General features: G+C 42.0%; 2 protein-coding genes across 2 annotated transcripts; both read right to left on the minus strand.

The window, feature by feature from the left end:
- Nucleotides 1-7,520: 7,520 nt before the first annotated feature.
- Nucleotides 7,521-17,502, minus strand: LOC118936373 (chloride anion exchanger). Its single transcript, XM_036944752.2, has 21 exons — nucleotides 17,351-17,502; nucleotides 16,706-16,874; nucleotides 15,718-15,857; nucleotides 15,148-15,258; nucleotides 14,804-14,964; nucleotides 14,484-14,648; nucleotides 13,968-14,120; nucleotides 12,934-13,016; nucleotides 12,691-12,838; nucleotides 12,401-12,514; nucleotides 11,914-11,991; nucleotides 11,552-11,647; nucleotides 11,295-11,401; nucleotides 10,424-10,493; nucleotides 10,213-10,305; nucleotides 9,651-9,746; nucleotides 9,016-9,243; nucleotides 8,854-8,908; nucleotides 8,572-8,717; nucleotides 8,346-8,423; nucleotides 7,521-8,122 (listed from the first exon to the last, which is right to left on the minus strand). The coding sequence occupies exons 2-21, from the start codon at nucleotides 16,819-16,821 to the stop codon at nucleotides 8,096-8,098; spliced, it is 2,265 nt and encodes a 754-aa protein (XP_036800647.2). The 5' UTR covers nucleotides 16,822-16,874; nucleotides 17,351-17,502; the 3' UTR covers nucleotides 7,521-8,095.
- A 7,211-nt stretch (nucleotides 17,503-24,713) lies between these two features.
- Nucleotides 24,714-37,865, minus strand: slc26a4 (solute carrier family 26 member 4). Its single transcript, XM_036944753.2, has 21 exons — nucleotides 37,579-37,865; nucleotides 35,757-35,909; nucleotides 35,469-35,608; nucleotides 35,050-35,160; nucleotides 34,650-34,846; nucleotides 34,281-34,445; nucleotides 33,843-33,995; nucleotides 33,395-33,477; nucleotides 32,874-33,021; nucleotides 32,239-32,352; nucleotides 32,050-32,127; nucleotides 29,454-29,549; nucleotides 29,085-29,191; nucleotides 28,466-28,535; nucleotides 28,283-28,375; nucleotides 28,074-28,169; nucleotides 27,600-27,851; nucleotides 26,033-26,087; nucleotides 25,336-25,481; nucleotides 25,146-25,229; nucleotides 24,714-25,036 (listed from the first exon to the last, which is right to left on the minus strand). Exons 2-21 carry the CDS (start codon nucleotides 35,894-35,896, stop codon nucleotides 25,013-25,015), a joined length of 2,352 nt encoding a protein of 783 aa, XP_036800648.1. The 5' UTR covers nucleotides 35,897-35,909; nucleotides 37,579-37,865; the 3' UTR covers nucleotides 24,714-25,012.
- Nucleotides 37,866-72,089: the final 34,224 nt, after the last annotated feature.

A 72,089-nucleotide genomic window follows, 5' to 3' on the forward strand; every position in this document is an offset into this window, starting at 1 on the left:
AGACCATATGCTGGTGCGGTTGGCCCTGGGTTCCTCCTAATGCAAGACAATGCTAGACCTCATGTGGCTGGAGTGTGTCAGCAGTTCCTGCAAGAGGAAGGCATTGATGCTATGGACTGGCCCGCCCCTTCCCCAGACCTGAATCCAATTGAGAACATCTGGGACACCATGTCTTGCTCCATCCACCAACAGACCACAGACTGTCCAGGAGTTGGCGGATGCTTTAGTCCAGGTCTGGGAGGAGATCCCTCAGGAGACCATCCGCCACCTCATCAGGAGCATGCCCAGGCGTTGTAGGGAGGTCATACAGGCATGTGGAGACCACACACACTACTGAGCCTCATTTTGACTTGTTTTAAGGACATTACATCAAAGTTGGATCAGCCTGTAGTGTGGTTTTCCACTTTAATTTTGAGTGATTCCAAATCCAGACCTCCATGGGTTAATAAATTTGATTTCCATTGATAATTTTTGTGTGATTTTGTTGTCAGCACATTCAACTATGTAAAGAAAAAAGTATTTAATAAGAATATTTCATTCATTCAGATCTAGGATGTGTTATTTTAGTGTTCCCTTAATTTTTTTGAGCAGTGTATATATGGGGACACAACCTTCCCAGCTCTGCACACATCGACTCAGCACACATCGTTACATTAGTTTTTTCAAGATGAGTGATGAGAATTGTCCAGATGTTTGTGTATCTCACAACCCCCATATGCCATGTCTTGAAATATGCTGACAGACTCATTAAAGGTACATTTACATGGTAATACTTCTGACAGCCAACTTTCTAGCCTCACCCATAATTTTTTTGACTTTACAGCGTTCCCTGAAAGCATGGTGTCACAAGTGTAGAGAGGAGTAGTAGGACCAGCTGCCACCGGCCTGAAGAGAGATACATGAAATGAGAGTGAGATAAGGTAATTGACGGGGCGCTGTAATCTGTACGTCATTTCATTGAGTCTCCTCAGGACTTTGAATGGCCCCTCAAACCGCGGGCTCAGCTTCCGTCAGGGCAGGCGGAGGGGCAGGTCCTTCATGGAAAACCAGACACTGTCACCGGGGTGAAAGACTGGGGCCACACTTAGGTGACGATCGGCCTGCGCCTTCTGCCGGAGGACGACGGGCTGGAGATGGGTGTGCGCTGTGTTCCATACCTCCTCAGCGCGTGGGAACCATTCGTCCACTGCAGGAGCCTCGATCTGGCTCTAGTGCCTGGGTGCCAGGGCCGGCTGATACCCTAGAACACACTGAAATGGTGTGAGGTTAGTGAAGGAGTGACGGAGGGAGTAAGGCAGAAACGCAGCCCACTCCCCCGGCCGGTTGTGACAGTAAATAGGAAGGTACAGTGGCTTGCGAATGTATTCACCCCTTGGCATTTTTCTCTTTTTTCCTCCTTGCAACCTGGAATTAAAATAGATTTTTGATGGGTTTGTTTCATTTGATTTACACAAAATGCCTACCAATTTGAAGATGCAACACATTTTTTATTGTGAAACAAACAAAAAAATAAGACAAAAAAACTGAAAACTTGAGCATGCATAACTGTTTACCCCCCCAAAGTCAATACTTTGTAGAGCCACCAATTTCAGCAATTACAGCTGCAAGTCTCTTGGGGTATGTCTCTATAAGCTTGGCACATGTAGCAAAACTGCTCCAGCTCCTTCAAGTTGGATGAGTTCCGCTGGTGTACAGCAATCTTTAAGTCATACCACAGATTCTCAATTGGATTGAGGTCTGGGCTTTGACTAGGCCTTTCCAAGACATTGAAATGTTTCCCCTTAAACCACTCAAGTGTTGCTTTAGCAATATGTTTAGGGCCGTTGTCCTGCTGGAAGGTGAACCTCCGTCCCAGTCTCAAATCTTTGGAAGACTGAAACAGGTTTCCCTCTAGAATTTCCCTGTATTTAGTGCCTTCCATCATTCCTTCAATTCTGACCAGTTTCCCAGTCCCTGCCGATGAAAAACAAATGGTGTTCTCAGGGTGATGAGAGGTGTTGGGTTTGCGCCAGACATAGCGTTTTCCTTGATGGACAAAAAGCTCACCTTTTGTCTCCTCTGACCAGAGTACCTTCCCCATATGCTTGGGGAGTCTTCCACATACCTTTTGGCGAACACCAAACGTGTTTGCTTATTTTTTTCTTCAAGCAATTACTTTTTTCTTGGCTCTCTTCCGCAAAGCCCAGATCTGTGGAGTGTACGGCTTATTAAAGTGGTAATATGGACAGATACTCCAGTCTCCGCTGTGGAGCTTTGCAGCTCCTTCAGGGTTATCTTTGGTCTCTGTTGCCTCTCTGATTAATGCCCTCCTTGCCTGGTCCATGAGTTTTGGTGGACGGCCCTCTCTTGGCAGGTTTGTTGTGGTGCCATATTCTTTCCATTTTTTTAATAATAGATTTAATGGTGGTCCGTTGGATATTCTGATATTTTTTTAGAAGCCAACCCCAATCTGTACTTCTCCACAACTTTGTCCCTGAACTGTCTGGAGAGCTCCTTGGTCTTCATGGTGCAACTTGCTTGGTGGTGCCCCTTGCTTAGGGGTGTTGCAGACTCTGTGGCCTTTCAGAAAAGCTGTTTATATACTGAAATCATGTGACAGATAATATGACACTTAGATTGCATTGTATATCAAGGCCTACGTTCCAACTCACTGCCTCTTTGCTTGACATCATGGGAAAATCAAAAGAAGTCTGGTTCATCCTTGGGAGCAATTTCCAAACGCCTGAAGGTACCACGTTCATCTGTACAAACAATAGTACGCAAGTATAAACACAATGGGACCACACAGCCGTCGTACCGCTCAGGAAGGAGACTCCTAGAGATGAATTTACTTTGGTGCGAAAAGTGCAAATCAATCCCAGAACAACAGCAATGGACCTTGTGAAGATGCTGGAGGAAACAGATACAAAAGTATCTATATCCACAGTAAAACAAGTCCTATATCGACATAACCTGAAAGGCCGCTCAGCAAGGAAGAAGCCACTGCTCCAAAACCGCCATAAAAAAGCCAGACTACGGTTTGCAAACTGTACATGGGGACAAAGATCATACTTTTTGGAGAAATGTCCTCTGGTCTCATGAAACAAAAATAGAACTGTTTGGCCATAATGACCATCGTTATGTTAGGAGGAAAAAGGGGGAGGCTTGCAAGCCGAAGAAGACCATCCCAACCGTGAAGCACGGGGTGGCAGCATAATCTTGTGGGGGTGCTTTGCTGCAGGAGGGACTGGTGCACTTCACAAAATAGATAGCATCATGAGGTATGAAAATTATGTGGATATATTGAAGCAACATCTCAAGACATCAGGAAGTTAAAGCTTGGTCGTAAATGGGTCTTCCAAATGGACAATGACCCCAAGCATATTTTCAAAGTTGTGGCAAAATGGCGTAAGGACTACAAATAAAAAGGTATTTGAGTGGCCATCACAAAGCCCTGACCTCAATCCTATAGAAAATTTGTGGGCAGAACTGAAAAAGTGTGTGCGAGGCCTACAATCCTGATTCACTTACACCAGCTCTGCCTGGAGGAATGGGCCAAAATTCACCCAACTTATTGTGGGAAGCTTGTGGAAGGCGAAACGTTTGACCCAAGTTTAACAATTTAAAGGCAATGGTACCAAATACTAATTGAGTGTTTGTAAACTTCTGACACATTGGGAATGTGATGAAAGAAATTAAAGCTGAAATAAATCATTCTCTCTACTATTGTTGCGTTTATGCACTGAAGGTAGGTGAGGAGTCAAACGCAGGAGAGCAGCGATGTCAGTGAAGCATGTCCAAAAACACGGTACAGTACAATACCCCAAAACAACGCCCATGGCAAAGGGAACTAACAGTACTCCCGTAAGGCGCAAAAACACAACGCACCTTACTATAATAACCACACGCGAAATACACTGAGGAATGCCTCCACAAGCAACAAGAAAAATAATCCCGCACAAGCATAAGCGGGGAAACAAGGGTAAATATACACACAGAAATGAAAGCAAATGAGAACCAGGTGTGACAGAACCAAAGACAAAACAAACGGAAAAGGAAACATGGATCGGTGATGGCTAGTAGGCCGGCGAACCACCTTCGGTGGAAGTCTTTGACAGCTATTATTCTGACATTTCACATTCTCAAAATAAAGTGGTGATCCTAACTGACCTAAGACATTAAATGTCAGGAATTGTGAAAAACTGAGTTTAAATGTATTTGGCTAAGGTGTATGTAAACTTCCGACTTCAACTGAGGAGTGAAGGGCGTTTACCAGCAGCAGGTTCGGCAGCTGTGGCGATACAGGCCTTCTAGCTGACAACTGAGATTGTCAGTTGGATATGCTCTCTTCAAGGTTTTGTATATCTTACCTATCATATGAACATCCTTTTCTGACTCAAATATGATACCCTCAAGGTTGCTCTGATGTCCAAAAGATTTCAAATGGAAATGTTGTGATAGGTCACTTTTAAGTTGCTTGTATTTGAAAATATCTACATTGGTCAGTCCAAAATAGATTTTTAATTATGGTTTTTAATCATTATTGTATTTTATTGTTATTATTAATGTAGCCTATTTATGAATCTAAACCAGTTCTTTAATGTGCTAAATGTGTTTTGTTTCATTCTATTGAGACATTTTTGTTGACTAAATTAAGTTCGGTCAGTCTTTTTAATTGTGGGCTCCATATTTAGTTTAAGATAGGGCTATTCCCGCAGTCTCCGTTAAGGGTTGATTATTCTGTCACCTTGATATAATGGGATCGGGAGACAGGCGCAGGAATGCATAACAGGTTGTTTTTTTTGACCCAAATTACAGCATGCCATCTAAAGGCACGGGGACGACGACTAAACAAACACGCATACAAAACACAGGGTTGAAACCCAAACAAAAGAGCGAGGAGTACCTCAAAAAAATACACAGGGCGCACAATGATACCACACGGGACGAAACCCGTAATCATCTGCACATTATAAGTGGCATGAAAGCCAAAACAACACGGCACAGGTACTCACACGACCAACGGACATTGTAACAATAATCGACAGGACAATGGTGAACAAAGGGCACACTTATACAATTACTAATCAATGGGAATAGAGACCAGGTGTGCGTAATGACACAGTTCCGGAGGGATCCGTTACAATAGGTTATAAGTAGGCTTTTAGTAAAATAAATATAATTAGCCCATTGCTAATGTCATTAGTCATTTGTTGGGTACGGTGCTGCAGCACCCCCAGCACCCCTACTTCCCATGGCTATGGACGCTGTACTACAGTACTGTGTGATAGAATATACAAACAGTTCCAATTTGTTGCAAATGTTGCTGTACGTTATTGATAAACACTGAAATGATATTCAAATGACTCTAGGAACACACACTTCAAATCATCCATTTCCTGTAGGATTGGATGTAAACTACTTATAGTAGCCACTTTTCTGTTTTAGGTTTATCAGATCCTTATATTCCATTTACTTTAGGAATAAAAAAATAGTAGACTACAATTGATCCAGTTTCACTTCTTCAATTCCATTTCTTTGGAATCACAACTCCTACTGCCAGTTACATGAAATGTCCCCGAACAAACTGTCCTTAAACTCCAAGGTTGTTTTACTGAGGGGAATATCCATATGACTAATGTGCACATCCTAGATCTGAATGAATGAAATATTCTTATTAAATACTTTTTTCTTTACATAGTTGAATGTGCTGACAACAAAATCACAAAATTATCAATGGAAATCAAATGTATCAACCCATGGAGGTCTGCACCAGCATATGGTCTCACAAGGGGTCTGAGGATCTCATCTCGGTACCTAATGGCAGTCAGGCTACCTCTGGCGAGCACATGGAGGGCACATCAACGTCAACAAAACAAAGGAGTTGATTGTGGACTTCAGGAGACAGCAGATGGAGCACCCCTCTATCCACATTGAAGGGACGGCAGTGGAGAAGGTGGAAAGTTTTAAGTTCCTTGGCATACACATCACAAACAAACTGAAATGGTGCACCCACACAGACAGCGTTGTGAAGAAGGCGCAACAGCGCCTCTTCAACCTCTGGAGGCTGAAGAAATTTGGCTTGTCACCAAAAACCCTGACAAACCTTTACAGATGCACAATCGACAGCATCGTGTCAGGCTGTGTCACAGCCTGGTACGGCAACTGCACCGTCCTCAACCGCGATGGTCTCCAGAGGACCTTCCTGTGCAGTCTGCACAACGTGTCACCGGGGGCAAACTACCTGCCCTCCATGACACCTACAGCACCCGATGTCACAGGAAGGCCAAAAAGATCATCAAGGTCATCAACCACCCAGCCACTGCCTGTTCACACCGCTACCATCCAGAAGGTGAGGTCAGTACAGGTGCATCAAAGCTGGGACTGAGAGATTGAAAAACAGCTTCTCAAGGCCATCAGACTGCTAAACAGCAATCAATAACTCAGAGAAGCTGCTGCCTACATTGAGACCCAATCACTGGCCACTTGAATAAATGGCTCACTAGTCACTTTATAAAATGCATTCTAAATAATGCCACTATAATAATGTTTACATATCTTACATTACTCATGTCACATGTATATACTGTATTTTATACCATCTATTGCACCTTGCCTATGCCGCTCGGCCATCGCTCATCCATATACTTACATGTACATATTCTCATTCACCCCTTTAGATTTGTGTGTATTCGGCAGTTGTTGGGGAATTGTTCGATTTCTTGTTAGACATTACTGCACTGTCGCATTTCGCTACACTCGCATTAACATCTGCTAACCATGTGTATGTGTCAAATAACATTTGATTTGACTTGATTTAACAGAGATCAGGTTGATGATTCCTTCATGGTCTGTGCCATGTTTACGCTGTACCTCTTTAGTTCTTCTTCTTGCTAACAATGGCTTCTACGCCCCAAGACACACAATGGGAACGTTGAATTCATTGATTCATTTCTTTAGCAAAAGAATGAGGCACCATCTCACAATGTGAAACGTTAAACCCCATGTGACCTACTTGTTGCGTGTATGTACTGTACTGACATGTATGTACTGACGTGCACATACACATGTTTTTAAATTGTAGTTGTCCTGTACCTTTATGATGTATATACCTACTGTGTAGGATCCACAATGGCATTTCTAGAGCAATATGTGTGATCCAAACCAGGCAAATGGATCAGTGGCTTTACGTTATGTAAACGTTGAGACACCCATCAATCCTCAACTCTAATCACTATTATAAAACACAATAAAAGTGCACTTTTTGATCAATTGAGGTGTTGCCACACATGGGTATACAGGAAATACCCCATACTAACCTCCACCAACTTTATCAATCATGGTTACTGTTGTATCACCCGGAGCAGTTTGTCAAAGATCTCTACTTAATCATTCATCTCTTATCAGGGCTTTATCTGTGACCAATATATCAAAACCACGTTAGTCATCCTATAATTCTTATCAATATCTCAGCTACAGGACGTTCAGATTTCCAAATACTGTACTGCTCATATTGCTTCATTTCTTGCTGGCAGAAATACTTTGTGCTAAGAAGTACATTTATTTGACATATAAAATACAACAAAGTAAACATTCCTATAAAATCCCTATGTACACATATAAAACGCAACATTGTCAAGCTATTAAAAAAAACAATAATACTTCTGATTCAATTTTAGAAAATAAATACATGATATGAATTACATTTTCTGATATTTCTTTCAAAATCTTCAAAATTGCCATTGAGTATCTGTTTAACAGTACAAAATAAATCAAATATATTTTATGTACAAGTATTAGCTCAATAAGTGGTATCCTGTATACATATGGTTACTGTATGGTGTCCGTTTTAGGTCAGTATCATGGGTCCTTACGTCTATTATCACCAGAAAGCACAGCGATCACAGGAAATGCATGCCATCCCAGGAAATGAAAGTACCGTACACACCACCACACTCTTAGAAAAATGGTTCCAAAAGGGTTCTTCAGCTGTCCCAATAGGATAACTCTTTTTGGTTCCAAATATAACCCTTTTTGGTTCCATGTAGAACCATCGGAGGAAAGGGACAGTCGAAGAACCCTTAAAATACTGACATCTAAGAGTGTAGTTCTGGAACTAGAACTTGGTTTCTGGCTCTGAGACCTGGGGAGAGCAAAGAGATACTACTTTTAGTTTAGATTTTATTTTGTCAGCTCATCTTACTGTACTTTGTACCTAGAGTTTTATGAATGATCTGTACCTCCACATGAGTTGCAACATTACAATAGTTATTTTTTATTCATTATCATTTTGATTGCTGATGCCTATTCATTACAAATGTAGAAAAGACAATGACAAATAGATTTTATGGGTCTCAGTTACTTACATGCACAAATTTGTCCCTGCTACGCAAACTTGACACACCATTGCATTGGTTGCCATGGATAGTGGCTGTTGTTATAACCTGTAAGAAAACATGATACACAAGAATGAGACAAGTTCCTGTGAATGAACCGATGTGGGCCAAGATAAGGTTTGGCACCTCTTATTTAGTCTGTAAGGGTGGAAACATCAATAGATACATAGTATTTCTCTATAGGTAAATGTTATACCTTTTCGCAGACTTTTGTGTTTTCAGAGTTTACTGGATGTTTCTCTAGGATATGCAGCATGGCATCGTGGAGGGTCAGGAAAAACATGGACGACTTCACCTCGTCATCAAAGAACTTACAGCTGCGCAGTTTCTCCAGGATGTACTCTTTGGACACAAGGGACATATATCGTTAGATCAATCACCTTACCTCTATTTGTTTCAGAGTGATTGAATTCAGTGTTAAAGAGAAAACGGGAGAAGGAATGGATGGGACAGATGGCTTGTCTTAAACCAGGCTTACCGTCACATGCCACAATGTAGACCTCAACTTCAACCCGAATGAGCTCTTTGAGTGCCTATGGAACACAACAAAATATCAGTACCCGGCGAGTAGAAATACTCTGGTAAGATATACAATCATCCCCACAATCCCCAGGGTTGTAACGGAAGAGTTTTGTTTCACCGCTTTGAGTCCCTTGAGGGCAGAGATGTCGAGGAAGGAGACGGCTGAGAAGTCCAGGATCAGGCTGTGGACGTCTACTCTGGGGACTTGGATGTTGGCAGGAAGCTCAGAGTTCCAGTTCACCTGGACAGGAAGGTCCTTGAAGTCAGTGGGCTGGTCCAGTTCCTCCATGTTGCTCTCATCCTCAGACTCCTCAATGGGACCAGAGCTGGTGAGCAGTAGGCCTTTCTGCACCGGGAGAACCACAACATTACCACAACCTCTTATTGTGAAAACCTGACTACATGTAGAAGGGGATCTTTGGAGGTCACCCACCATTATGGGATGATGATTAATTTGTTTTTCATATACATGCAACCACAAGACCATTCTGATAAGGCATGTACGGGGACGACTGCCTATAGGTCCTGCAGCATGTGCTTGATGTCTGTTGATTTTGGATTGCTAAAAGTATGTTGTTGCCAGGTGTGAAACTAAAGTTTTAGGCTAGATGGATTTATGACATGCTTATGGCCATTTAGATGAAACTGTATGACACAGGAGGCTCTTGTAAAGTGTTAACGGGGTAACTTTGTGAGTGGAAGTTATCTTTTTATGTGTTTCTAAGGGCAACAGGTAAGTGCACCACTACTCACAGATGTCATCTGCAGCTCTCCTTTCTTTAGAAGTTTCCTGATCGTCCTCAGGGCTTTGTTTCTCTTCCTCAACACCCTCAAAGGGTTAAAGCCCACCTGAAAACACATCAAAGTCAAGTTGAACCCGAATTGGCAATTGCACACATGAAAGTAGGAGTCACTGTTACACATGGGCTTTATTGTGAATGGGGCATATTGTTTACCAGTGCCTTGGCCATCATACAGATCAAGGCTAAACTTTGTCTTATCTGCATGCGTTTAGTGTTTAGTAAGGTGCAAGGTAAACTGTAGTAACACCGATTTGTATGGGAACTATTGCTATACAACCTGGTAAACTATATTACCTCATACACTGAGGTGGTATTGACCTTCATGAGTTTATTTGATCATTCTTTATGACCTTTTTCCATTGGAACAAATCCAATGAGAAAATAAGATGTCTTAATAAGTACACCCATGAATAATTGTTGGCCCATGTCATGGAATTGTAAGGCCTACGTGTAAATGTGTTTGGTAGAATTCTTCATTTTACACGTCTAATTGTGTATAATTGCTTACTTACAGCTTCCACCAGCTTGCCTCGGAAAAAATCTATATTGGCAAAGAAGATGGGTGACGGTATCCTGAAGATCTTCACACCCTCTGGCTCATAGATCTGGAAAGAGATATATAAACAATAGAACAAGGGCCATGTGTAGACATACCATCGTCACAGTCTTGTAAGATGAAAAGATATTGGTGAGTGTCTTTAGTCCACATTACAGCTTACTCACACTCAGGTAATCCTTGCGGTCTTTGTAGATATCTGTTCCTGTGATATTGGCCAGGACACTGCAACGTGGGCTGGAATAGAATGTATGCAGAAATGTCACTATGACATTGTGTTCCAGGGTTGGGGTTAATTCTGAATTGAGTTGTGAATTGGTCTTTAATTCCAAATCAACTATTGAATTTGAACTGAACGTAAACTGGCTCCATCCCACAGGAAGCAGAATTAATATAATTTGAATTAAAGGAAGTAGAATTGAATTCCTTACATCATTACGCACATGTTTATTTTGACATCATGCATGGTTACTATGTTTAACAATTTCTTGAAACCTTTTTAAAACACATCCTCCTAAAAAGAGTGTTAAATAATTAACAGTGGTCTGGAAATATTCTAAGATCATTTCGTAGGTTGTCTGTAATAATTCATAATTCACTTACATGTTATTAAATATTTGGAAAAATTCATTTCCCACAATGCATTAAATATGAATACTAACATCTGAGTTATAATCCCATTTTTATTGATGGTATCTGTATTCTTTAGTAAGAGGTGGCAGATGTTTTGGGCAAAACATTTATCAAAGGAATGAGACTCATCTGTTTCTTGTCTCAGTTGAATTTATTTTAATTGCTTTGAATTCAATTATACTTCCTTTCATTACAATTAAATTCCAATTATGCTTCCTGTGGGGTGTGACCAATTTACATTTGAATCTCAATTCTTAGATTGAATTGAATCAAATTCTGAAATGTCGAATTAACCCCAACCCTGGTGTGTCCACCTCCTAATAACATTGAAAACTGACAAAGAATAAACAAAGACACAAGTTCAACTTTTTTGTTAGGAATTTTGAGATTTGTGCCCATACTCACAACTGAGCCCTGAAGACAACGGTGAGCAGCTCGATCCCTAGACCTACAGCCAGCCCCAGATCCAGCCCCAACAGGATGGAAGCCAGGCAGGTCACCACCCACACCACCTGGATAAAGACATGGAGGGGAAGCAAGACAGGGGGATGCAGGATGGAAGGGATTGGAGGAAATATGAGTTCATTATCACAGTTGGTAAAGACATCATTGCTTGTTTCCATTTTAAGTGCAGTTCAGTGGGAGTGTCTCAGAAGACTCACACAGTCGGGCCGGTCTCTCCTCCACAGGTGAGGGACTTCTCTGATCTGCATCAACATCCCCTTCAGGTTGACTATGACCACCGCCCCCAGCACCGACTGTCAACACAGAGGGAAAAGGTCAGGCAATGACATCTTTGATGATCAGTCACAAGACTTCCATCTAAATTCCAGTGCTCTTATCAACTTCATACAGAGTGATTCATTCCGTAATGTCCTAATCTTAGATGTTAAGTCCCCTATATGGGGGACGTTGAGAGGTTATGGACTGGTTCTTTGTATGTCTATTTAGGCGGAAATCAAAATGTTTCCCTATCACTCAACTCCTAAAGTCAATTACATTGTAAATACTGAGTGAGTTTTACCTTTGGGAGTGGCTCCAATAAGAACCCGATAGCCAAGGTGACGACCATCACGATGAGCGCTGACAGTAGCCCAGCAATCTGAAATGAAGTAACACTTTATTTTACTCACATTTGGCTATTCACAAAACAACTACAGATAAGCACTTTTTAAGCAGTGTTTCCCTTTGATATATTTCATAAATTACAATTATTTATTAACTTGGTACATTGTAACTCTGAGTCAATTCTTTCATTCCTCGCTATGTACTGTAGGTCACGAGTCACGACAAACTACATCACATTCTCTCCCCCATTTGTGCAATTCTATCTGGTTTGGACTATGATAAGTTATCAGTCAATATTACACCAAAGATAGAGAGACCCAAACAGGTCAATAGTTCATAACGTTTACAGCTACATCTCTTGGATAAAGAACTTGTACAGGAAGGAACTCTAAGTATGGTTGTGTGTCTGTATTCTCAGATAGCCTCTTGGTTTAGTAGTTTACCTGGGTTTTACCACCTGTACTCTCCTGTACCGCACTCCTGGAGAGAGCTGTACTTGCTGCAAACGACTTAAAGGCTGCTCCAATGATGTTACTGGCCCCAAAAGCTATCAGCTCCTAGAGAGCAAAACAAGGACAAATACATGTTTTTGAACTGTTGATATTAGTTCAAGTCTTATGTTGATAGTTTGTATTAGGCTGACAACCCTCATTCACAAGCAACAATAAACACATTTTTCCGTACCACCTCGGCTTCCAACCCCTCCTCCTAATGTTCTGGTTTTGGGACCCACCTGATTTCCGTCTATAATGTAATCGTGTTTGACTGAGTAGACCTTGGCGACAGAGAAGGCTACAGCAAAGCCCACTATGGCCATGGGGAACGCCTCAACAGCAGTCTGCCCGAAGATCTGCATGTTCGGGGCCATAGGTGACTCATACCTAACATATTGAGAGGGAGAGATATTGTTAGATTCTTTTCCCATCTATTCTCAGCCATTTTAACATGCAGCAAACATCTTTTTACATGTGCTTACCCCAATGGAATACGGCCGACAACATCAACTTTATAAATCACCTGGAAGTTGAATGCATAGGAAACGCCACAAGCGATGACAGTCTGCGAAAGTCATTACCAAAATAAATTTATCAGTTATTAGCAGGACAAATGCAATCTGGTGATAAAACAGTATATTTCAAGAGAATCTGGTTACCTTGCCAACTTTTACACAAAGCTGTGACACACTGCAGGCTTTTAGTACATCAAAATAAGTTCATGTATTTTCCTACAATTCACCTGATTGTCCTCATCTGCCGTACTGTGAGTCAGTGTGAGAATAAAATATCAATACTGTACGTTTCACAAAAGCTGTCTCCTTGCTACTTTGGATCAATACACTCTTAGAAAAAAGGGTTCCAAAAGGGTTCTTTGGCTGTCCCCATAGGAGAACCCTTTTTGGTTCCGGGTAGAACTCTTTTTGGTTCCAGGTAGAACCATCTATGTAAAAGGTTATACATGGAAACCTGTAACCAAAAAGGGTTCTTCAAAGGGTTATCCTATAGGGACAGCCGAAGGACCCTTTTAGGTTCTAGATAGCAAGTTGTTTTCCAAGAGTGTACCAAGATAGGAACAAGGGAGTGACTGTTCAGAATAAGAATAACAATGCTTTCCGATGCTTATCTGTGATAATATGATCTGTACTTTGTGCAAGTACATACTCATATTCAAATTTATATTAAATAGTGAGACACATCTACATAAACAGTGCCCTGTATGACGATGCCTTTTTCTTTTCTCTTAGAAGAAAAGGTGTTATCTAGAACCTAAAATGGTTCTTCGGCTGTCCCCGTAGGATAACCCTTTGTAGAACCCTTTTAGGTTCCAGGTAGAACCCTTTTCTTTTCAGATAAAACCCATCGGGTTCTTTTTTCTAAGAGTTTAAATTCAGTGGTGCCCCGTATGAGGCTGGTTCTCGCCACAATGTTTCCCAATTCTTATGTGTGTATTATCTGTGTACGCATAGAGCTGAAGCCCAGGTTGTGATGACATAGTGCACACAGTACCACTCACCATGATAACCTCTATGGGGATGGGAACAGGCAGCTTGGCTTTGTATCTATCGTTGATCTCCTTCACTATGAACACCACCCCCATGATCAGTATGGATGTCACCAGGTCACACACGTTGGTCTTCTCGATCTGGACAAAGATCTTCTCCAGGGTCTGAGGAAGATGTCAGTTAATATTGATGACAGTAATGATGACAGTTACAGGGTGTGAGAGTTCAGTCAGAGGTCTCTACACCAAGCCATGACTCATGAATTATAGCTTTTTCTGAAATATTGGGGGCACTTGAGGAATACCTGTGCTTAACTGTGTAAGATAAGATGAGACAATGAGACACTTGTTTATCTTATCAACAGTGTTATTCCTCAGAGCTACAGAAACAGATCAGATATGAGGGATAAGATATGAGGGAGTTAATGTTGTAGCTAAGTCATTGCATATTTGGATATCAGTAGATAAAAATCATACTGTTGCATTGAAAGACATGTGACCTCATCCTGTCTCTCTTCCTGGACTCACATAAACGATGGACAGGGGTCCACTGAGTCCCGGCACCACCAGGCCCAACACGAACTTCAGCTGGGACACCAGGATGTGGACAGCAGCCGCGGTGGTGAACCCAGACACCAGCGTGTCTGACAGGTACATGACGATGAAGCCTACCTGCAGCAGACCCATGGCCAGCTGGGAGAGAAGCAGAGGACTCATGTTAGAATATGGGAGATCACGTCCATAGATAGAGAGAGGGAGTCATTGTTCATTTTAGATTCAGATTACAGAGAGATATGAGTAATGTACAGTACATGAGTGATAATGCTGCGGTAATGATGGTGTTTTACCTGCATTATCCCCATGAGGAAGGTGACAGAGGCGGCCACCATTACTCTCTGCTCGTCGCTGGTCAGCCCCTCAAACCCAGTGATGTTGACTGGGGGGCCTTCGTCAGGCACAAGCCTCGTCACCACTGCACCCACCATGAGGCTCAGAACAGGGAACGCCCCTGGAGTGAGTGGGGTAAGGAGAAAGAGAGAGGAAGTGAAGATGAGGAAGCAGTGGATGGAAAGTGGAGAGGTGGGCAGAGAGAAGGCGGTAAGTACAGTAAAAAGGTGTGATAGCTTGTGATGGTCAGAGCAAAACACTGTACACGCATACACACACACACACACACATGCACAGTACTTACCTACTGAGATATGTCTGGAAGTGCCAAGGAAGAAGTAGATGATCACTGGGAAGAAGGCAGTGAAGAGTCCGTACCATGGAGGGAGGGAGGCCAGCAGGGAGTATGCTAGACCTGTCAATCAAACAAAAACAATGAACAACAGTTTACAGTGCATGTTAAATAACTCCACCATAAGTCACAGGAGACTACGACAGCATTCAAGAGTCATCGTGATTCAGGTGTTTTAAGTATCTATTGACTTTTCTGTGTGTCAATGCTAATACTGTGACAATAATGCCTGCTAATAAAGATATGTTACCATCTCTTCTTTTATTAATATGTGTCTAGGACCAGATAATATATTTTAGGTGATACCACTATCGGACCTGATTTCCATTCCGTAAAACCATAGTTCATCAATATTGTTACTTTATTTTCTTTCAATGATCAATGTTGATGTTTTTGGGACGTTAATGAGGTCTACAGTTCTTTATCAAATGATTTCTCAAAAAGTGCTCTAGGAACTGCTTTGATAGATCTGAAGATGCACACTGGTTGATTGAGGTGGGTTAGAGTGGGTGTTAGCTTCACCTTGTAGAACAGCTACCAGTCCAGTGCTGACCCCAGATACAATATCACTCAGCAACCATTCTTTCAGCTGGTAGATTCTCATCCAACCAATGAAAGGCAGCAGAGAGAGCGCTGCGTTCTTAGCACGCTTGAGGTCACAACTACAGTTAACACACACACCATTTTTAGTTAGTCTCCACAGGCATGATTTACTAATAGTTCATAACATCTAAGCATCTTTATGCACAACGTTTAGACATACAGTATATAGGATGATAGGGCTGATCTTTAAACTAGATGTATGCTTTTGAAGGAAAAGTTACCATATCTTTAAGCAAACTAAAGGCAATCAGGGCATCTCAGGTAAAATGTCATGTGGGCCCACTAGTCCACACCAAAGAAAGACTAAACTACTAAAGTGAATTGAGTGGTAATAACTAGATGAAGGGCTAGATTCAATCCGTTCTGTCTTAACCGGAAATAACCTACGACTGCATAACAGTTTAATTGTTTTTATTTCAGCATGTCTGAGGTGTAACTGCATTAGAGCTGTCAAATCAGCAAACGACTTCTGTCAGTTTACCTGTCGCAGACATTGCCATTGGATGTGCTGAGTCGCATGAATTATAATCCCAAGCAGCCCTGTTACTGGAATGGGTGTTGTAATAATCTACACCTCCAATAGGCTGATCTAAATCAGAAGGATTTCTTTGAATGATATTATTTATTTTAGCCTATACTTTACAGTTCCAAACTAAACGCGAGTGGGACGGGTGTGGCTTCGTGACAATGACCACAGGAGCAGCCCCTCACCTATTTGACAGCTCTTAATGCAGTTACACGTCCGACACCGCCAAAATACCAGCTATGCGGAGTGTCTGCTATTGCCAGTTGATTGAATCTACACAGAAGTTTTGCGTCCATGCACTGCAGCCTATCATAAGGCTACCTTCAGTGTTACACAAAACAACACAAGCAAAACAACAGAAGAAACTTGATTGATTCTTACGTGAAGTACTGCTTGACGTGGTGCCGCAGGGTCTTATGGTGCCTGTGGATCTTCTCATGTTCGTCTGCGAAGGCGTCCTCTGAGTAGAGTGGCCTGGCGACCACATACTGCTTCATCTTTACCCTCTACTTCTCGTTGAGTGGTGCGGCACCTGTTCCTCACAGGGTCTCTGAGACCCATCAATCACATTTTAGTACAGGTTCCTGTCATATCTTTCCCTCCTGCCTTTGAAAGTACCTTGACACAGACAATTACTGTGGAGCTGCTGCACAACAAAGGCGCAACTACAGTCACACACTAACTAACTACATCAGCCTGTGTCATTAGTGTCACAGCTCTGTGATGTCCAGTGGACCAGCTGCGACTGGCATGGCTGGGCAGGGCCTGTGCTGCCTGTCAGCGTTGACCTGGTTAGAGTGGTCTGGGTTCAATAAGGATCGTGATACCATTATAATACACGGGATAACTAGGAAAGGTTGTCCTATTTTACAAAGAGTTTTAACTAAAGGTAATACGAACAAAAAAAATACTCTTAAGAAAGTGTTAGGTCACCAACTGCCACAGACGACTGCCACAATCGATCTATCTTTAATAGTAATAAATTATAAGCAAGGTACTAAAATAATGCATAACACTAACACTTACCTGACTAGTTTATTTGTGTACGCAGCTTCAGTGTATCCAAACTTTGCCTGTCTTTCTCTCTCTTTCTCTCTGCACAGAGGAACACCCCGAGATTATCTAGGACCCTTGGGAATGTTGCCATCCATAAATCCATCCATAAATCCTCTCTCCCGGGTTGCTTATCGTTCTTAACTGTAATTATTAACAGCAATTATGATGCAGTCATCACACGCCAGCCCTGCCTTATCCTTGACCATTGTTCTTATTGATAAATGCCCTGGCACATTGCCTCAACTTTCAATGATGAATGAGTGTGTCTGAGAACCCCACTCATGGGCAGGGTGGGGAGGACTGAACAGTGGTCGTGGCTGTACACTGGAGATCAGTGGACGTTTCATGGTAGCTGTTCAGGTTAGGGTTGAGGTTAAACATGGATGAGTATGAAGAGGGGTAACAGTACTACTATACAATAATATCCCGCTCTCAACTTTCAAGCTGGCTGTAACGGCCGTTGATGGAAGAAGGTGAGGACCAAGGTGCAGCGTGGTACGTGTTCATCTTTTATCATGAATTGAACACTGAATGGAAAAACAACAAAAGAGAATGAACAAAACCGAAACAGTTCTGTCTGGTACAGAATACAAAAACAGAAAACAACTACCCACAATCACAGGTGGGAACAGGCTACCTAAGTATGGTTGACAGCTGCCTCTGATACCAGGCCAAAACACATAGAAATACAACACACAGAACAAAACATAGAATGAAAAACATAGAATGCCCACCCCAACTCACGCCCTGACCAAACCAAAATAGAGACATAAAAAAGGAACTAAGGTCAGGACGTGACAGTACCCCACCCCCCCAAAGGTGCGGCCTCCGGCCGCAAAACGTGAACCTGTAGGGGAGGGTCTTGGTGGGCATTTCACTGCGGTGGCGGCTCTGGTGCGGGACGTAGACCCACTCCACCTTAGTCTTGGCCCACTTAGGTGGCACCTCTGGAGTGGCGACCCTCGCTGCCGACCCCGAACTGGGGACCCTTACAGCGGGCCCCGAATAGGCGGGAGACTCTGGCGGCGCCGGACAGGTGGGAGACTCTGACGGCGCCGGACAGGCGGGCGGCTCTGGCGGTACCGGACTGACGGGCGGCTCTGGCGGCTTCGGACAGACGGGCGGCTCTGGCGGCTCCGGACAGACGGGCGGCTCTGGCAGCTCCGGACAGACGGGCGGCTCTGACGGCTCTGGACAGACGGGTAGCTCTGGCGGCTCCGGACAGACAGGTGGCTCTGGAGGCTCCGGACAGAAGGGGAGACATACAGGTGGCCTCCTCCTTGGCCAAGGCGCCGGATGCATTGGGCCGTGGAGGCGCACTGGAGGTCTCGAGCAACGAGCCTGCACAACCTGTCCTGGCTGGATACCCCCTGTAGCCCAGCAAGTGCGGAGAGTTGGAACTGGCCGCACTGGGCTGTGCTGGCGAACCGGGGACACTGTGCGTAGGGCTGGTGCCGTATAACCCGGGCCGAGGAGACGCACTGGAGACCAGATGCGCTGAGCCGGCATCATCCCTCCTGGCTCGATGCCCACTCTAGCCCGGCCGATTCGAGGAGCTGCGATGTAGCGCACCGGGCTATGCGTGCGCACTATGGACACCGTGCGCTTCACCGCATAACACGGTGCCTGCCCGTTCACTCTCTCGCCACGGTAAGCATGGGGAGTTGGCTCAGGTCTCCTACCTGACGCCGCCAATCTCCCCGTGTGCCAAAATTCTGGGGCTGCCTCTCGTGCACGTTACCTTGAGCCAATTGCTCGTAGTGTCGCCGCTCCGCTCTAGCTGCCTCCAGCTTCTCTTTCGGACGGCGATACTCTCCCGGCTGTGCCCAGGGTCCCTTGCCGTCCAATATTTCCTCCCATGTCCAGGAGTCCATTACACGCTGCTTGGTCCTTTGGTGGTGGGTAGTTCTGTAACGGCCGTTAATGGAAGAAGGTGAGGACCAAGGTGCAGCGTGGTACGTGTTCATCTTTTATTATGAATTGAACACTGAATGGAAAAACAACAAAAGAATACAGAATACAAAAACAGAAAACAACTACCCACAAACACAGGTGGGAACAGGCTACCTAAGTATGGTTCTCAATCAGAGACAATGATTGACAGCTGCCTCTGATTGGGAACCATACCATAGAAATACAACACACAGAACAAAACATAGAATGAAAAACATAGAATGCCCACCCCAACTCACGCCCTGACCAAACCAAAATAGAGACATAAAAAAGGAACTAAGGTCAGGATGTGACACTGGCTAATGTTGTGAGATTCATTGCAGCGACACAAAAGGGATATTACTGTTCATCTGGGGTTGGGGTATCAGTGCAGGGGATGTCTTGTTGTACTTAACAGTAGGTCTTACATGAAGCCTATCTAAAGCACCCATCTGAAGAAATTCAAGAATAACAATGTAAAAATATAATAGTAATTGTTTTGTCCAGACTGTTATGACCCAATTTCATCATATCTACAGTACATGCTGACCACTTGTGTCAAACAAAGGCCTACAGCATACTAATTTACAGCCTATCTATATACACCATACATCAGGGGTCCTTAATTACATCAGACACAGGACAATTTATTCTTGAGTGAATGGTCGAGAGGTTGGAACATAGTCATAAATAATTTATACACTGCAAATTTACCCAAAGAAGCCCAAACAGATTTAGTATTTGACAAAAACATAATAATTTCAAACCTTGATTACATTGGGATACGATCACATATTCCTCTCTAGTTATGCTTGGGAATACTTGGGAACAGATTTCCTAACCACAGGCGGCTCTATGAAAACATATTACATTGACCCAGATCTTGTTGTGTGACTAGTTGATAAGCTACAGGTATATCTGCTTTATGTTATCATCACAGTTTTATCACAGTAAAATAGTACATGTTTTTGTTGGCTTTCAATGCTGCATTCCAGTCAAGTGAAAATAGCATGTCTGTGGGAATGACCTCACAGGTGTGTGTGTGTGTGTGTGTGTGTGTGTGTGTGTGTGTGTGTGTGTGTGTGTGTGTGTGTGTGTGTACAATATGTGCACGTGTGTGTAGGGGAAGGTTACTTAATTCTCTGTTTTTACTGTATATTTATTACTTACAGTACCCAAAGAAACATATTTGGGGTGTATGTTTCACAGGTTGATGTTTCTTGTCATGAATATTGCCCTGGAGGCAGAACTGAGAGATTTCCTCTAGATGGGCCAGCTGCAAAATTGTCTTTATTGTAAAAATCCATAAAAACAAAAATGATGGTTAGGATTCAAATCTGATTGTATGACTTTGTGACTGTGCCAGCTGGTGACCACTAGTGCCTCCAGAACAAAAAACGCGTCTGTTTTGTTTACATTTGTTTACATTTAATCAAGATAGAGTCTCCTAAATCAAAAGAAACACATCCTCATATTAACATGATGTTCTTGCCTTGTCATGCTGTTTGTTACAGATCGGGCCTTTGTCCTTCAAGGCTTTGATGTGTGTTGTCAGATTTGTAATGGCTGATGAAGGCTGGATCGCTCCGTTAACGACTACAAGGACAAACAGTTTCCACTGACTCCCTATTACTGCCCTTTCCACTCATAAAGGCAGATTAAAGAAAAGAACGGCCTCTCACAGAGCAAGGTGAACTGAGTGACTTGGTTGTGACCCATTTTGACAGTGATGTGATTGAGGTATGTGAAGAATTATTAATATAACTGTTTAAAAACTATTTGTGATGGTCTGTCTGCATTTGAGGTTTTTGTGTGTAGGATTTTGCAAGTAAGTAATTGAAAAGTACAATTATTTTTGAGTCGTCATATGTGAATACAATTGGCTTGTACAATACTACAATAAAGTACATGAAATAAAGCACAATAAATAAACATGTCTCATATATGAATGAACATACTTTCTTATGTATCATTTAGTGAGTATTCAAATAGTCCGTAAATCATTGAATCAATGAATCACTCCTGATAGGAGCTTGGCATGGCCTACACAACATAATAATAACAATAGAACAACCAATAAACAGTGCGGTAGTATTCAGCAGAGAAAACTGAGAACCTTTTACATTGTGATGATAAACAACAAAGAAACGATGTATGTCAGGTTGTCCCCAGGAACAGGTTCCATATGGGATAATCCTAGCAACTGTAACAATTCACAGCCACTGGTGGAGATCAGAACACAATAAACCCACTCTTCAAAGACACAATTATGTAACAATCTCACACCCAAGACATGGTTTATAAAGTTAACAGTTTAAAAATGAAAGCAGATCAGGTGATGGATGCTCTAAGCCCCATTGATACCTGGTGCTGACATGAGTCCTTTGTTCTGATCTTGTCTACATTCTGATTGTGCCCATGTTTCCAGAAATGTGTCGACACATGGCATTAAAATATGTCTGTTACCTGTCCCCTGTGTCTGCATTGTGACCAAATGTTCTGGTCCCTTCCTTTATGTAAATGATCTCACAACTATGTTTGCAAAATGCTATTCATTTATTTATTGTTGGACACATATTGATGTAATCAGTCAACGGTGCCACCTGTCAATGATTTTATAGGGTGGGAAAAATGATGATTTAAATGGTTTCTGTCCAGATCTGTCTACACTTGTAAGATATCCAGACACAATGTGTGTCTGACTACCAGAGGTGGACAGGATGATATGATCACAATCAGATCACAATGTGTGTCTGACTACCAGAGGTGGACAGGATGATATGATCACAATCAGATCACAATGTGTGTCTGACTACCAGAGGTGGACAGGATGATATGATCACAATCAGATCACAATGTGTGTCTGACTACCAGAGGTGGACAGGATGATATGATCACAATGTGTGTCTGACTACCAGAGGTGGACAGGATGATATGATCACAATGTGTGTCTGACTACCAGAGGTGGACAGGATGATATGATCACAATGTGTGTCTGACTACCAGAGGTGGACAGGATGATATGATCCCAATGTGTGTCTGACTACCAGAGGTGGACAGGATGATATGATCACAATGTGTGTCTGACTACCAGAGGTGGACAGGATGATATGATCCCAATGTGTGTCTGACTACCAGAGGTGGACAGGATGATATGATCACAATGTGTGTCTGACTACCAGAGGTGGACAGGATGATATGATCACAATGTGTGTCTGACTACCAGAGGTGGACAGGATGATATGATCACAATGTGTGTCTGACTACCAGAGGTGGACAGGATGATATGATCACAATGTGTCTTTTGATTTTCTACCCCTGTCTAAAAAATGTGGGAACAAACAGAACGTGGACAAGATCAGGACAAAGCTAGAACCAGGTATAAATGCAGCTATCGTTTCACAATCATTAAGAATGGAGCAACCTGTACATACTGAAACAGTAACCTGCTTATAGAAAGAACACCTTGATCTGAATAGATGCAGCAGTCAAATAGTGAGGTAGTTGCTCACTGAAATAGGCTGAATCTGATAAAAAGGTGTGTGTGAGTCTTACAGTAGTGACTATGTTAGAGACTGAACGGGAAGCAATACGTATTTTTAAAGCTGGCTTTACACTAATCAACCCACTGTACAAGTTCTTGCCTTTCCCATCTAGTAAGACTGTACTCCCCCAAGTGATAAAATGAAACATAACTCTTAAAAACAAGTGTTGAATAAACCTTATTTGAGAACCATGTTCAGACTCACTCAGCCACTGTAGTCCAATGTGGTGAAGAATGAATGCCGTTTGTGTGTGTGTGTGTGTGTGTGTGTGTGTGTGTGTGTGTGTGTGTGTGTGTGTGTGTGTGTGTGTGTGTGTGTGTGTGTGTGTGAAGAGGATGTGTACCTACGGTGATAAATGCCTTTACACAGTGCTCCAGTAGGCGCCAGATTTGAAAACAAAGTAAACATCATCCCACAATTAGTAACACAGCACTATCAAGCTTACTTCACAGTAACCCACACAGGAACATCAGGGGAATGCTAGGGCCGTAATCTGCACAAACAACTCATACCTCGCACATGGCCAGAGGCAGATAAGGATATTTTGATTAACTGGGAAAGGAAATATGACACTAAATGTAATATTCCACAAAGCTTTAAATGCTTGCAGTCCATATTTAGACATGATTGAAAGAAAAACAGCTTTACAGTTCTGCTCTTGGTATTGCTAGAACACGTTTCTTACAACAGTCTAGTCTGCCTTTTATTGTGATGAGTTGATGGCTGAGAACGCAACGTTGCATCATTCATCTCTTAATGGCCTTAATAAAAAACAAGCAACCAAACCCTTTAATCCAAAGAGGAAGCAGCGAAGCAAAAGGTTTTACTCCGCCAAAAATATGTCCCCGAAAATAAACCAATGAAGTGAGGAATTTTTGTATCGAATTTGGTCAACAAAAAATAGAATTGATCATTTACTACGTGACACTTATTTGATTGAATAGAAGTTTCATAATGGTTAGAATGCAAGCTACGCAAAAACAACTTTATATCGGAGTTGTGCCTGTTGTCAGAGATACACTCATCATGGATATTAGTATGGACATTGCCATTGAGGGCTTTCACCATTTTACAGTAATCAACTGGGTGGGGATTCCTATGAGTTGGGTGGCCTCAAACTCCTTGCTCCAGCTGAACACTTACTCCACGCCCACGGATGTTATTTTCTTCTCTAAAAAAATGGACTACTTTAAAATGTAGATTGCTTCAATGGCGCTGCCCATGCTGGTACAGACTCTATGATTGCACAAATACAAAGATCACTCTTCTATCTAGCTCTATGGCCTGTTGTTCACACACTTATCTACTCTCTCATTGGCTAGAATGGTCTCACCTGATCTCGCCGCCTTCTGCCTGCCTTCCATCTTTGAGGACATGTATTTCCATTGTTAGAGCAGTCACTTGAATATCTTGTCAATATAATAGACAATCTTTGTTTAAACACACTTCAACTTTTCCTGTATGTCATCACTTCCTGTGCAGGGAATGGGTCGAGGAGAAGAAGTCTGTGAAGGGATCTGAGATGTAGTACCACTCTTGTTTCTGGACTCCATTTAACTAAGTAGGTCACAAATAAAACAGAAGTGTCTCGTCTTCCCTCTTCCGGGTTCACGGGAGTGCCCATCTCAGGAGGGAGGAAACTGAGTGCTTATAACACAGATCAACTGCGACTGCACGGATGAGCAGGACTTCTGTATTCATGCATTTGTTCTTCTGAAAGCCCTCGACACAAACCCAAACAATGGTCCTGTTGTTGAAATGCGTACAAGGAAAAGGACATGCATAACTCCTATTGTAGTTTTTCCCTATTTATATGATTACACTTGTAAAGGAGAAGGGCCTTGACATAGCAGAGAGGTTACAATAATATAAATCAGTTTATTATTCATTGATCTAATTAAGACACTTTACTGTTGTTAAAGAGAGATGTCAATGATTGGCTGCCTTAAATCACCCTCTTAGTCCACTCCAAAGTCCAAAGTTATACTCAGTTGGTGAAGAGCAGCTTCCCCTGAGTTTGAGCTGTAGTCTGGGGAAAATCCATCGTCAGTGTCACCTGATTTAACCGTGGTCCCTTATGGAAAATAACTTATACTGGTTGATCCTCAGTTCACAGAGAACACAGATTCAGCGTCAGCTCTTCTGCGTTTCTGTGTTAGTTGGAGAGTCCATGGATTGCCTATGGATGAGCAGAGAGTCTCGGATGAATAACGGACAACATAATGGCTGTCAAACATTCTGATGCGATTGACAATAAAAGAGAACGGAGTGATGGAAATAGTTCTCACTCTATGCTGGTTGTCATAGGTCTCAATCAGGTCCTCTTCCTCAGTGAAAGGCGGTGGCTCCTTGCAATCCTGCATTAGAGAAAGCTGGGCACAGACAAAGACAAGATGGCAAGGTTAATACAGTCTTTAGTCAGTTGTTTGAGCATCAATTCAAATCAGAGAATAAACCACTGATTTCCGGGTCCCTCACCCCCTCAACCATGGCATCCTGCATGCTCCCATTGGCGGTCTCCAGTTTGATGAAGAGGATGGCGTCATGGACAGAGAGAAAGAGGAGATCTCGTGTCACCTCCTCATCGAAGAAGGACAAGTCTTCCATTTTCCGTACAATTTCATCTGGAGTGTTAGATGCCAGTTAGAGAGACCAATAACAACAGCAAAGAACCCAATGCAGAAGGCAGAGCTGTCCAGTGCTGAAACAGACTGGCACAGACACCACCAGTTATCAGAATGTGAACCTCCAAGCAGACCAACAAAACACAACCATTATTATGGTTATTATTATTATCATTTTGGGGCAGCAGGTAGCCTAGTGGTTAGAGCATTGTGCCAGTAACCAAAAGTTTGCTGGATCGAAACCCCAAGCTGACAAAGTAAAAATCTGTCATTCTTCCCCTGAACAAGGTAGTTAACCCACTGTTCCCCAGTAGGCCGTCATTGTAAATAAGAATTTGTTCCTAACTGACTTGCCTAGTTAACTAAAAAAAATATGACATGGACATTTTGATAGTACAATCTGCTTTTAGTTTATTCTAAACCACTTGGCAGCATTGAACAAACATTACACAGCAGAATTCTTTGTAAGAAAGTGATAGCACTGTCCTGATAACACTACTAAGACTTTAAATAGTGAAATATACTGTATTGTTTTTTATCCCAAACCGTACCGTCACAGCCTGCAATGTAGACATTGACTCCGATGCGTAGGAACTCTTTAATGACCTGTAGAGGAAAGAGGGGGGATAGATTAGTGTGACACCAAGCCATTTATCTCACAGGGTTAAGCTTTGTAATCACTAAACACACAAACCCTCTGATGAAACGCATTCCTGCACCCTGAGATTGCTACAGTAAACAGAGCAGACACAGGGAAATATTTAAAGTAGTATTCTGACGTTGTTGAACCGGGGAGGACCACCCTCCTCAGTGAATTTCATAAAAATACAAATTGTGAAACATGAAAAAAAGTTATCCTTTTTACATAAAACTATACTAAATACATTCACGTCACCAAATAATTGATTAATACACACTGTTTTGCAATGAAGGTCTACAGTCGTGACACAAATATGAATTTTCACAAGGTCTGCTGCCTCAGTGTCTTTAGATATTTTTGTCAGATGTTACTACGGAACACTGAAGTATAATTACAAGCATTTCATAAGTGTCAAAGGCTTTTATTGACAATTACATGAAGTTGATGCAGAGTCAATACTTGCAGTGTTGATCCTTCTTTTTCAAGACCTCTGCAATCTGCCCTGGCATGCCGTCAATTAACTTCTGGGCCACATCCTGACTGATGGCAGCTCATTCTTGCATAATCAATGCTTAGAGTTTGTCAGAATTTGTAGGTTTTTGTTTGCCTCTTGAGGATTGACTAGAAGTTCTCAAGGGATTAAGGTCTGGGGAGTTTCCTGGCCATGGACCCAAAATGTTGATGTTTTTATTCCCCTAGCCACTTAGTTATCCCTTTTGACTTATGGCAAGGTGCTCCATCATGCTGGAAAAGGCATTGTTCGTCACCAAACTGTTCCTGGATGGTTGGGAGAAGTTGCTCTCGGAGGATGTGTTGGTACCATTCTTTATTCATGGCTGTGTTCTTAGGCAAAATTGTGAGTGAGCCCACTCCCTTGGCTGAGAAGCAACCCCACACATGAATGGTCTCAGGATGCTTTACTGTTGGCATTACACAGGACTGATGGTAGCGCTCACCTTGTCTTCTTCGGACAAGCTTTTTTCCGGATGCCCAAAACAATCGGAAAGGGGATTCATCAGAGAAAATGACTTTACCCCAGTCCTCAGCAGTCCAATCCCTGTACCTTTTGCAGAATATCAGTCTGTCCCTGATGTTTTTCCTGGAGAGAAGTGGCTTCTTTGCTGCCCTTTTTGACACCAGGCCATCCTCCAAAAGTCTTCGGCTCACTGTGCGTGCAGATGCACTCACACCTACCTGCTGCCATTCCTGAGCAAGCTCTGTACTGGTGGTGCCCCGATCCCGCAGCTGAATCAACTTTAGGAGACAGTCCTGGCGCTTGCTGGACTTTCTTGGGTGCCCAGAAGCCTTCGGTTACTAGTCCAACACTCTAACCACTGGGGTGGCTACCTGCCGCCCCAGAAAGATGACTCACTATAACACTGTAGTAAGGGATATTTTGTCTTTGAATGAACTTTGGCCTGTAAAATCTATTCTGTAGAATATCATATGGCTGGTACCAGTAGTAGAGTCCGACCTACCAGTCTGAGGGACTTGACGGCCACCACGTCTAGGAAGGACACGGCTGAGAAGTCCAGTACCAGGCTGTGGATCTGGACCTTAGGTACCGACACCCTGACTGGTAGCTCCAAGGCCCAATCCACACGGACCTCCACCTCTGGCACAGGCCAATCCCCGTCCTCCACCTGTCCGGACTCCCGCCCACTGTCCTGCTCGCTCTCGAAGCCCTTGTTGTCGACACCCAGGGAGACCTCGGATACTACCTCCCCCGTCTGGGTGAACAGAGGTTCAACCAATCAATCAATCAATAAGTCAAATGTATTTCCACAACCTATCTTAAAATCCTAACTGGTTACCAGGGACTGTGCTCACTTTACAGAGCAAAACTAAATGAGTGCAAAGGGTTGAAAAGAGACTGAAAGATGGAATTTCCCTGTTTCAAAAGATTCTGAGCTGAACAGACGAATGTTATCAATAATCAGATTGTATTGTACCTCTGTCGCCCTCAGTTTCCCTTTCTTTATGAGTTTGTGAATCTTCTTGAGGGCCTTATTCCTCTTCTTGAACACTCTGACAGAGTCAAACCCCACCTGCATGTCAAAGGTCAAATGCACAACAAACTTTCATCTTGCCTGCTTGTAGAATGATAAGGCCTATCCACAATCTATACAATGTCATGGGGAAATATACTGAGCTCACTCACCGTGACTCTCAATCGTTCTTTGAAGTAGTCAATGTTGGCAAAGTAGATGGGAGCATTGCACTTAAAAATCTTAATTCCGGGAACTTCTGCAATCTGACAGAGGAAGTCCTAATTATTGCATTTATTTCTGGCATCCATTTCTGGTATATATTAATTAGAGTTCAAACATTCCAGATGTCTTACATTCTTGTAGTCTTTCATGTTCCTGTATATGTTTGTGCCGGGTATGTTTCCAAGTGTAGAGCATGCAGGACTATGGATGAGGAGGAAAATATATATTTTTATAAATTAAATATATTTGTCTTAGTGCCATCCTAATCATTTCTATTTTGTAGACAGAAAATATAAATAATGACACTTTAAACTAGGACACATCAAGCATATGAATCCTAGAATCTCTTAGCAGTTATTTTTTTTAATGCTTATTTGTTTTACATTATACAGCAGTGGGTTTGGGAAGGTTGATATTTCTAATGACACGAGCTGAAGACTTCAAAGCCATCCTAATAGCCTTTGATTACAGAAGAGGCCTGCTCAGTGTTACCCATAGTTTCGCTGACTGACGTCTGTAGACTCTTATCTACACAGCGGTGAAGAGCATGTGGTCAAACACGCGAGCCAGGGAAATCTTTTGATCTTCTGATTTAGGGTTTATAATACAGAGTCAATACTGTAGTGTACACAACAATATCAACATCAAAATATGACATCTAATCTAGGCCTTCACAGAATGCATCTAGTAATGTATGTGATTGGTTCCATTGCATTGTGTTACGTGCTGTAGGTGTTATGTGTCACTCACAACTGTGTCCGGACCACGACAGTTCCCATCTCAAACACCAGGCCAGCCAGAAGTCCCACGTCCAGTCCCAACACCACAGAAGCCAGGCAGGTCGCCAGCCAGATGAACTTGGAAAATAACAAGTTTCAGTTTTAACTTATGATGAGATCCAGCAGAGAAAGTCCTAGTACAATTGTTACATTGAAGTGAAATACAGTGGATTGGGTGACATCAACACACTACGGTATCTTTACTGCCAGTGATTACATGTATAGTTATTCCATGAATCCATGCATGTATTCCAAGTTGATCATGCTTTCACGTCCTCTACTTCAGGTGATTGAAAGTGGATGGTGCTCTACACTGTTGCTGAGTGTCAGTGTTACTCACACAGTCTGCTCTGTTCTGTCTCCACAGTGTGGGCACCTCTGTCACCTGCATGAACATTCCCTTCAGGTTGGCGATGACGATGGCTGCCAGCACTGACTGTGGGACCAATACAGAGCTGGATTAGTGTGTTAGTCTACAGTAGGTATTCCCAAACTGGTATGCGCAATGCCGTCGGGTACGTCAAATAACCATTTTCAAACAGTACATTTATATTTTCCAACAGGGCTATACATTTGGGTGAGTTTTTTTTCTCGTCTGAGTAGCCTCGTTTCACTGACAAAAATAAAATTAAACCATTTAGTGTTCAGCGAAATAACAACACAACGTCAAATACAGGTAGCCTAGTCAAATAATTAACATCCAATCACATTAACCGAAAGGTTGCTAGATCGAATCCCCGAGCAGACAAGGTAAAAAATCTGTTGTTCGGCCCCTGAACAAGGCAGTTAACCCACTGTTCCTAGGCCGTCAAGTGTAAATAAGATTTTGTTCTTAACTAATTTGCCTAGTTAAATAAAGGTTAAAAATAATAATAATTATAATAATAATAAACCGTTACTCTTTCGCAGGAAACCTTCACTGTTGTGACATTTAGAAACGAAACATGACAATTTGAAAAATAAGCCACAGGAGTTTTTTGAGCAAGAATAAAGACTACTTTCAAGTATTAAGACATGTATAAAAGATACCATTAATAAGAAGGGTCTAGAAGCGTCTTATAGGGTGAACTACAGAGTGGCTAGGACAGGCAAGCCCCATACTATTGTGGAGGCCTTCATTCTTCCTGCTGTCGTGGACATGGCTGGGACACTGCTGGGGGAAAAGGCAAAAAAAACTATACAGACAATGCCTTCATCAAACACTGTTTCACGACACATGAGTGACATGGCAGGAGATGTTTTGAAACAATTACTGCTTTGCATACACGCCAGTGAATTATATGCGTTACACCTGGATGAGTCAACAGACATGTCGGGCCTGGTACCCTGGTATATGTCCGTTATATTTATGGGGGGTCAATTAAGGAAGACATCCTCTTCTGCAAACCACTGGAAACCATGACATGAGAAGATCATTTTTAAAGTACTGGACAGCTTTGTGACATCAAATGGACTTCAAGCTGTGTTGGTATCTGTACTGATGGCGCAAAAGTCATGACAGGGAGACATAGTGGAGTGGCAACGCGCGTGCCATCAGTTGTTCCTGATGCCACTTGGGTACACTGCAGCATCCACCGTTAGGCTCTTGCTGCCAAGGGAATGCCTGACAGCTTGAAAGACGTTTTGGACACTACAGTGAAAATGGTTAACTTTGTTAAAGCAAGGCCCCTGAACTCTTGTGTATTTTCTGCATTACGCAATGACATGGGCAGCGACCAACACTTTTACAACATACAGAAGTGCGCTGGTTTTCAAGGGGCAAAGTATTGACACGTTTTTTTTAATTGAGACACGAGCTTAAAGTTGTCTTTTCTGACCCTAATTTTCACTTGTCTGACAGCTTGCATGATGAAGAGTTTCTCACACGACTGTCCTATTTGGGTGATGTTTTTTCTCGCCTGAATGATCTGAATCTAGGACTACAGGGACTCTCCGCAACTATGTTCAATGTGTCCGGAACAAAAGTGAGGCTATGATTAAGAAGTTGTCGTTCTTTTCTGTCTGCATTAACAAGGACAACACAGATCTTTCCATAATTCGTTTTTTGTGTGCAAATGAACTCAAGCTTACGGACAATGTCAAATGTGATATAGCGAAGCACCTGAGTGAGCTGGTTCTGCAATTACGCAGGTACTTTCCCTAAACGGACGACACAAACAACTGGATTCGTTATCCCCTTTCATGCCCTGCCTCCAGTCCACTTACCGATATCTGAACAAGAGTACCTTATCAAAAATGCAACAAGCAGTTCTGTGAAAAATGAATTTAATCAGAAGCCACTGCCAGATTTCTGGAGTTCAGAGTTTCTTGCCTTGGCAAATCGCGCTGTTAAGACACTGATGCCCCTTGCAACCATGTACCTATGTGAGAGTGGATTCTCGGCCCTCACCAGCATGAAAACTAAATATAGGCACAGACTGTGTGTGGAAAATGATTTAAGACTGAGACTTTCTAATACAACCCAACATTGCAGAGTTATGTGCATCCTTTCAAGCACACCCTTCTCATGAACTTGTGGTGAGTTATTCACAATTTTTTGATTAATTAATAAGGTTTTATATGTAAGATGGTTAAATAAAGAGCAAAAGTATTGATTATTATTATATTATTATTTGTGCCCTGGTCCTATAAGAGCTCTTTGTCACTTCCCACGAGCCGGGTTGTGACAAAAACTCACACTCATTCTCATGTTTAATAAATGTATCGTATATAGTGTGTGCGTGGCAGGCTTCCAATGATGGCAAAAAAACATTTGAGAGTGCGCTGACCCTGGTGCTCGAGGGGGTACGCAGCTGGAGGTTGAATGTTTGAAGGGGTACGGGACTTTAAAAAAGTTTGAGAACCACTGTTTTACAGCAATCCCATTTCACACTCTGCATTATCATTGGATGTGGTTGATGAGTTGACCCATTATACAGCTTGGATCTCTTCCTCACCTTCTGCAGGGGTTCCAATAGGTTCCCGAGAGCCAGGATCACAATCATTACCATCACAGCTGAGATGATACCAGCCACCTGTAAGAATAGTACACACGTTTGTAACGGCACCCTGTTAATGTGTGTGTGTGTGTGTGTGTGTGTGTGTGTGTGTGTGTGTTTCTTGCCTATAAGTACTGTATAGTGTACCTGACTCTTGCCGCCGGTGCTCTCCTGTACAGCGGTGCGGGAAAGTGCAGTGCTTGCCACAAAGCCGGAGAAGCAGCCACAGAACACATTACTGAACCCGAACGCTATCAGCTCCTAGGACACACAGGGAGAGAGCCTGGTCAATCTACTGCAAATGATACATGGAGCATCGCACACGTTACAGCTGAGAAGCCAGTGTCAATCTGCAAATGTTGTTCTTCAACATACTGTACCGGTGCTCTGCTGTGATGTCATAGAGACTAGGGCCTTGATTTAGAAAACATTTGCATTGGTGCTAATTTGCAATATACAAATCCTGTTTTGGTAGGGAGTGTTGAGTTACTGTAAACCCATTGAAAAAAGCATTTAAGTGATACTTACTATAAAAACCAACACAGTGTTTTAGTGGTGTTCTGACTATGTGTGTGTTTGTGTGGGGTGACTCCAAAAAATAGATATTGGCAACAATGCTCACATTGCTTCAGAGAGACATTAGGAAGGTCATATTAAACTCTTGGCTATAGAGACTCTCACATCACAGGTCGACTCCCGCAGTGTGAGAGAAATTCTGCTTGGGGAAAGAACTTGATTGGCAGGAAGTTTGGAACGTACCACACACACACAAGCATACACACCTGATTGCCATTGATGGTGTAGTCGTGTTTTGCAGCGTAGACCTTGGCCACAGAGACAGCTACTGCATAGCCCACTACCGCTGTAGAGAAACTGGAGCCCAGAATGTTCCACAGCAGCTCTGTGTTGGGAGGCTGAGCTGGAGCAAACCTGTGGGACAAACACCTCACAAGTTACATTGGAAAACATCATGTATTTTACAGTTTTGATATTGTGTTTGATTCAGGAAGTGTACAGTAGCCAATTTAACTGAATTGAACTCATATTGTTGTTTAAATAGTCTTTCAGTTATGTTTGGTATGGTTAGGAATGTTTCTCCATGCCATTTGTTGATATTATTGTTGGAACCATTTGTTAATACTCTGATGGTAACACTACAAGCCAAGTTGGTCTGGTTAGGATAGCGCCTGCTGAATGACTTAATGAGGATGACCATAAGATTCCAAGTCTGTCAATAAAAAACTCCAAAACATCCTCTGCTTTGGGGACAGGAAACAGGAAGTGCCACAGGAAGGGCTCTCACCCCCTGGGGATGCTGTGCACAATGCTGGCACCGTAGCGCGACTCCAGCTCGGTGGCGTAGGAGATCCCAGCAGCAACCACGGTCTGGGAGAGAGGGGGGTGGATTGGGGTGGAGATAGAGACAGTTGGACACAGGAGAGGCGAGACATGATGGTTTACTGTACACTTAAACATGTATCACGCATGTAACACACACATATGGGACACAGGAGATACGCACATATACAGTCATTTCATCTTTAGGTTATAGTTATTTTATCACTTAGGATGATGTGACTTGGTGGAGAAGTTCTAAAAACACCCCCATTAATAGTAGCCCATAATATCCTTAGAATTCTCCGTAGACCCTATTACATGTTTGGATATTCTGCATTTTATAGAATCTCAAACACGGATCGTTATCATTTCACAACAGTAAAACATTGACTGTGAGCCATTCCACTTCCTACCACAATCACTTCGATGGGGATGGGGACAGGAATCTTGTGCCGGAATTTGGAGTTGACCTCTTTTACAGCCATGACGATGACAATGGTGAGAAGCCCGGCCGCCAGGTCAGCTCTGTTGGTCTGTCTGATGTTGGTAAACACGTCGATCAGCGTCTAAACAGAGGAATTGGTCATATGTGGTGATCTTTATGTCTGACTCTATCCCTGAGATATGCATTTTGTTCAATGCAAAGTAGTCCTTCGAATGAACCTAGTTGGATAGAATGACCGCTACATAGAAAGCTCTTTCGTTGTTATTTTGTCAATAACCATGTGTTATTTGATGGATAGAAAACTCTGTTGTTTTTTTCTGAATGAATTCTCCGACACTAACAGCCAATCAAAAGGAATCTAGACAGATGTTCTTCTACAGTGTGTATTAGAATATTGGACCCTCACGTAGAGGATGGAGAAGCAGCCGCTGTGGTTGTTAGTGGGGACGGAGAGGACTATCTTCAGCTGGGAGATGAGGACGTGGAAGGCAGCGGCCGTGGTGAAGCCGCCCACCAGGGGGTCTGACAGGTAACGGACCAGGAAGCCCACCTGGAGCAGCCCCATTACCACCTGTATGGGGAGGAACACCTGGTCACCATGGAGATACAGTAGACCATATGACTTGACCAGCAAAAACTCTTGATCCAAGTTAAAGGCTATCAGGGCTCAGAGTTGTTTGTCAAGACCTTATATTAATATGAACAAGATGGTGTCAGATCATTGTGGGATATCAATGTCTTCCTCTTTGCACTGAATCTTTAACTCAATAATTACCTGGAACAGCCCGACCAGCACAGTCATGGAGGACGCCACCATGATCCTCTGGGCCTCCATGGCCTCCACGTCCACCACAATCCCATCAGCCTCTGTTCCATTCACACCGGTGCCATTCCCAGGAAGCAGGAAGTGGTCATCGGGGGCGAGGGTCAACACGACGGAGCCCACCATGAGACAGGTGACGGGGAACGGACCTGAGGGGTGGAGAACAGGCAAGGGAGACACCTGATAAGTGCACGCGCAATTTATGCCACCTTTGTAAATGCATTGTTACATATTTGACTTGATACTTCTCTGCCTCCTTCATTAAACGTCCAATCACAGGAGATGGATGAGTTCATTAGTCATTGGTCAATGGTCAGTCCAGGTGTCAGTCAGGTGGAGGGGTGGGCCCTACCTACAGAGATGTGTCTGGAAGTGCCCAGCAGGAAGTAGGTGAGGATGGGGAAGAAGGCAGAGTAGAGTCCATAGACTGGAGCCACGGACACAAGCAGGGCATAGGCCAGGCCTGAGACACAAGGAAATAAACCACAGAAAATGAGCAGTGTTTGTCTTCTCACATGAGGACTGACGAGGGGCAACTGCAGTCTGACATGTTTACTCTGTCAAGATGGATGACTTTCAGTTTCAACAACCTGTTATTTCAAAGAGCACTAAACAAAACTGTCTAAGCATGAAATGGTTCAAAGCAGCTTGCCATGGGTGATTACAACAGTGAGGAAAGAATGCCATTTGGTCACACTGGATAATCAAAAAGTTGCTATTTGTGGAATCTACACAGACTACAGTTGGTTTAGACAAAACTGGGACGCACACCTTGTAAGCTGCACACCAGACCAGTGCTAACACCAGAGATTACATCGCTGGGAAGCCACTCTCTTATTGGGTATCTGGAGAGCCAGTCAATGACAGGAAAGACTCCTTTCACAACCTTCAGGGCCTGCCTACCTGAGCAGCTGCATTGGAAAAAACAGACATTTCATGTCAAACATTATTACAGTCAGCATAGATACAGACAGACAGATTCACTTCTCACAGACCAAACATACACAATGTTGCCTGTTTTCCTTTCAGTAAGACTATTAAAACCTTGTCCAAACTGACCCACAGGTGCGGCTGAGTCTCTCCCTCAGGGTCCTCTCCTCCCGGGCCTGCCTCTCGTTGTCCTCCTCAAACGTGGGGTTGGAGTAGATGGGTCTGGACACGGTGTATGGGTACAGGTTCTCTGGAGGGTGGGCATCCATACCGCTCCACCTGCTGAGGAGACAGACATGATGGCGATGTTTACATGGAACACCACCAGTGAGCACCAGTGCCTTCCCTTATGAAGTGTAAACATCTTGAGCTAGAAAGAGTTTCTGAAGATTTGCTTGACAGAGAGATATACAAATGGGATAGAGCTGGTCTTTTAATTTTTTTTACAATCTTTATTAAGAGCTGTCATTTTATTGTGAGGAACTGCAGTTTTATCCGATTTTTGTCCTCTGTTATGTGAGTGATCTTACAGACCTATTCAATCAAACCTGGCACTTCCAGGGTAGTGAGAAAGCCTGTTTGAATGTATATATACTCTTCTCGCTTTCATTTCTCTCTGCTTGTCACCATATATTTTGGGGAATGGCACACATAGCCAGCCAGTGAAACCTTTGCTTTATCTTATCAAGTGTGAATTATAATGACACAATGATTTTGTGACAATAAAAAAAATTAGTGACCTGATATAGTGACTGCAGAAAAAACAGGTGTCAGATTTAACTGGGGAGCTTCCTCCATGTTTTTATCTAAGAGGAAATTTGATTTGTATCTTTCCAAAACAGTCAATAAAATATAATTCATTACATGATGTCTGAGTTTATCACCAAGATTATTCTAAGGTCAAAAGGTCAAAAACACAAAACAGGACAGTATTATAATTTAGGCACAGTCATGTTAGGCTACAGTATCCATGATTTCTATAGTAGATTTGTCTAATAATTTTTTTCTTCACACCTTGTGATGTTTTTCAGGTTCTGTTAGAGGAAAACCCCCTCATATATGGTGTCATTGATTGCTCCGGAGTGTTACAATGGGACAGTTAGACAAAGTTTTGGTCATAAGATCTCCCTCTCTGTTTTTGACCCAGTAGTACTGCTTGTTGGGTTTCAGCATCGCACCATAGCCAAGAGCATCCTTAGCTTGATCTCACCCCAAAGCTGTCACTAAGGAACAGGGTTACCAACGACATAGCGGTGCCAGGCTAAGAATACATCCAAAACACAGCATAGCCTAGCCTAGCCTAGCCTAACTAGGGTAAAATCTGGGGAAAGCTAACCACAGTTAGGAAATGTAATTTTTAATGCACATGTTAGTCTGCGAGTGAATAAGACACACTTTTATGGCATAGGAAAACACTGGATGGCCGGATAGGGGTGGGTCTGATATTCTACACCTACACCTAATATGACACCAGAGGCTTGAGGGAAAGATAGAGTTTGTGTTCAACACAGAACAAACTCTCTCTTTCATTAACTGTACATTCACGAGTCAGTGGATCAGAGCCAGAGTTGGGGGCTTGTCCCCCAATCAAAACCATTGTAAGTCGCTTTTAATAAAAGCATCAGCTAAATGGCATATATTATTGTAATTGTTATATAAAGGCCACCACCACAGGGCTTTCAAAAGGTGCACTACAGACCAACGTAGATATCCTTCTTTGATAACCTCTAATCATTTTAATTCAGTGTTCTATTTTGGGATATTACTTTAATTATTTTCTGATTATGTCTGAAGAATTGTGTTCACAATTTGACCATGATGTTTGTCCATTTTGTTTGGCTGTTGGATGACCACACAGTTGCATAAATATTTACAAATCCATGAGTCACAAATTAAAACATTCAAAAAAAGAATTCTACTTCTACAAAAGTATTGTGTCATAATCACGTACCTGATCTCCTTGGGTAGTTGTTCTATATTCCAGAATGTTGCTCCTTTTCAGAAGTGAATAACAAAAGTACATCCCACGAATTGACCACAAACATTACACATCCTCTTACAAACAGTCTAGGACTAATTCTTCAATGTCATACTCTCCTTCTCACTCTCTCTCTCTCTTTGTTTCTTAGAGCCCCATCCCTGTGTGTGTTTGTGTTTAAGGCTTATATGAGGGTGGGGGCCGGGGGGAGTTGGGGAGCAGAGGGGTATGTGTGTCTGAGTGTTGCCGGTGGAGGAAGCACAAGGGAGCTATAGAATCTACAGAGCCCAACAGAAAATTCTGCCAAGGGTGGCTGTGTGTGTGTGTGTGTGTGTGTGTGTGTGTGTGTGTGTGTGTGTGTGTGTGTGTGTGTGTGTGTGTGTGTGTGTGTGTGTGTGTGTGTGTGTGTGGGCATCTATAGTTCATGTTGACCTGTGGAGGTGTAACTGATTACTGAAAGTGGGACTGAATGCACTGAACGTTATTTGGCCCTGTCCTTAGCACAGAATGTTCAGTAAGGTCCCTCACCGCTACAATACTAGAGCATGAAACAGTGAGTAGACTATTTTACACATATTGATACAAGTATCATCACAGTGAACTTGATGCTCTTGTCTTGATTTTTTTCATGATAAGCCTTGAGCCAGTAAAGAAGCACTGTTCAGTCTGTCATAGAAGTTACTTGCCAAACGCTATGTTTTGATAAGATCAAATGGGTTTGTTTTGTGCCAAGCCCTGCTGTGTGTGTGTAAGTGTGTGTGTGCTATTTTCTGATTATGTCTGAAGAACTGTGTGCACAATTTGACCATAACGTTTTTCCATTTTGTTTTGTTGTTGGATGACCACACAGTTGCACATATTTTTTTTTACAAATCCACATATCACACATAAAAACATTTAAAAAATCATTCTACTTCTACAAAAGTATTGTGTCATAATCACTTACCTGATCTACTTGGGTAGTTGTTCTATATTCCAGAATGTTGCTCCTTTTCAGAAGTGAATAGGTTTGACCACAAACACTGAAAATGAAATATGCTCTCACAAATAGTCTCTCTCTCTCTCTCTCTCTCTCTCTCTCTCTCTCGGCACATTTCCACTGAGGATTTGCCCCAGTGTTTTACCCAAATGGCTCAGACCTTTCTGTTTCCCTCTATGCGGGCTGGCACCCATGTTTCACTGGGCCATGGCTCCGGTGGACCTGCTCTGACTTGGAGCCGAAGCAATGCCCTGGGTATCTTTCAGCTGGCATTTACATAACAATGGCTAACTGAACCTTAACACCTTCTCACAAAGCAAAAGTCTTGAATGATACGTGTGTTGTTGATTCTGCTCGCCACAAGTCTCTAGTGTCAAACTCCTGATGGAAACACTGGTGGTACCCTGCTGTGGGGGTAAGTCTAGATGGAAAAACCACCATGAGAGCCTCATCCCTGTGTGTGTGTGTGTGTGTGTGTGTGTGTGTGTGTGTGTGTGTGTGTGTCTATAATTCCTGTTGACCAGTGGAGGTGTGACTGATTACTGAAAGTGGGACTGAATACACGGAGTGTTACTTGACCCTGTCCTTGGACAGACTGAACAGTGCTTCTTTACTGGCTCAAGGCCTATCATGAAAACAATGTCATTCCTTTTCCAGTATTGCAGTTGTGACGGACCGTGCTGGACATTCTGTGCTATGCCAAACGCTATGATTTGATAAGATCAAATGGTTTGTTTTGTGCAAGCCCTGCCATGTTACTACAGTCAGCTAGCTATACATCTGAGACCTGACAATGTGTGTGTGTGTGTGTGTGTGTGTGTGAGTGAGTGAGTGAGTATGTGTGTGTGTGCGCGTACTTGTGTGTCCGTGTGCCTGTGTGTTACAAATGTGTGTGTAGAGGGGAGGTTTAAAGATGAATTTTATTATATTTGGCTGGTTGGGTTTACCAGGCAGGTTAAGAGGATTCAATATTGAACATCATAACGTTATGACAGAGGTGTAGCAGTCAGGAAAGCCCAGGTCTTTTTCATTAACAGCAGCTTATCACTCTTCATTCTCCACAAGGAAGCTGTTGTGTGAGAGACTCGCTAAATCAGTCCCAACCCACCAAGCATTTAGGTCTCTGATCTGTGTATAACTCCTCCTTGCAGACCCCCAAGCAATGGAAGGTCTATGACACTCATATTCAAACAGCATGTTTCTAGCCAAATGGCATAATTATACTGCAGTATGCCATGCAGTATGCTCTTTTGTAGCATGTACAGATACTACTGCTGTCAAATTTGTCTGCTGTCTTGATCAACTGACCTCTGATCTTGAACTCCCTCTAGTGGATACTCAAAATACTGGTAAAAAATGTTCAGACTGAAAATAACCACACTGATTTCATAAAAAAAAAAAAAAAACTTTATTGAACTAGGCAAGTCAGTGAAGAACAATTTCTTATTCACAATGATAGCCTAGGAACAGTGGGTTAAAACCTCTTATGGCTGAGGATGGCTAAGATCCCGTTAACGGGATTGATTTGACAACAGCCAGTGAAAGTGCAGGGCGCCAAATTCAAACAACAGAAATCTCATAATTAAAATTCCCCAAACATACAAATATTTCACACCATTTTAAAGATAAACTTGTTGTTAATCCCACCACAGTGTCCGATTTCAAAAAGGCTTTACGACGAAAGCACACCAAACAATTATGTTAGGTCAGTAGCTAGTCACAGAAAAACACAGCCATTTTTCCAGCCAAAGAGAGGAGTCACAAAAAGCAGAAATAGAGATAAAATTAATCACTAACCTTTGATGATCTTCATCAGATGACACTCGTAGGACTTCATGTTACACAATACATGTATGTTTTGATCAATAAAGTTCATATCCAAAAATCTCAGTTTACATTGGCGTGTTACGTTCAGTAGTTCCAAAACATCCGGTGATTTTGCAGAGAGCCACATCAATTTACAGAAATACTCATAATAAACTTTGATAAAAGATACAACTGTTATGCATGGAATTTTGGATCCCCTTCTCCTTAATGCAACCGCTGTGTTAGATTTATAGCATTATAAATATTCACTTACCTTTGATGATCTTCATCAGAATGCACTCCCAGGAATCCCAGTTCCACAATAAATGTTTGATTTGTTCGATAAAGTCAATAGTTTATGTCCAAATACCTCCTTTTTGTTTGCACGTTTATTACACAATCCAAACTCACGACGCGCGGGCAAGTCCAGGCGAAAGTTCAGATGAAAAGTTATATTACAGTTCGTAGAAAAATGTCAAACGAAGTATAGAATCAATCTTTGGGATGTTTTTATCATAAATCTTCAATAATGTTTCAACCGGAGAATTCCTTTGTCTGTAGAAATGCAATGGAACAGAGCTAACTCTCACGTGAACGCGCATGATCAGCTCATGCCACTCTGGCAGACCTCAGACTCATTCAGCTCTCATTCCCCCCCTCCTTCACAGTAGAAGCATCAAACAAGATTCTAAAGACTGTTGACATTTAGTGGAAGCCTTAGGAAATGCGATATGGCCCCATAGACACTGTATATTGGATAGGCATACCTACAAACTTCAGATTTCCCACTTCCTGGTTGGATTTTTCTCAGGTTTTTGCCTGCCATATGAGTTCTGTTATACTCACAGACATCATTCAAACAATTTTAGAAACTTCAGAGTGTTTTCTATCCAAATATACTAACAATATGCAAATATTGCCTGAGTAGCAGGCAGTTTACTCTGGGCACCTTATTCATCCAAACTATTCAATACTGCCCCAAGCCATAAGAAGTTAACTGCCTTGTTCATTGGCAGAACAACAGATTTTTACCTTGTCAGCTCGGGGATTCAATCCACCAACCTTTCGGTTACTGGTCCAACGCTCTAACCACTAGGCTACCTGCAGCCCAGGATTAGTCTGGCTGGGGCCGCCATGCTTCACCTCACCTGGATGCTCTGAACACATGAATCATATCACGTGAGTTATGATTGTAATGTAATATGTGGTTATCATATTGTTCAATATGTGCGTCCATGGCCTTAGGAGGCAAATGAGAATGGTTATGCATGCTTGCTAAGTTATTCAACAGTCACCAAAGGAAACAGAGCCAAGAGGGCCCATAAATGGTGGACCTTTCCCAGAAAGACAGATTTAGGGTTAAGTATGCTTTGTATACTTTTTAGCCAGTAGTTCTGAAAGCAGTGCTCATGAGCCTAAAGTGGTCCCCGAAAATTGCGTACTGTCAAATATATGCATGTACAGTGCCTTCGGAAAGTATTCAAACCACTTGACATTTTCCACATTTTGTTAGGTTACAGCCTTATTCTAAAATTTATTAAATCAATCTACACACAACACCCAATAATGACAAAGCAAAAACTGTTTTTTTAGACATTTTTGCTAATTAATAAAAAATAAAAACAGAAATATCACATTTACATTAGTATTCAGACCCTGTACTCAGTACTTTGTTGATGCACTTTTGGTAGCGATTACAGCCTCGAGTTTCTCCCATTATTCTCTGCAGATCCTCTCAAGCTCTGTCGGGTTGGATGGGGAGTGTTGCTGCACAGCTATTTTCAGGACTCTTCAGTGATCTTCGATCGGGTTCAAGTCAGGGCTCTGGCTGGGCCACTCAAGGACATTCAGAGACTTATCCCGAAGCCACTGCTGTGTTGTCTTGGCTGTGTGCTTAGGGTCATTGTCCTGTTGGAAGGTGAACCTTCACCCCAGTCTGAGGTCCTGGGCGCTCTGGAGCAGGTTTTCATCAAGGATCTCTCTGTACTTTGCTCCGTTCATCTTTTCCTCGATCCTGTCTCCCTGCCACTGAAAAACATCCCCACAGCATGATGCTGCCACTACCATGCTTCACCGTAGGGATGGTGCCAGGTTTATTCCAGATGTGATGCTTGGCATTTGGGCCAAAGAGTTCAATCTTAGTTTCATCAGACCAGAGAATCTTTTTTTCTCATGGTCTGAGAGTCTTTAGGTGCCTTTTGGCAAACTCCAAGCAGGCTCTCATGTGCCTTTTACTGAGGAGTGACTTCCGTCTGAATACTCTGCCATGAAGGCCTAATTGGTGGAAGGCTGCGGATGGTTGTCCTGGACGGTTCCATTTGCACAGAGGTACTCTAGAACTCTGTCAGAGTGACATCAGGTTCTTTTTTATTTTATTTTTATTTGTTTATTTATTTACCTTTTTAGGGGATGGATCAGCTTTAATATTGCGGATAGATTGTTGCCTCCATCAATGTAATTTTCTGCCTAATTTCCAATCCCCCATGTATTTTCTGGGGTAAATATATATATCATACATGCACATACCCATATACATACATACATACATACATACATACATACTTTTTAGAATATGCCTTTATTATTCCCCGCAAACACTACCACCGATCCCCCAATTGGAGTAAACTAATAAACAATAACACTTAGGCTTCAACCTTCAGTTTATACATATTAAACACACTTTACAGACACAATCTATTTTACAATAGTTATATTTTGTTTGTTTTTAGTCCTTCCTTTTAGACCATCAGGTTCTTGATCAATGGAAACAGGATGCACCGGAGCTCCATGTTGAGTATCATAGCAAAGGGTCTCAATATTTATGTAAATAAGTTCTGTATTTTGGTTTTAATAAATGTGCGAAAATGTCTAAAAAACTGTTTTCCCTTTGTCATTACGGGGTATTGTGTGTAGATTGCTGAGGATAATTTATTTATTTTTAAATTCGGGAAAAAGTCAAAGATGTACATCTTGCTAGCTGTCGCTCAAAATGGCAAGGGGCAAAAGCTCATTGGCTGGAACTCGAATTGCTAGGGGCTGACCCCGCGTGGGGGTAATGTAGGGGAAGTTGCTCTGCACAGCTTCCAGCAAAAAGTCAATTTCAAGCTAGGAATTTTGTGGATAATTGAGTTAAGACAGTAGTTCTGCTCGTAGAACTACACATTGACACATCCAGCTCAAAGCGAGAGGTTTATAACATACTTACTAGTTGGCAAAGTTCCAGAGAGTGTCAACTGAGATTTACCCATCATTTCCCTGAGCGCAAAGCCTTGATTTAACAATCAAATGAGGACTAGCACATATCCGGTTGTGTTACTCAACATGGTGATATTGACTCTTGTCTTGGTCATATGCCAAATGAAGAATATTGACTTGTAATTTGATGATGCCAACCAGAAGTTAAATTGTACTTTTACTAATGGGATACCACAAGCACTTTCTTACTGTGTAACCAATTGTGTACTTCATTACCAATATGTTGGTGTCAAAAAGCATTCATTTAAATAAATGTACATAGTACATTTCTAATCATGTCACCTTTATGAGTTACAGTATTCGTTGACAACCTTTTAGGAACATTTATTTAACATCAATGTCTGTCTTTCAGGACAATTTCAGGACATTTTGTATTTTCTGTCCTTTAACACACAATCAAACTATTTTTTTAAAACTATTACGCCAAAGTAATGTAAAAACTTTACTAGAAGGGGGTTATTCATTCTTAACACCTTGGTACAGTACATAGTACATTTCAGATCATGTCACCTTTATGAGTTACAGTCTCCTTTGACAACTGTCTATGTACATTATATGACATCAATGTCCATGTCTTTCAGGACATTTTTAGGACAATTGTGTATTTTCTGTCCTTAGGCACACAATCAAACAATTCCTCAGAGCTTAAATATTACATGGGTCAAGGTTCATTGACGTGAGAGGGGGCACAGACGGCTTGCCGAGCCAATGGAGATGACTTAGCGAGCATCCTCACCCAAGAGGATTACACAGCATTCCAAAGCATAACAGAAACACAGCAGGTTGATATGTGGATTGGACTCTACTGGAAGACTTCTACCAGAATGTGGCAGTGGTCCAATGGGGACCCCTTCCCATACTGTGTGTCTGAGCCTCAACTGGGTGCTAGTAACTGCTGCTCCCTGACCCGTCAGGGCCATGGACAGACTGAACACGCCTCCTTGGACAAGATAGACTGCTCTCTGAAGAGTTTCTTTCCACTGGAAGTAAGACTGACATCTTTTATTGAACAGACAGAGAGAGGAAAAGATAGGCAGAGGTTGCATCAGAGGGCACTAGGCTGGATTCAAACCTTTTCTGACATTATAAACATCTGTTCCAGAGGCTGTGGCTAGACCAGCCGGGCAACAAGACTACGATCTTATTGGGGTTGTTGGGGGATATAATACAGGGACAGGGACAGCATTTTAGCCCCAACAGGGTCCCACTACAGCAAACACTGTCACATGTCGGACACAGAGATGCTACATGTAGCCTACTCCAGCCACCTCTCTCTCCCCACTCTCACTAGGAACAAATGCAAATGTGTGTTCATTTTACATCTGCCCCTGCAATGCCCTCTACTTCTCATCCTGTGTGTCCCTAACCTGCCGCAACTCCTCCAGTGCCCTTTCCCTCTATCTCTCTGTGTGGGTGTATCTGATTGTGTGAGTGGAGTTCCATAATCAAGACCTCTACAAATACTCAGCCCTGCCACTTCCACGCTGCCAGATCGTAGCCTCTGCTCATTCCCTCCGCTCTAACTCTGGTCCCTGTCACCAGTCCCTCGTCTCACCAGTCCTGCTTCCCTGCCCTTCCCTGCACTTGGGTTCAGCTGCTCCCCCCCGCGTAACCGTTTATGTGGTTTCTATTATGAGATAATCATTCCATACTTGTAGACATAGAATACAGAGGCTTGAACTGCACAGTTAAAGAAATGTACAGTATTTAAAAGGACTGGAAGAAAAGCTACCTATTTATGGTAAATAAGCTGAATCCCATGAGTGTGTGTTGCCATTCCTATGTGTAACGCCACCTCTGTGGTGGGTACAGAGTCAAATGCAGAGAGCAGAAGATACTGGGGAAACAGACTTTATTAGGATTCCCAAAATGAACGCCCAAAACAACAGGCGAAAATCGACAGAAAGTAGTCCAACCCTACACAGGGCACAAAACGAACAGGAACACAAACTCGCACAACCTGACAAACAGAAAAACAATCCCGCACAAAAATAGGCGGGCCTAACAGGCTTAAATAGACATGAATCAATAAACAAAAGAGACCGGTGCAACCAAGACCAGCAAACAAACAGAAAAGGAGATCGGTGGCGGCTAGTAGACCGGCGACGTCGACCGCCGCCCGAACAGGCAGGGGAGCCACCTTCAGTGGGAGTTGTGACACTATGTCCCTCTAGAAAAGAGAATGAAGCAGACCATTGTAAGGATGTCTCTGAAATCTAACTCAGGAGCTGACCTCAATGACCCAGTGGTGAAGAAACAGATGTTGGAGCAGGTACAGTAGTCCTACATCTCCCACATCAGAAATCAATGTCATCCTCACTCATTTCACTCTTCTCATGTAATATCAAGTTTATATTCCTATGAATCATATTATTAAACTCGGATGCTTGATTAAAATAGGAGGGCTGCTGGCTTTATCTGGTTTGATCACATCTCACTGATCAGAAAGGAGTTTCCTAATAACGTGAACTTCATTCTAGGCCTACACTAGAGATAACTGCCAAATTAAGCCATTTATCTCAAGACAGTTGAACTTGGAAGCCCTGAAGAAGGTAAGCACTTTTGTGTCACAGTTTTGAAAATGTCCCTCCTTATGTTTAATCGGTTGTTCAGAGTCCCTTGTACAGTGTGTTGTTAGGTTTTGACAGTATGAAAATCAAGCAAGGTGTTCATGAACTAATTCCAGTGAGAGTCTTTATACTGTTGTGTTTGTTTTCTTAGGTCAGTGTGGGTCTGGATGAAGAGGACCAGCCATGATGCTGTAGCAGGAAATTAATGGAAGGTCCAAGAAAACTAAAATAGTCAAGCTCTTTGTAAATAATCCTAGTACCTAATAATATATTACTGTATATAAATAACATTTTAGTTCATCAGACAATGCATTTTCTTTAACTATAGATAGCTTTTTGCTCATGAATGAAAAATATGAAGTACTGTAAATGTATATTAGGATAGATTTAGACTTTAATGTTGTACTGTTCTAACAAACTGTAATCCAAGATTTGTTGGTGTATGAATGTAAAATGTTTGTTGTACATAAGGGCATTTTGATCAATGAAGAGAAGAGGAATAAAAAGGACATTAGTGTTTTCTCAAGACTGTAGTTAAAACATGTACTGTATGGTGACAGTGACGGATTTTCATAGTGTAAAATTCTTTATATTGATGTTACACACTCACTTATGGATGTAACTGTTGACATTCTTAAATAAAATGTTTGATTTGTGACATAAATAATTACCATTATTTTCACCCTCCAGCAACTATTAGTCAGAAACACAGTCTCATGGATAGCAGTGGAGAGGTGTGGGGTTCTTGCCCTTATTCATGTAGTTGGTTATTAATGGCTGTTAAAACCTCTCTGGGATATGTGGGACGCTAGCGTCACACCTGGCCAAAAGCCAGTGAAAATGCAGAGCGCCAAATTCAAATAAATTACTATAAAAAAAATCTAACTTTCATGAAATCACACATGTAAGATACCAAATTAAAGCTACACTTGTTATGAATCCAGCCAACATGTCAGATTTCAAAAAGGCTTTTCGGCGAAAGCAAACGATGCTATTATCTGAGGGTAGCACCTCCGTAAACAAAGAGAGAAAGCATATTTCAACCCTGCAGGCGCGACACAAAACGCATAAATAAAAATATAAATCATGCCTTACCTTTGACGAGCTTCTTTTGTTGGCACTCCAATATGTTCCATAAACATCACAAATGGTCCTTTTGTTCGATTAATTCCGTCGATATATATATCTAAAATGTCAATTTATTTAGAGCGTTCGATCCAGAAAAACCCCGGTTCCAACGTGACTACAAAATATCTCAAAAGTTACCTGTAAACTTTGCCAAAACATTTCAAACTACTTTTGTAATACAACTTTAGGTATTTTTTTTATGTAAATAATCAATAAAATTGAAGACGGGATGATCTTTGTTCAATACAGGAGGAAAACGAACTGTAGCTAGCTTTCTGGTCATGCGCTTCTATCTAACAGTACACTTGAAGTGACCCTCATTCTGAACAGGGCTACTTCTTCATTACACAAAGGAAAAACCTCAACCAATTTCTAAAGACTGTTGACATCCAGTGGAAGCGGTAGGAACTGCAAGAAGGTCCCTTAGAAATCTGGATTCCCAATGAAAACCCATTGAAAAGAGTGACCTAAAAAAAATATTTAAAACATCTGAATGTTTATCTTCGGGGTTTCACCTGCTAAATAAGTTCTGTTATACACAGACATGATTCAAACAGTTATAGAAACTTCAGAGTGTTTTCTATCCAAATAAGATGCATATCTCATCTTCTGGGGATGAGTAGCAGGCAGTTGAATTTGGGCATGTGTTTCATCCAGACGTGAAAATACTGCCCCGTCACCAAGAAGTTTTAATGAATCACCTTGATAAGCCAAACACCATGAATCAGTTAGTGAAGGTTCAAAAGATTTGAAAATCTACATTTCATTTATCATGTTGTTACTTAGCATTTATCTAAATTGACATAGACAGGTAAGTTCAACTACATCCTAACTACTTGTAAAACTAAGTTCCAACTAAATAAGTCAAACAGGACCTATGGGCTTTTGAACATCCAGAATTACATTGCAATTTGTTAACACAATTGGGGATTAGGCTGCCATAGCTCTGCAGGTACCACACACACACACATATACATATACAGTGCCTTGCGAAAGTATTCGGCCCCCTTGAACTTTGCGACCTTTTGCCACATTTCAGGCTTCAAACATAAAGATATAAAACTGTATTTTTTTGTGAAGAATCAACAACAAGTGGGACACAATCATGAAGTGGAACGACATTTATTGGATATTTCAAACTTTTTTAACAAATCAAAAACTGAAAAATTGGGCGTGCAAAATTATTCAGCCCCTTTACTTTCAGTGCAGCAAACTCTCTCCAGAAGTTCAGTGAGGATCTTTGAATGATCCAATGTTGACCTAAATGACTAATGATGATAAATACAATCCACCTGTGTGTAATCAAGTCTCCGAATAAATGCACCTGCACTGTGATAGTCTCAGAGGTCCGTTAAAAGCGCAGAGAGCATCATGAAGAACAAGGAACACACCAGGCAGGTCCGAGATACTGTTGTGAAGAAGTTTAAAGCCGGATTTGGATACAAAAATATTTCCCAAGCTTTAAACATCCCAAGGAGCACTGTGCAAGCGATAATATTGAAATGGAAGGAGTATCAGACCACTGCAAATCTACCAAGACCTGGCCGTCACTCTAAACTTTCAGCTCATACAAGGAGAAGACTGATCAGAGATGCAGCCAAGAGGCCCATGATCACTCTGGATGAACTGCAGAGATCTACAGCTGAGGTGGGAGACTCTGTCCATAGGACAACAATCAGTCGTATATTGCACAAATCTGGCCTTTATGGAAGAGTGGCAAGACGAAAGCCATTTCTTAAAGATATCCATAAAAAGTGTTGTTTAAAATTTGCCACAAGCCACCTGGGAGACACACCAAACATGTGGAAGAAGGTGCTCTGGTCAGATGAAACCAAAATTTAACTTTTTGGCAACAATGCAATGCAAAACGATGCAAAACAATGCAAAACGTTATGTTTGGCGTAAAAGCAACACAGCTGAACACACCATCCCCACTGTCAAACATGGTGGTGGCAGCATCATGGTTTGGGCCTGCTTTTCTTCAGCAGGGACAGGGAAGATGGTTAAAATTGATGGGAAGATGGATGGAGCCAAATACAGGACCATTCTGGAAGAAAACCTGATGGAGTCTGCAAAAGACCTGAGACTGGGACGGAGATTTGTCTTCCAACAAGACAATGATCCAAAACATAAAGCAAAATCTACAATGGAATGGTTCAAAAATAAACATATCCAGGTGTTAGAATGGCCAAGTCAAAGTCCAGACCTGAATCCAATCGAGAATCTGTGGAAAGAACTGAAAACTGCTGTTCACAAATGCTCTCCATCCAACCTCACTGAGCTCGAGCTGTTTTGCAAGGAGGAATGGGAAAAAATGTCAGTCTCTCGATGTGCAAAACTGATAGAGACATACCCCAAGCGACTTACAGCTGTAATCGCAGCGTGGGTGGCGCTACAAAGTATTAACTTAAGGGGGATGAATAATTTTGCACGCCCAATATTTCAGTTTTTGATTTGTTAAAAAAGTTTGAAATATCCAATAAATGTCGTTCCACTTCATGATTGTGTCCCACTTGTTGTTGATTCTTCAAAAAAATACAGTTTTATATCTTTATGTTTGAAGCCTGAAATGTGGCAAAAGGTCGCAAAGTTCAAGGGGGCCGAATACTTTCGCAAGGCACTGTATATATATATATATATATATATATATACACACATATATATTTTATATATATATATATTTTTTAAAGTCCTGTTTTCTAACAATCGCTGGAAGCTCTATGATACTCAAAATCAAACAGCATGTTTCTAGCCAAAAGGCATAGACAGGGGTAGTTGTAATTATAATGCTGCATTCTATGCAGTATGCACTTATTGTGTGATGGACAGTACAGAATACTGCTGTCTTTCTTGAACTGGTCAATATTTTTCAGACTGAAAATAACTGCTCTAATTGATTGGTCTGGCTGGGGGCAAAATGCTTCACCTCACCTGGTTGCTCTGAACACTGAGGTGAGAGTTATGATTGTAATGAAATATGTGGTTATCATATTGTTCAATATGTTTGTCCATGGCCTCAAAAAGGCAAATGACAATGGCCATGCATGCTTGATAAGTTATTCAGCAGTCACCAAAGGAAACCTAGCCAAGAGGGCCCACAAATAGTACCTCTCCCAGAAAGACATATTTCAAATTAAAATCAAATCAAATTTAATTTGTTACATACACATGGTTAGCAGATGTTAATGCGAGTGTAGCGAAATGCTTGTGCTTCTAGTTCTGACAATGCAGTTATAACCAACGAGTAATCTAACCTAACAATTCCACAACAACTACCTTATACACACACACACACGTGTAAAGGGATGAAGAATATGTACATAAAAATATATGAATGAGTGATGGTACAGAACGGCATAGGCAAGATGCAGTAGGTGGTATAGAGTACAGTATATACATATGAGATGAGTAATGTAAACATAAAAGTGCCATTGTTTAAAGTGGCTAATGATACATGTATTACATAAAGATGGCAAGATGCAGAGGATGGTATAGGTTACAGCATATACATATGAGATGAGTAATGTAGGGTATGTAATGTAGGGTATGTAGTGATACATTTTTACATATATTTTTCCATTATTAAAGTGGCTGGAGTTGAGGCAGTATGTTGGCAGCAGCCACTCAATGTTAGTGGAGGCTGTTTAACAGTCTGATGGCCTTGAGATATAAGCTGTTTTTCAGTCTCTCGGTCCCAGCTTTGATGCACCTGTACTGACCTCGCCTTCTGGATGATAGCGGGGTGAACAGGCAGTGGCTCGGGTGGTTGCTCTCCTTGATCTTTATGGCCTTCCTGTGACATCGGGTGGTGTAGGTGTCCTGGAGGGCAGGTAGTTTGTCCCCGGTGATGCGTTGTGCAGACCTCACTACAGTTGCCGTACCAGGCGGTGAAACAGCCCGACAGGATGCTCTCGATTGTGCATCTGTAAAAGTTTGTGAGTGCTTTTGGTGACAAGCCGAATTTCTTCAGCCTCCTGAGGTTGAAGAGGAGCTGCTGCGCCTTCTTCAGCACTCTGTCTGTGTGATTGGACCAATTCAGTTTGTCCGTGATGTGTACGCCGAGGAACTTAAAACTTACTGCCCTCTCCACTACGATCCCGTCGATGTGGATAGGGGGGTGCCCTCTCTGCTGTTTCCTGAAGTCCACGATCATCTCCTTTGTTTTGTTGACGTTGAGTGTGAGGTTATTTTCCTGTCACCACACTCCGAGGGCCCTCACCTCCTCCCTGTAGGCCGTCTCGTCGTTGTTGGTAATCAAGCCTACCACTGTAGTGTCGTCTGCAAACTTGATGATTGAGTTGGAGGTGTGCATGGCCATGCAGTCGTGGGTGAACAGGGAGTACAGGAGAGGGCTCAGAACACACCCTTGTGGGGCCCCCGTGTTGGGGATCAGCAGGGTGGAGATGTTACCTACCCTCACCACCTGGGGGTGGCCCGTCAGGAAGTCCAGTACCCAGTTACACAGGGCGGGGTCGAGACCCAGGGTCTCGTGCTTGATGATGAGTTTGGAGGGTACTATGGTGTTAAATGCTGAGCTGTAGTCGATGAACAGCATTCTCACATAGGTATTCCTCTTGTCCAGATGGGTTAGGGCAGTGTGCAGTGTGGTTGCAATTGCGTCGTCTGTGGACCTATTGGGGCGGTAAGCACATTGGAGTGGGTCTAGGGTGTCAGGTAGGGTGGAGGTGATATGGTCCTTGACTAGACGCTCAAAGCACTTCATGATGACGGAAGTGAATGCTGCGGGGCGAGAGTCGCTTAGCTCAGTTACCTTAGCTCTTTTGGGAAGAGGAACAATGGTGGCCCTCTTGAAGCATGTGGGAAGAGCAGACTGGGATAAGGATTGATTGAATATGTCCGTAAACACACCAGCCAGCTGGTCTGCGCATGCTCTGCGGACGTGGCTGGGGATGCCGTCTGGGCCTGCAGCCTTGCGAGGGTTAACAAGTTTAAATGTTTTACTCACGTCGGCTGCAGTGAAGGAGAGTCCACAGGTTTTGTTAGCGGGCCGTGGCAGTGGCACTGTATTGTCCTCAAAGCGAGCGAAGAAGTTGTTTAGTCTGTCTGGGAGCAAAACATCCTGGTGTCACGTTCGTCATAACGATGAGACCAAGGCGCAGCGTGAGATTAATACATTCTTCTTTATTAAAACAAAGAATACTAAACCAACTAACAAAATGACCATGCCGCTAATTACAATAAGTGCTGACATGCAACTACACATAGACAATAACCCACAAAACCAAAATGGAAAATGGCAACCTAAATAGGATCCCCAATCAGAGACAACGATAAACAGCTGCCTCTGATTGGGAACCAATTCAGGCCACCATAGACCTACATTTACCTAGACAAACCAAAACCCCATAGATATACAAAAAACCCTAGACAAGAAAAAACACACATACCACCCTCGTCCCACCCTGACCTAACCAAAATAATAAAGAAAACAAAGATAACTAAGGTCAGGGCATGACACCTGGTCCGTGATGGGACTGTTTTCTTTTTGTAATCCGTGATTGACTGTAGACCCTGCCACATACCTCTTGTGTCTGAGCCGTTGAATTGCGACTCTACTTTGTCTCTATACTGACTCTTAGCTTGTTTGATTGCCTTGCGGAGGAATTAGCTACACTTTGTATTTGGTCATGTTTCCGGTCACCCTGCCCTGGTTAAAAGCCGTGGTTCGTGCTTTCAGTTTCACACGAATGCTGCCATCAATCCACGGTTTCTGGTTTTGGAATGTTTTAATAGTTGCTGTGGGTACGACATCGCTGATGCACTTGCTAATAAACTCACTCACCGAATCAGCGTATTCGTCAATGTTGTTATCCCAATGAACATATCCCAATCCACGTGATCGAAGCAATCTTGAAGCGTGTAATCAGATTGGTCGGACCAGCGTTGAACAGACCTGAGCGCGGGAGCTTCCTGTTTTAGTCTCTGTCTATAGGCTGGGAGCAACAAAATGGAGTCGTGGTCGGCTTTTCCAAAAGGAGGGCGGGGGAGGGCCTTATTTGCGTCGCGGAAGTTAGAATAACAATGATCCAGGGTTTTACCAGCCCTGGTAGCACAATCAATATGCTGATAGAATTTAGGGAGTCTTGTTTTCAGATTAGCTTTGTTAAAATCCCCAGCTACAATGAATGCAGCCTCAGGATATGTGGTTTCCAGTTTACATAGAGTCAAATAAAGTTTGTTCAGGGCCGTCGATGTGTCTGCTTGGGGGGGAATATATGCGGCTGTGATTATAATCGAAGAGAATCCTCTTGGTAGATAATGCAGTCGACATTTGATTGTGAGGAATTCTAAGTCAGGTGAACAGAAGGACTTGAGTTCCTGTATGTTGTTATGATTACACCACGTCTCGTTAATCATAAGGCATACTCCCCCACCCCTTTTCTTACCAGAAAGATGCTTTTTCTGTCGGCGCGATGCGTGAAGAAACCAGCTGGTTGTACCGACGCCGACAGCGTGTCTCGAGTGAGCCATGTTTCCGTGAAGCAAAGAACGTTACAGTCTCTTATGTCTCTCTGGACTGCTACCCTTGTTTGAATTTCATCAACCTTGTTATCAAGAGACTGGACATTGGCGAGTAGAATGCGCTGGAGCGGTGCGCGATGTGCCCGTCTCCGGAGCCTGACCAGAAGACTGCTTCGTCTGCCCCTTTTACGGCATCGTTGTTTTGGTTCGCCGGCTGGAATCTGATCCATTGTCCTGGGTGGTGGGCAAAACACAGGATCCGCTTCGGGAAAGTTGTATTCCTGGTCGTAATGATGGTGAGTTGACGTTGCTCTTATATCCAGTAGTTCCTCCAGACTGTCTGTAATAAAACCTAAGAATACCTGGGGTACCAATGTAAGAAATAACACGTAAAAAAACGAAATACTGCATAGTTTCCTAGGAGCGCGAAGCGAGGCGGCCATCTCAGTCGGCGCCGGAAGTTTAGGGTTAATACCACTACAGGGGGAAGACTGGCATGAAAATTATGAACTGAGATTTACTCATCATTTCCCTAAGCACAAAGCCTTCACTTACCAATCAAATGATGAGCAGGACTTATCAGGTTGTCTAATATTCAGTTGCAGAACAGCCTCAATTCGTCGGGGCATGGAATCTACAAGGTGTCGAAAACAGGGGATGCTGGCCCATGTTGACTCCAATGCTTCCCACAGTTGTGTCAATTTGGCTGGATGTCACCTCGTCAGTCTATGTCATAGAAAGAGCAGGTGTTCCTAATGTTTTGTACACTCAGTGTATAACTTCACTGTGATTTGAACTCTCGTCTTGGTCATATATGCAAACCAAATAATAGTAAGTTGTAATTTGATGATGCCAACCATACATTGTAGTGTTTATGTAAAGTATTTAGTAAATGTTGATCTTAGGTCATGTTGATCCTACATAATCTTAACAATTATTTTATACAATGAGCCAGGATCTTGTCATGGTATCTCTGTGCATTGAAATTGCCATTGATAAATGCAATTGTGTTCGGTGTCCGTAGCTTATTCCTGCCCATACCATAACCCTACCGCCACCATGGGGCACTCTGCTCACAACATTGACATCAGCAAACCACTCGCTCACACAACGCCATACACGCTGTCTGCCATCTTCCCGGAACAGTTGAAGCCGAGATGAATCCGTGAAGAGCACACTTGTCCAGTGTGCCAGTGGCCATCGAAGGTGAGCATTTGCCAACTGAGGTCAGTTATGACACCGAACTGCAGTCAGGTCAAGATCCTGGTAATGGATGACGAGCACGCAGATGAGCTTCCCTGAGACGGTTTCTGACAGTTTGTGCAGAAATTCTTCGGTTGTGCAAACTCACAGTTTCATAAACTGTCCGGGTGGCTGGTCTCAGATGATGCCGCAGGTAAAGAAGCCGGATGTGGTCTGATTACATGTGGTCTGTGAGGCCGGATTGCGTTGGAGGCAGCTTATGGTAGAGAAATGAACATTCAATTATCTGGCAACAGCTCTGGTGGATATTCCTGCAGTCAGTACGCCAACTGCACGATCCCTCAAAACTTTAGGGGTCTGTGGTATTGTGTTGTCTGACAAAACTGGACATTTTAGAGTGGCCGTTTATTGTCCCCAGCACAAGGTGCACCTGAGTAATGATCGTGCTGTTTAATCAGCTTCTTGATATGCCACACCTGTCAAGTGGATGGATTATTTTGGCAAAGGAGAAATACTCTTTAACAAGGATGTAAACAAATGTGTGCACAAAATTTGAGATAAATATACGATTTTTGTGCTTATGGAGCATTTCTGGGATCTTTATTTCAGCTCAAAATACATGGGACCAACACTTTCCATGTTGCGTTTATGTTTTTGTTCAGTATAATATGACCCCACTGTAGAAAGGGGATACTTTCATGGACACGGTGGTGTTATCTGTTTTGCTCTATGTCCCTCACATTTGTCTAAATGATCCATGGTATGACCTTCTTAAAATAATTCCATATATCAGTTTAAAACCCCCCTTCCCCAACAGGTTAGACATTTAAGAATTTTAAATGATACTAACAATATATCAAATTCTTATGACATATTATGCTACAACATATTTATTACAGATAATTTACTCAATGCACATAAGTGGACTCTCCCTTTCAGGTTGTTTGATTTACCATAAAGGGACATAAACACAGTCTTGGTGGGTCCATGTCAATTAAAGCAGCCCCCCACACCATTCTGATTCAGAGTGGTTGGGATAATTGTGGAAGACACATTTCAGTTGAAGGCATTCAGTTGTACAACTGACTAGGTATCCCCCTTGCCCTTTCCATTTCACTCTTTCTAGAAGGTTCTTTCAGCAAGACAACAGGGAGGAGGCTTGCTGATGTTGACTGACACAAGGGTGTGTTCAAAGGAGGAGGAGAGCAGGTCCTTTTTATAAACACTCCAGCTACAGTACTTCTCCACCTGTCTGCTCATCAAAACCAAACAAGCCTCGGAGAGAGAGAGAGGAGGAGCCAAAAAGGTACGCTTGATTTTACTTTTACTAATGGGATATTACAAGCACTTCATCACTGTATAACATCTTATATTATGACTGACATGTTGGTGTCAAAAAGCATTATTTGAAAGTTAGTTCATCTGGATTCACCTCGGCAGTCTATGTCATGGAAAGAGCGGGTGTTCCTAATGTTTTGTACAGTGTACATTTCCATGGTGATTTGAACTCTTGTCTTGGTCATATGCAAACCAAAGAATAGTAAGTTGTAATTTGATGATTGTAGTGTTACATTGTAGTGTTTATGTAAAGTATTTAGTAAACGTTGATCTTAGGTCATGTTGATCCTACATGATCTTAACAATTATTTTATAAGATATTACACCCCTATTGTCTATTGATGCACCAGTGATTCGATTCAGGCAACATAATCAAAAAAATCCACATCAAAATATGTCAGTTTAAGCTAGAGATATCTGTTTATTTGCATGGCCTGCGTCTCAATCCTCCTTCTCCGCCTATGTCACACTTCCGCATCTCGGGTGGAAAGTGGCAGAGCTACACCCCTGTTTGTCAGTCCAGGAGACATCCTGAAAATCGGTCTTCTCATGAAAAATGTCTGTAGCATCCGAATGGTTTGCCCTACAACCAATTGGACCACTCTATAGAAAGGGGAGACTCTCATGAACACAATGTTATTTTGCTCTATGACCCCCATATTGATTGTGGCTTGTAGAATGTTGTCCCCACTCCTCTTCAATGGCTGTGCGTAGTTGCTGGATATTGTCGGGAACTGGAACACACTGTCGTACACATCAATCCAGAGCATCCCAAACATCTCAATGGGTGACATGTCCGGTGAGTATGCAGGCGATGGAAGAACTGGGATATTTTCAGCTTCCAGGAATTGTGTACAGATGGTGGCTGATGCGACATGGGGCCATGCATAAGGTGATGGAACATAAGGTGATGGAACATAAGGTGATGGCGGCAGATGAATGGCACGACAATGGGCCTCAGGATCTCGTCAAATTGCCATATATAAAAAGCATTATTTTAAAGTTATGTAGTAAATATGCTTAGTTTGGATCACAGTGGCTCTCATAATGGGATATTTATCAAGCACAAAATAAGTCAGAAAATGTGTTTTGTTGCTGCATATGTAAACTGAAACAGCCAACTAGCAATAATTTTATCAAATCACTAATCACTTGATCAATGACATAGAGAACTGTTAGTTTCTATTCTATGCGGGTCAAGTAAAAAAAAGGAAATCTGCTTGCAAAATATATTGTTTTACTTAAATATTCAACAGAGCATTCATTTCTGATCCTTAGCCAGATTGGGTGGAGTTGATCTCAGGGATCAGGGATCAGTCCTTAGTCCGAAATAACTTTTGGTTCACATGGTCTGCAGCTAACCCCACTACAATGACACACAATATTATGTATCACTGACATTAATATCTTTATGCGTTTGAGTTTGAGTTTAAGTTTATTTGATTTTTTACAGGGACAGGGCACATTAATCAACGTTTCAGTAAAAGTGCCGGTTTTAGCCAATCGGCTAATTTTCAACCGCAGTCTCTGGGCAGGTTATTAAAAACAATTACAATAATAGACAATAGCAACATAGGACAAGCAATACATAGCATACAGACATAGCAACATAGAACAAAAAGCAGCAAAACAAAATTAATAAAAGCAACAAAGTGTTTCCACACCTCACAAGCTACAGACAACATGGAAACGGCAACACACAGCTAGGGACCATGTTCACAAATCTGATTGACCTTTAGCCATGTCTTCAAGCATTTTGTGAAAGTGTGATATGTGGTGCAGTTATGTGTGTCTGATGGCAGTGTATTCCAGACATGGGAAGCGCTCACAGAGAAAACGGATTTACTAAAGGTGCTTTTCCTTAAGGGAACTATACAGTCACCTCTCATGGCAGACCTTGTGGATCTGCTGCCATATGTTTGGGTTTTCTGTTTAACAAAAATATTGAGTGGAGGGGGAGCCAGGCCATTTAGGATATTGAATACAAGACATTCGTCGCTGTATTGCACAATATTTTCCCAACTCAGGAGCTCATGCTTTCTGAGGATGTAACAGTGATGATGGCTATTGGGCTTCCTATCAAGCACTTTGAGAGCCTGTTTGTAGACAGATTGAATAGGTCTTAATGTTGTACAGCAAGCTTGGGCCCAACTAGTCAAGCAGTATGTTAAGTGGGGGAGTATCATAGATTTGAAGTACAGTTTTGCTACCTCTGTAGTCAAAAATTTTGTATAAATCTGAAATTAGCTAGGTTGAATTTGGTTATTTGAATTACCTTTTTCACATGCTTTTTAAAAGAGACGTTGGAATCAAGTATGATGCCAAGGTACTTAAAATCAGATACCACCTGGAGCTTCTCCCCTGACACATAGACATCTGGCTCAGTAGCATCTGTTGCCCTCTTTGTAAAGAACATGCAAACAGTTTTTTTCACATTGAGATGCAAACACGAGTCACTGAGCCACTTTGTAACCTGGACCATTACAGTAGTGAGTTCTTGTGCAGCTTGTTGTTTGCTCTTTGCATGCACATATATCACTGTATCATCTGCATACATTTGAACTTCAGACCCAGTACAGACAGAAGGCAGATAATTAATGTACAGGCTGAACAGGAGGGGCCCCAGTATTGACCCTTGGGGCACGCCCACATCATAGCTAAGAGTGGGCGACAGCTCATTGCTCACTCTGACACACTGAGTTCTGCCTTTAAGGTATGATTTCATCCATCTCAAGGCGTCAGGGGAAAAGTTGAACTTGGACAATTTTGTGATGAGAATCTCATGGTTAACAGTATCAAAAGCCTCCCTTACGTCCAGAAACACAGCCCCAACAACGCCCCCTTTGTCCATCTTGGACTTCACATTTTCCAGAAGAAAGCAGTTGGCCGTTTCTGTGGAGTTTTCCGCTCTGAAGCCAAACTGCATGGAGTGTAATGTGAAGGGGCTGTTGGTGAGGTGGGCAATCAGTTGTTCTACTATACACTTTTCAACAACCTTTGACACCACAGGTAGTATACGAATGGGCCTGTAGTCACTCATGTCAGCAGAGTCGCCTGATTTAAAGATGTCCGTTATTATGGCCGACATCCATACCCTTGGAAACACCCCGAGACCAATAGATGTGTTGGTGACCTTAGTAATGGGGCCAATGAGTGACTCTTTGTAGTTTTTAAGAAAGGTAGAGTCCAGCCCAAACACATCTTTGGCTTTAGAGTTCTTTAGTGAGCTAATCACCTTGTTCACCTTTGACTCAGAAACCTCCCTTATGATGAAGACAGGTTGAGTGTCATTCACTAGGACTGAGCCCAAGAAACAAGTGGAGGGGTTCTGTGTCAGTACCCTGACAGAGTCAATAAAGTAGGAATTGAAGGTTATTGCTATTTCGACTGCATCCTGTGTTAGATTGTTTTTCACCATGATTTCTAGTCTTTTTGCAGTGTTACTATGGTCTTTCCCCATTAACTTTTTTAGATTCTCCCAGATCAGATTAGAATTTCCCTTGGCTTTACCAATTATGTTAATAAAAACATTTTCCTTGGCCTGTCTGATTTCATTCATCACCTTATTTCTTATTACGTCTGTCATGCTCTAATTTGGATCTTAAGGCTATTTTTAGAGCATAATCTCGTTCTTTCATCAATTTCCAGATTTCTCCATTTGGCCAGGTTTGGATTAGATTTTCTTTAGGAAACCATTTATTGTAGTCTGGATTGTGGATAGAAAAACCTGACTATCAGCTTCCACGTCTGTATAGGACAAGAGATCATTCCAGTTAATTCCCTTAATTACGTTTTCAAAATTCACTCTTAGGTATTCTTAGTTCATCCGGCTTTCTAACAGTAGAGAGGTTAAACCTGCTCTTAGACAGCTTTCTGGCTATAAGTGTCAGATTATGATCAGATAACCCAGTAACCATACTGAATTATTTAGTCACTCTCTCTGGTTTATTACTGAACACCAAATCAATCTGTGTTTTAGAGCAACAAGTCACCCTGGTTGGCCCTTTAACTAGCGGTGTAAGGTCAAAGGTATTAGTGTCCGTTTGAGGGTTTTCCTACAAAACTTGTCTTCATAATTAATGGTAAAATCTCCTCTTTCCCAAAGTCACATTCCCTAAGCATGTTACTAAACTGATCAAAAAACACACTTTTGGTGGAAGGTGGCCTATACATTCCAACAAGGGTAAAAGACATTTGGGGAGACAGTGTAACGTTCAGGCCAATACATTCCAGTTCATTATCACATGACCACTCAATTTATTTACATCGGATATGTTCTTTAATGTAAATCATCACACCTCCTCCTCTTCCTTCAATCCTGTCTCTCCTGAAAACATTGTAGCCAGGCACAATCACAGCAGCATATAGAGAGGTTTTATGGAGCCACGTCTCTGAGAGGCAGAGGAAGTCAAGGTTGGAGTCTGTGAGTAGATGTTGAATTTGATCACTTTTTGAAATGACACTACAAATGTTCAAGTGCCCCCCTAGTAGTCCCTTGGGCTTAGCTCATGGGTCCCAGATGACTCGAGAGTGATTGACACATTGAAAAAAGTTACATTTTCTGTGTTTTCTGACTGCTAGGTTTAGGCCGTTTTGTTTCGTTTTGATTAGGGCCAGTTTCGGTAGCGCAATTAACAATCCCTCCCGCCTGCACTGGATGCGGGGAACTAATTAAAGCAGCTTGCGTACCAAAAGCAGAGTCAGGGATCCCATATAGCGACTTGGGTATGTTTGAAGAGTCCAAATCTATCCTGGAGCCGGGTGAGTTGAGAGAAACCATGGGACCATAGCACTCACCCACCTCCACAGCAGCGACAATCAGTGGACGAGGCCATCCACCGCTTTCCACTCCGGTGCGTATCGATGGCTCGGGGATGTTGGGCCCAGGATTGAGTTGCACATCCCCGGAGAGCAGGAGGGTAGTGAACAGGTAGTTTAACAGTTTCCGATAAATGTTGGACTTGTGTTTGTTACGCCTAAGCGGTTCAGTGGAATAGGGAGCGAGATAGACTTGGCCATTATTCAGAACATTATGGTACGCTGTGTACTGTCCTCTCCCGTGGAACGGTGAACCAATGTGTTTGGTGTTGATATTCTCCGGCAGTAGATTTGCGTCATGCCAGCAAGGACGCACTGAGATTATCAGTAGAGCAGCTACATAACTGACAATCATGGCAGAGTACTGGAGATAAAACACATAATTGCGCTTTAACTCTTTGCATGAGTTACTTAGCTGGGGTCGGCGTACACCTGATGGTTTAGATAAAATTACAGCATTCGAATGAGAAGCGGCACCTGCCGCACCACCCTGTCTTCCGTCCGCCATCTTTAATGATGCCTCATTAGAAATATTTGTTCCAGAGGATGCCGAGGAAGAATTTGAGCAAAACAATTTCCTGTTAAAGGTGACAGGCACTTGTCAAGTTAGTGCTGAAATCACTAAAAGCATTCAAAACAACATATGAATATTTAAAAGCATCACAACACAACAAACTGTTAAAAGAAATTTGGAGGACAAAAGGGGGAGGAGAAAGGTTGAATCAAGTCACTTCAGTCACTCGTTCATTGTCAAATGAGCCAGAGTATCATACTCTATTTGCCTAGTTAAATCCACTGGCTATATCCATGGCACCCAGAACCAAATCAGCTACTCAATGTTAAGGCTGTCACAAGATAATATTTTTTTTCCCTGGGATTTCCAATTGGTAGATATAGTCTTGTCTCATCGCTGCAACTCCCGTACAGACTCAGGAGAGATCCGAAACACAACCCCGCCAAGCCACGCTGCTTCTTGACACACTGCTCGCTTAACCTGGAAGCCAGCTGCACCAATGTGTCATAGAAAACCCCGTTCACCTGGCGACCGTGTCAGCGTGCATGCGCCTGGCCCGCCATAGGAGTCGCTAGAGCGGGATGGGACAAGGATGTCCCGTCCGGTGTGGTGGTTAATTTCTGTGTTACCAAATGAGGAGAGAGACAAACTTCACACACCAGTCAGAGTTAAACTTAAACTACATCTTTAATAATAAGTGCTTTGCAATGGCAATGACTTTCAATGATGCGCCATTTCTAATGAACCACTGAAAGTGACAACACAAAAGTACAAGGATCATTAATAGCCAAGATACACCCCTCTCAACCTACATGACGAACAACAGATACATAGAATGGTCACAAGGTTAAGATTTGTATGAAAGGTATCTATAACACATAGCAGACAGCAACTGCTATGTCAACTGCTATGTCAACAGTTTTCATTGTATAGACCAGTGTCTGATCCTCCTACTCCAAACTGGAACCGTCTCAACCTGGTACGGTATAGCACAAAAACATTACCTCATGTTATCTGGAATGCTCTTTAGGTTTTATCACCCAAAGACATCGTAAATCTCCTCTGTCAGTGTTATCTCATAGAGGCCCTCCTCAGTAAAACACACACACAATAGTTAACAGAATACTATATTCTGTCGAGTAAAACAACCATTATAATACAATACAAGTATTATAACATAATCTTGCAATTTCCACGACACCGGACAAACCCTCCCCTAACCCAAACGCGCATGGGCCGCCTCATGTGTCTCCCGGTCACGGCTGGCTGCAACACAGCCTGGGATCGAACCAGGATCTGTAATGACACAGCGAGTGCCACTTGGGTGGCCCTAGACTTATTTTCCATAACAGTTTGCATTCAAGATCTCTTTTCTCAATCATAAAATCCTAATATCATCTTGTTACTTATACATATTTATAAAATATTTTCTAAAACAGACAAACACCTTGAGGACCCTTCTGCATCTTTTCAGTGGCTATGTGGCTCCCAACAGTGTTGGCAGTGTTTCTGGGTAAGAATTGTATTCCCTTTTCCCCAACATCTTTATACTAAAAACAGCCCATCAATACAGTGCCTTGCGAAAGTATTCGGCCCCCTTGAACTTTGCGACCTTTTGCCACATTTCAGGCTTCAAACATAAAGATATAAAACTGTATTTTTTTGTGAAGAATCAACAACAAGTGGGACACAATCATGAAGTGGAACAACATTTATTGGATAATTCAAACTTTTTTAACAAATCAAAAACTGAAAAATTGGGCGTGCAAAATTATTCAGCCCCCTTAAGTTAATACTTTGTAGCGCCACCTTTTGCTGCGATTACAGCTGTAAGTCGCTTGGGGTATGTCTCTATCAGTTTTGCACATCGAGAGACTGCATTTTTTTCCCATTCCTCCTTGCAAAACAGCTCGAGCTCAGTGAGGTTGGATGGAGAGCATTTGTGAACAACAGTTTTCAGTTCTTTCCACATTCTCGATTGGATTCAGGTCTGGACTTTGACTTTGCCATTCTGACACCTGGATATGTTTATTTTTGAACCATTCCATTGTAGATTTTGCTTTATGTTTTGGATCATTGTCTTGTTGGAAGACAAATCTCCGTCCCAGTCTCAGGTCTTTTGCAGACTCCATCAGGTTTTCTTCCAGAATGGTCCTGTATTTGGCTCCATCCATCTTCCCATCAATTTTAACCATCTTCCCTGTCCCTGCTGATGAAAAGCACGCCCAAACCATGATGCTGCCACCAGCATGTTTGACAGTGGGGATGGTGTGTTCAGCTGTGTTGCTTTTACGCCAAACATAATGTTTTGCGTTGTTGCCAAAAATTTCAATTTTGGTTTCATCTGACCAGAGCACCTTCTTCCACATGTTTGGTGTGTCTCCCAGGTGGCTTGTGGCAAACTTTAAACAACACTTTTATGGATATCTTTAAGAAATGTCTTTCTTCTTGCCACTCTTCCATAAAGGCCAGATTTGTGCAATATACGACTGATTGTTGTCCTATGGACAGAGTCTCCCACCTCAGATGTAGATCTCTGCAGTTCATCCAGAGTGATCATGGGCCTCTTGGCTGCATCTCTGATCAGTCTTCTCCTTGTATGAGCTGAAAGTTTAGAGTGACGGCCAGGTCTTGGTAGATTTGCAGTGGTCTGATACTCCTTCCATTTCAATATTATCGCTTGCACAGTGCTCCTTGGGATGTTTAAAGCTTGGGAAATATTTTTGTATCCAAATCCGGCTTTAAACTTCTTCACAACAGTATCTCGGACCTGCCTGGTGTGTTCCTTGTTCTTCATGATGCTCTCTGCGCTTTTAACGGACCTCTGAGACTATCACAGTGCAGGTGCATTTATACGGAGACTTGATTACACACAGGTGGATTGTATTTATCATCATTAGTCATTTAGGTCAACATTGGATCATTCAGAGATCCTCACTGAACTTCTGGAGAGAGTTTGCTGCACTGAAAGTAAAGGGGCTGAATAATTTTGCACGCCCAATTTTTAAGTTTTTGATTTGTTAAAAAAGTTTGAAATATCCAATAAATGTTGTTCCACTTCATGATTGTGTCCCACTTGTTGTTGATTCTTCACAAAAAAATACAGTTTTATATCTTTATGTTTGAAGCCTGAAATGTGGCAAAAGGTCGCAAAGTTCAAGGGGGCCGAATACTTTCGCAAGGCACTGTAGTTACCTTTTTTGCTCTACTGTGACACATGTTCATGTTTTTCGATCTCACTATCCATGTACAAGTTATACATGTGTAACAGACACAACATACACATTATGTTTTGTGATCATTCTTTTTACAGGATGAGAATGTTTAGACTGTGTTCTTTGCCCAGGTGCAGCCCCTGACCTCTTCTTCAGTCAGCAGTCCTTGGATGAGTCCTTCAGTGACACAAGAGCATTTGAAATATGTGAGTGTACATGCTTATATGCTGTATAACACTTATCCTTCATGGTTAAGTGTAAATCAATCTAAAATTGTAATATTTGGCATGGACAAGAACATTTCTGTCACTTTTGTGGTAGTTTTTCTTTTTAATAATTGACTTAATCTAATCTAATCTAATCTAATCTAATCTAATATAATCTAATCTAATTGAAAACCACATTTGCCCCTATCCAACAGCTTACTGCTCACAGGGAATCAAGGTTGACAAAGACTTTAGTGGGAAAGACCTTCTGATGGTGTATGAACGGGATTGCCATTATTGCCAGCTTGCCTGCACTCAGAACCCTCAGTGTTCCTGCTTCAGCTACGTGGTTAAAGAGTATAATCTATTTGCGTGTTTGGGTTGCCTGTTTGGGTGGTGGTCGCACCACTTGTTTTGGTCAATAGTTGAAGGATGGGGCTAGAGAAATATCACTGCTCTCAAATGCAGAGCTATGGATTCAAGGACTGACAATGAATGAGATCAAAATTATGACCAGTATTTGTTTACAATGACATTGATTACATTTATTTTAATGTTAAACAGAAATGACATAGGAAGTACATCCGTATTGTCTTTTACTTTCAAAACAGATTCTACTGCTTTCAAAAGTATTCCTTTGGTCAACCAACTATGACAATCTCTCCAGGAGTCACATCTGGTTACACTAGGAAGGGCTGCAGTGAAGGTATGGAACAATATAACAAACTGTACACATATTACTTACAATTTTTAAACATGTTTTCAGTGTTCACAGTGTCAAGGAGTTGTAAATGAGCTCTAAATTGAGATGGAGTGATCTAGCTCAACAACATTGGTATGAAATTAGGTTTATTGAGCTTCAAATAACTTCAGTTCCCTTATAAATCCAAAGTAGTTTTATATTAACCATTGATCTTAGGTCGTGGGTGGATCCACCCAAAACGAAAGCCTTTTTACATAAAAAAAATAAATAAAATCATCCATAGAGGGGTCCTTTGGAGGAAGGATTGTTGAAATAAACAGTATTTGACATTTGTACCTTAAAGCATAATTGAGAAATATCTTACTGTAGTTTGAACATTTATGACATTTTGGCCTTACACTGACTTCCTTTAAGACTCCAAGTGGAATTATGTTTATTGACATTTTTTCAAATTAATATAAAATGAAAAGCTGTAATCTCTTGAGTCAATAAGTATTCAAACACTTTGTTATGGCAAGCCTAAATAAATTCAGGAGCAAAATGTCCTTAACAAGTCACATAATAAGTTACATGGACTCACTCTTTGTGCAATAATATTGTTTAACATGATCAAAGTCTGGAACTTTGATATGGACGTAGAGTATATTATGAGTTGCACCCCATTTTGCCCTCAGAACAGCCTCAATTCGTCGGGTACAATTTGTTGGGGAATCTACAAGGTGTCGAAAGCGTTCCACAGGGATGCTGGCCCATGTTAACTCCAATGCTTCCCGCAGTTGTGTCAGGTTGGCTGGATGTCCTTTGGGTGATAAACATAGTTGATACACATAGAAACTGCTGAGCTTGAAAAACCCAGCAACTTTGCTGTTCTTGACATACTCAAACAGGTGTGCCTGGCAACTACAACCATACCCTGTTCAAAGGCACTTCAATATTTTGTTTTGCCCATTCACCCTCTAAATGGCACACATAAACAATCCATGTTGCAATTGTCTCAAGGCTTTAACATCCTTCTTTGACTTGTCTCCTCTCCTTCATCTACACTGATTGAAGGGGATTATAGCTTTCACCTGAATTCACCTGGTCCTTCTATGTCATGGAAAGAGCATTTTTTGTACATTAAGATTATGCTCCCGAGTGGTGCAGCGGTCTAAGGTACTGCATCACAGTGCTAGAGGTGTCACTACAGACACCCTGGTTTGAATCTAGGCTGTATCAAGTGATTGGGAGTCCCATAGCGCGGCGCACAATTGAACCAACGTCGTCTGGCTTTGGCCGGTGTAGGCAGTCATTGTAAATCAAAATTTGTCCTGATTTGCCTAGTTAAATGAATAAAAAATAAATGGCAACAAATCCTTCCTCTAAAGGACCATTCTATGGATTATATTTAGTGATAATCCCCAAAAGTTCTGAACTTTTTTGGTTCAAGTTTGATTAGGAATCACTCCTGTGCTTTGTCTGTCCACACAGGCCCAGCAGTAGAGATACCAGTGTTTACTCTGGTTAGTGAGGGGAGGAGCATGGCCGAAGCCCAGCAGTTCTGCAGGAATTACTACGAGGAACTGGCCACCATCTTCAATGCTGAGGACCAGGTAGCAGCTCTGAGAGCAGTGTCAGCACAGAGTCTCACTGACGCTGTCTGGGTCCACTCCCAATACCATGCCTTTTGGCCCAAACTGAACTATTTGAATACACCAAATGCAAAGTGTGTTATTCATGGACAAAGTGCAAAAGTATGGGTTTTGAGAGATTGCACAAGTTCATGGCACTTTGTGTGCCAGAAAAGTAAGTTGATTTTGCATCCATTCTCTCCCTTGTCTGATATTTGTAAACTATTACTCCAAAGTAATGTAAACACTTTACTTGAAGGGGGTTATTAATTCAGAACACCTTGGTACAGTACAAAGTACATTTCAAATAATGTCACCTTTATGAGTTACAGTATCCTTTGACAACTGTCTATGTACATTTATTTAACATCAATGTCCATGTCTTTCAGGACATTTTTAGGACAATTGTGTCTTTTTTGTCCTTAGGCACACCCTCAAACATTTCCTCAGAGCTTAAATATTACATGGGTCACGGTTCATTGATGTGGGAGGGGGCACAGACGGCTTGCCGAGACAATGGAGATGACTTAGCGAGCATCCTCACCCAAGAGGATTACACAGCATTCCAAAGCATAACAGAAACACAGCAGGTTGATATGTGGATCGGACTCTACTGGAAGACTTCTACCAGAATGTGGCAGTGGTCCAATGGGGACCTCTTCCCATTATGTGTGTCTGAGCCTCAACTGGGTGCTAGTAACTGCTGCTCCCTGCCCCGTCAGGGCCATGGACAGACTGAACACGCCTCCCTGGACAAGATAGACTGCTCTCTGAAGAGACCGTTCCTTTGCACTGGAAGTAAGACTGACATCTTTTATTGAACAGATAGAGAGAGGAAAATACAGGCAGAGGTTGAGTCAAAGGGCACTAGACTGGATTCAAACCTTTTCTGACACCATAAACATGTGTTCCAGAGGCTGTGGCATTACCACTAGACCAGACAAGCCACAAGACTGCTATCTTATTGGGGTTATTGGGGGATGTAATACAGGGACAGGGATGGCATTTTACCCCCAACAGGGTCCCACTACAGCAAACACTGTCACATGTCGGACACAGAGAGGCTACATGTAGCCTACTCCGACCACATTTCTCTCCCCATCTTTCAGATATATATGTGGTCATGTGGTTTCTATTTTGAGATAATAGTTCCATTCTGGTAAATATAGAACACCGAGGCTTGATAATAAACAGTTCCAAAGAAATGTAGAACCTTTAAAACTTCTTAGGGCTAGGGTCTTGTTTCCTGAATTTCCGTCTGACTGACGTGCCCAAAGTAAACTGCCTGTTACTGTCACGCCCTGACCTTAGTATTCTTTGTTGTCTTTATTATTTTGGTTAGGTCAGGATGTGACATGGGTGATATGTGTGTTTTTGTCTTATTCTAGGGTGTTTGTACTGTCTAGGGGTTTTTGTAGATTTATGGGGTTGTTTTCATCTAGGTGTTTATGTTTGTCTATAGTTGCCTAGATTGGTTCTCAATTAGAGGCAGGTGTTTATCGTTGTCTCTGATTGGGAACCATATTTAGGCAGCCATCTTCTTTGGGTATTTGGTGGGTTATTGTCTATGTTATACGTTAGCACATTGTTTATATAGCGGTCACGGTCGTCTTATTCGTTTTGTTGTTTTTGTTTAAGGGTTCTTCGTGTTCTTCATTAAATAAAGAAGAATGTATTCTAACCACACATTCTACGTATTCTAACCACGAATGTATTCTAACCTTTGGTCTACTCCATACGACGATCGTGACAGTTACTCAGGCCCAGAAGCCAGGATATGCATATAATTGGTAGCATTGGATAGAAAACTGTTAAAGTGTCTTAGACTATAACAGAAATGATATGTCAGGCGAAAATCCGAAGCAAATCCGACCAGAATATTATTTATTTTTTTAGCTCCCATGCTCTTGTTATGCAAACCTATTGTTTCTATGTAACTCTGTCACCCAGACTGCAATTCCTATGATTTCCACTAGACGTCAACAGTCTTTATTCAAGGTTTCAGGCTTCTTTTTTGAAAAACAAACAAGTATTTTGAGTTTTCGTTAGGGGATCACCTGAAGCAAATCAGTCTTTCGGCGTGCGAGGGAGAGGGTAGATTTTCCTTTCCTGCGGGAAGAAAAGTTATATTTATTGTAAATAAGCTGAATCTCATTTGAGTGGCTGTCTCATCTTATCATTCCTATGTCCTTCTAGAAAAGAGAATCAAGCAGACCATTGTAAGGATGTCTCTGAAATCTAACTCAGGAGCTGACCTTAATGACCCAGTGGTAAAGGAACAGATGTTGGAGCAGGTACAGTAGTCCTACATCTCCCACATCAGAAATCAATGTTATCCTCACTCATTTCACTCTTCTCATGACATCTCATAGTATTACATTTAGGATGCTCAAATGTTTCATCTAGTTTGATCATATCTCATAGATCAGAAAGGAGTTGGCTAAGAACGGGAACTTCATCCAAGGCTTAAGCTGGAGAGAACTGCCCAATGGGGATGTTTTTCGCAAAACAGTTGAACTTGGAAGCCCTGAAGAAGGTAAGCACTTATGTGTTACAATTATAAAAGTGCCTACTTATGTTTAGTCAGTTCAGAGTTTCTTGTACAGTGTGTTAGGTTTTGCATCCGATTGACAATATTGAAGTAAGGTGTTCATGAACTAATTCCAGTGAGAGTCTTTGTACTGTTGTGTTTGTTTTCTTAGGTCAGTGTGGGTCTGGATGAAGAGGACCAACCATGATGATGCAACAGGAGAGGGATGGAAGGTCCAAGAAAACCACATGATTATTTACCTTATAACACATAATACAATATTATTTTAGTTAATGTTATTCAAGTTATGAAATATATGAAGTACATTTATATTAGGATAGATTTAGACTTTACAATGTTTTACTAATATAACATCGAATTATAATCTAAGATTTTTGTTGGTGTATGAATGTATAATTAATTCTTCATGAGGAAAATAATGTTACACACTCACTCATGGATGTAACTGTTGACGTTCTTAAATAAAATATGTTTGATTGGTGACAACAGTATTACCATTATTTTCAGCATCCAGCAAGAATGGTGAGATGGGGGCAGTAATCACATCAATGTAGAATTGTGCCCACATGCAAGTGGCAACCTTTAGGGAACTGTAAATAGAGACAGACACACAGACACTCGAGGATGTGACAGTATGACAGTATCCATGTCATGAACCTAATCAAGTTTTGTATATCATTAGTTTCCCCTGGTGTCATGGTTTGTTGACTGTGTCAACTATTACGGTCATAAACACAGATAGCAGGGGAGAGGTGTGGGGTTCTTGCCCTTATTCGTGTAGTTGATGGCTGTTATACATGAATCACCTTGATAAACCAAGTCAACATGTAGGCCTAGTTATTTAGCAAAGGGTTTTATCCAAATCGACAGTGTCACGTTCGTTATATGGAGGAGACCAAGGCGCAGCGTGATGTGAATACATACTTATTTAATGAAGAAAACACTAAACTTACAAAAACAACAAAACGACCGTGACGCTATAATATAATAGTACAGACACAGGCAACTAACCATAGACAATAACCCACAGAGAACCTAAGGAATATGGCTGCCTAAATATGGTTCCCAATCAGAGACAACGATAAACAGCTGCCTCTAATTGAGAACCAATCTAGGCAACCATAGACATACAGTACATAACACCTAGACTAGTAAACACCCCCATAAACATACAAAACCCCTAGACAAGACAAAAACACATAAATCACCCTTGTCACATCCTGACCTAACCAAAATAATAAAGAAAACAAAGAATACTAAGGTCAGGGCGTGACACATAGAGACCAGGAAGTAAAACCACATCCTAACGACACTAAACTCCAACCAAATAAGCTATCAGTATGGACTACAACATGTCCAATATCAGAAACTATGGGCTCTTGTACATCCAGAATTACATTGTACTTTGTTAACACCATTTGGGATTAGGCTGCCATAGCTCTGCAGGTACCACATATACTTTGTTTAATTTGTATCGGGCTGTATAAAGGTGACCTGATTTGCCTGGCACTGGGAGAACTCACTGACACAGGTTACAATGATATATTTGGTGTTTTCTTTGTTTCTTTAACCACATATCTTCACGTCTCGTCAATCAGACGTCAGTGGATATATTACTGAACCAGCCTCTTTAGTGAAGCCCATGTCCAGTGGAAATAATAATTAATTGATTCCTATTTACCAAATGTACTACAAATTATTGTCACAAATGTGAACTTGATACACTAACAGAAATGTACATGTGATCAAGTAACATAGATGTACTGTATGTCTAACACTGTTTAAAGTTCAATGTAATAACAAAGAAAATACATTGGGTCTTTTGGTCGGTGTTGTTGATGTGGAGGGAGGGGTTGGAGCTGAAGTTTTGGCATCTCCTGGGTGTGTTCACCTGGTCAGCAGAGAGGGAGGAGAGAAACTCTAGAAACTCCTCTCTCTCTTTCCCCTGTCTCGGCATCTCACAACCAAACTATGGGGAGGGAAGAGGACAGCTAACTGGGTAGGTGTGCCATCATTTTAAGCTGCACTATAAAAAAAAATCATTCTGATATATTGAAACAATTTGATTTTCTTTGAAGAAATGTTTAGCACCTTCTGTAAGTTTC

The sequence above is a fragment of the Oncorhynchus mykiss genome, chromosome 15, assembly GCF_057628025.1.
Source record: "Oncorhynchus mykiss isolate SJ-2025 chromosome 15, ASM5762802v1, whole genome shotgun sequence".
NCBI lineage: Eukaryota > Metazoa > Chordata > Actinopteri > Salmoniformes > Salmonidae > Oncorhynchus > Oncorhynchus mykiss.

Coding starts and splice junctions, on each gene's coding strand:
- slc26a4 (XM_036944753.2), bottom strand. CDS start 35,896: ATGGATGCCCACCCTCCAGAGAACCTGTACCCATACACCGTGTCCAGA. Junction 28,536..29,084: donor GTCGTGGTCCGGACACAGTT/GTGAGTGACACA, acceptor CCTCATCCATAG/TCCTGCATGCTCTACACTTG. Junction 26,088..27,599: donor CCGTCAAGTCCCTCAGACTG/GTAGGTCGGACT, acceptor TTTCCTCTACAG/GTCATTAAAGAGTTCCTACG.
- LOC118936373 (XM_036944752.2), bottom strand. CDS start 16,821: ATGAAGCAGTATGTGGTCGCCAGGCCACTCTACTCAGAGGACGCCTTC. Junction 9,244..9,650: donor GAGAGCTGCAGATGACATCT/GTGAGTAGTGGT, acceptor CTCCCGGTGCAG/AAAGGCCTACTGCTCACCAG. Junction 8,909..9,015: donor CCCTCAAGGGACTCAAAGCG/GTGAAACAAAAC, acceptor TGTGTTCCATAG/GCACTCAAAGAGCTCATTCG.